This window comes from Anolis sagrei, chromosome 5 (genome assembly GCF_037176765.1).
Source record: "Anolis sagrei isolate rAnoSag1 chromosome 5, rAnoSag1.mat, whole genome shotgun sequence".
In the NCBI taxonomy this organism is placed as follows: Eukaryota; Metazoa; Chordata; class Lepidosauria; order Squamata; family Dactyloidae; genus Anolis; species Anolis sagrei.
Window position 1 is genome coordinate 11,760,936 of NC_090025.1, and position 72,089 is coordinate 11,833,024.

At 42.6% G+C, this 72,089-nt stretch overlaps 1 long non-coding RNA gene across 1 annotated transcript; it reads left to right on the top strand.

Annotated features, from left to right (window-relative positions):
- The first annotated feature begins 2,674 nt into the window (after positions 1–2,674).
- Positions 2,675–56,794, top strand: LOC137097057 (uncharacterized). Its single transcript, XR_010909945.1, has 3 exons — positions 2,675–2,813; positions 5,767–5,871; positions 56,661–56,794. It is a non-coding gene; the product is annotated as an uncharacterized lncRNA (long non-coding RNA).
- Positions 56,795–72,089: the final 15,295 nt, after the last annotated feature.

Consider the following 72,089-nt stretch of genomic DNA (forward strand, 5'->3'; position numbering starts at 1 on the left):
CGTTCTTTAATCAAGGGACTTTAAAGATGAATACAACTCAACTTGTTTTTATATATATTATAATCATTAACTGTGCCTCCATGCAAACAGTGTTGAAGAGTCCCACAATAAAATCCAGTCCAATTGAAGCTTAACCTTGCATGTAATGCTCTATAACAGCAGTTGGTTAAGTGTGCCAGGGTACCCCAGGCATAAAATTCTCAAAACGATGCTCTCAGAAATAGAAGGCCTATTGTTTTTGCCTTCCAATAAAAGTCAATATTGCATGGCTGCTCAAACATGGTTTGTGTTGAAAATGCTGCTTTTGTTAAGCAAAACCAGCTCATTACATGATTCGCAATGCACACTTGCACATACTGTTTTGGAAGAAGGCATGGGCAATCAGGTCAATACTTCAAATAAAGTTACTAGTGGATCTTCTATTTATAAATTCTCCTTCTTGGAGGACTAATACGGAGTTGCTGATTATTAAAAGTTCAAAGAGATGGGGAGCAACCTGGAAGACTTGAAAGTATCATTTTAAACAATAACTTCTTCAAGTTTTGTTTGGGATGGGCATACCAGCTGGTTTGTAATAACAGCTAGTACCCCTAAGGACACATTCAGCTGTCTTGACAACAAACCACTTGAGTCTCAAATGCTTCTTTTCCATAACACATAAGCCAAGATATTGTTTCATGCTTGCATAGAGTGGTTGTTGAGCTACTTCAGTGATGTTTGTGAGATACCTTGGGATGCCAGGTGAAAATCAGGACAGCAATCCTGTATGTTTACCATTTGTGGGAAAGAAGAGGGAATTCCTACAGGTAACACTTATGTGACAGGCAACATCTGCTAAAAGCTGTTCTTCTACATAAATATACAAGGTACAACAGCCTGCTTGTGTGCATGATTTTTTTTTCCATCTGGCAACAATAGCTACACCATTCTATCGAAATACCAGCATTGTATAATCAACAGCTTATCTGAGAATGTCCCTAGTGTTTGCTCCATCCCAGGGAATCAGATGGTACATGGAAGAGTAGTTGTTAGTTACACACATGAGAAAATGTGCAACTCACCAAATACTACTGTAAACTTAACATAGCCATTAATCCATGACCAAAAAAGTACAACCTTGTGCATAACGACACTTATTTGTAGACGAAACACTGTAAAAATGTAATCCAGAAAACTTTTTAAAGAATTGTCCAGAGTGTGAATGGATTCCATTTTGATTAAAGGGTGAGGAATAAAGAAAGCTGGACTATGAAAGTATTAATATTTTAGAAATAATAGGGATGTTTTGAGGCTCGAATGAGATGAAGAGAACATTTCTACTTTGCCTCTTTGACCTTTTACTGACTTGGCCAATTGACTTTTCAACATTTCTTTCTTCAGTGTCTTCAGACCATATTCTGACGTTTGTGATTCTTGGATCAATCAGTGTAAATAAAACATATCTTCTCTTTTTCCAGCTTCAGCTTGAATGCACATCTAACCAAGGAATGCAACAACTTGAAACTTTTAAGAGGACATTGTCATGCCATGGGTTTTCAGCCTCTTAAAGAAAACCCTCTCAAACACAGAATTTGTGTTCTAAGGAAATGTAATGTAAAGATGAAAAGAGGTTTGCTAGAGTGAACCAAAGGTTGATCTATTCACTTTTCAAAGGCATCCAAGATGCTTCTGGAAGTTTATAGCTTGGTTACGAAATGGATATTATATTCAGGCTATACTCCATTTTAATTCAGAGTATCTCTCAAAATGGTAACCCAAAATGACATTGTGGGTCTCTTGTTCATAAGGTCATCATAAGCAGGGGTGGCTCAACCCATTATGCAAAGTAAGCATTTGCAGTATAGTTGATTTTGCCCAGGGGCACTCTTGAGGTGCTCTTGGGGAAAATAGACCTTGACATATGCGAGTTGTAGCTACTGGGATGTATAGTTCACCTACAATCAAAGAGCATTCTGAACTCCACCAATGATGGAATTGAACCAAATATGGCACACAGAACTCCCATGACGAACAGAAAATATATATCAGTGATTGGTTGGGGGGGGGGGGTACTGTTTGCTTACCGTTGAAAATTAACTAGGGCCGCCTCTGATCATAAGTCAAAGTTATCTCAATAGCATTTAACAACAAAACCATTGAGTATGATCCATGATGTGCTTTACCATGAAGCTTCATACCTTTGTGTGACAGGTGGTTTCAAAGTCTTGAATGGAAACTGCCAAGAAGAAGGCTCTATCACAGAAACACAGAATCATTGAGGGCCCTTCCACACAGCCCTATATCCCAGAATATCAAGGCAGAAAATCCCACAATATCTGCTTTGAACTGGGTTATCTAAGTCCACATTCAGATAATGTGGGATTTCCTGCCTTGATATTATGGGATGTAGGGCTGTGTGGAAGGGCCCTGAGTTGGAAGAGACCTCATGGGCCATCCAGTCCAATCCCCTGCCAAGATGCAGGAAAATCGCATTCAAATCGCATATCCTAATCACCCAAAACATTGGCAAAAATCCTATTGAGTAATGCAGATGGTGGTGAAGCTGTAATGAAAAAGAGCACTACAGCAGTGCAGTGGAGCATTAAACTAACAAGAGTGCAATGTCGTAGTTCAGATAGAGCTGGCTCATATGGGAAAATGCCATCCAAAATGACATTGAGTTCTAACATTTTCAGCCAGAAGATTGCCCCAGGCTGGAAGCTAATGAAAACTGGGGCTGATGAAGATCTTATGGTACTCATGAATTATATGACTGGAAAGAAAGCTTTGTGACTATATGGGGCACGTAGCATGTCAACTTGGATGTAATCAAGGTGAGCGGACCTGTGCTAGCTTTTCCCTTTTCTATAATTGTCATCATTTCATGATACTTTTCCCATCTTTTCAGTCCTTTCCCCCCTATTAGAGCTAAGTGTGGGGGGAGATTCAGAGACAGGGTAAAATGCATTTCAAAGCAAAAAAATGACTTCAAATATTACCATTAGATTTCTTGTCATTCAACAGTAAAAAGTGAAAGAAAAGGCTTTGTTCAAACCAGTCCTCAGGGGGCTCCAGCAAGACCTGTAATACGTAAAATCTTCCTGCGGTTGCAGAATTCATTATTTCAAATTGTATCATTTGAGGTTCAATTTGCGATGCTATTTGGAAGTACCACTCCAGACCGATTTTAATTCGTTGATTAAATTCATTACTACAAGGTGTGGTGATGGAGGGACATTAGTACAGATGCCTTGGAAGAGGATTCAACACGTTTGTGCTAAGCTGCTCTCATATCAAGGGTGATTAGTAGCCATGATAGCCAGATGAATCTTCCAGTGCCTTCCTTATCAGAGGGGTGATACATCCATGCCAGGTTCCGGTTCCCAATTTAAATAATTATCCAAAAATATTGTTCTGTTCTGGGAACTGAATTTAGCAAGCCATATAGTGTCTTTAAAAACTCAATGTGGATTCAACCCTCTAGTGACACAAATGCTTCCAGCTACCATCACCAAATGCCTACATAGTTCACTTGCCAAGTCATCACATTGAGAAAGGAAAGCATGGGTGACTGTCCCTTTAAGAGTTGAGAATCACCCCTCTTATATCGTCAGCAGTCCCATTTCGAGTTCTGCCTCCTCATCACACATGGAAACTTAAGAGCTAGCAAAACACTGATCTTTTACATTCATCACAACATCGGTATTACTTTTTACTATTATTATTAATTATTATTAAACTTTATTTGTACCCCGCTAGCATCTCCCAAAGGATTCGATGCGGCTTACACAGGCCAAGGCCTCAACACACAACATAACAATACAATCTAAGCAAATCAAAAATTAAAAACAGAATAAAGCAAAAAATAAACAACAGGCAAAAACAATACATTAAAACACAATAGAACTCGGCCGGGCCAGAGTAATGGGTACAAGAATTAAAAGTGCTGATGTGACATGAGGTGTATATAAGGCTTCTAGGGCAAGTGTGATGTGCGATGTGCAGCAATAATTGGTTCTAGTAAAGTGCTTATGGGACTTGGTAATGGAGATTTCCTAATCTGGGAAGGCGCATCGGAAAAGCCAGGTCTTCAAATTCTTTCTGAAGACTGCCAATGGAGGGGCCTGCCTAAGATCTTTGGGGAGGGTGTTCCAGAGTCGGGGGGCCACCACAGAAAAGGCCCTGTCCCGCGTCCCCACCAAGCACGCTTGTGACACAGGTGGGATCACGAGCAGGGCCTCTCCAGATGACCGAAGTGAACATGTGGGTCCATAGATGGAGATGCGGTCATGCAGGTAGGCTGGTCCCAAACCATTTAGGGCTTTGTAGGTAAGCACCTGCACCTTAAATTGGGCTCGGAATATAAACGGCAGCCAGTGGAGCTCCTTGAACAGGAGGGTTGACCTCTCTCTGTAAGGGGCCCCAGTTAGCATCCTGGCTGCTGATCGTTGGACCAGTTGGAACTTCCGAGCCATCTTCAAGGGCAGCCCCACGTAGAGCGCATTGCAGTAGTCCAATTTTTTTAAAAAAAATCAGGAGAAACAACAATATCTGAAAACCAAGAGATCCCTAGCCCTGCCCAAAGCCCCTTATATTAACAGAAACTGACACCAGTTTAAAGCCACTTCTTTCCATGGGATCCTATTGTACTGCCCCAAACCCCATGGGACACAAGAGACAGTGATCCAGGTTAAAATAATTTCTTTCCATGCAGCTAAAATGAGATTAAATTAAAAGACTAGACAGCTATCTGCTGATGATGCTCCATGTTGGTTTTCCTGCATTGACAATGGGTTGAACTGGATTGCCTCTTGGGCCCTTTCAAACTATGAATCTATGATTCTTGTGACGGCGCGAGTGGCACCACCTATGTGGTGCAAAGGATTAAACTGTATAGCATGCCCAAACTTGCTTACTTTATAAAAGTATAGTTGGATTTATTGGTTATTTATAGCTGTCAATCAATATTGTTTGGACCAGTTATATTGCTTCCTCAGCTCAATTGCTTGGCTCCACCTCTTCCTGGAGGGGGGGCAGAGCTTTTCCTTTTCCATTCTACCATCAAATTTTCTATCAGATAGACATGAGAAAGAGACTTGGCTCTAAAGCCCTTAATTAACTTACCTCTCATCATCAATTCTAAGGTTTTTTACCCTTGGGACTCATACTTCATGTCCAGAACACCCTGGACAGCATTGAGGAGACCCAAGCACCTTCAAACCGGTCCTTTGGCATCAAAAGGAAGACTCTGTGCCTTCAACATAGGCCATTGGACTGAGGGTTGTGTTTGTTCCGACCTTCACAGCCATTGAGAAAAGAGGGAACAGGAAAAGCTTCTCAGCTGCAAAATCTTCTTGGACCCAAGACAACCAGAGACTGTAATGTATATTTCCTTTACCTCCTTTGAAACTTCCAGCTTATTGCCTTAAAGGGATAACTCTTTGTGAACAATTAAACCTATTTTAAGTTATCTACAGTGTTTTGGTCCTTGGGAGTTCCAGTTCTTTAAAGGAAGGCAAGAAGCAATCCCCTGGGGGAAAGATGTCATGTCTATGTCTCTTTCACTAAGAGTTTTATAGCCCCCAGGTGTGACGGCATAATTCTGTATCCCATAAGAACAAGAGCACAAGCAATGAGCGAATCAAAGATCTCAGGTTACAACCTCTTCCTTGCATAAAAATGATCATGTGGAAAAAAAAAGTATTTGTTTAGATAGGACCAAAATAGAAAGTATAATGTCATGTAGTGCGGCCATAAAAGACCTCACAAATCTGTCTGTTATTATAGGGCACTTGAAAGATCATGGTGAAGTGGCAGCAGTAATGGCGTAATTCACACCCACAGGCAGGAGATCACTGGAGGACAAAGGGCAATAGACCGTAATTAGCATCGGTAAATAATACTCCACATCTAACTTTTACTGTGTAAACTGGCTTTACATGTTATAGCCCTGAAGATGGTGTCTTATTTTATGCCTCATTAAATGGAGCGTCGTTTGACCTTCTCTTCCCTTTTGTGCTCCTCTAACGTTACAGCTAAAGAAGCAAGATGTTCACACAACACAGTATTTAAACATTTAAGGCAGGCATCCTCAAATTGTAGCCCTCCAGCTGTTTGGGTCTCCGACTCCCAGAAGCCCTGATGAGCTTGTTCAATTGTCAGGAATTCTGAGAGTTGAAGGTCCAAACATCTGGATGGACACAGTTTGAAGGTGTCTGGTTTAAGGCATGGACTAACTTATTGTTTGGAATCTGATTTTTCACACATAGCTAGAACAACATCTGAGACTTCTGTGTTTCAAGATCTTCTGGGGATTTTCTCTCTCCATCCCACCACTGTCAGATCATATGCCATGGAATCCATGCACTGAGAAATGGCTTCTTCCATGTATTGTCGAAGGCTTTCATGGCCGGAATCACTGGGTTGTTGTAGGTTTTTTTGGACTGTATAGCCATGGTCTAGAGGCATTCTCTCCTGACGTTTCACCTGCATCTATGGCAAGCATCCTCAGAAGTAGTGAGGTCTGTTGGAACTAGGAAAAAAGGTTTATATATCTGTGGAATGACCAGGGTGAGACAAAGAACTCTTGTCTGCTCCTAGCTCCAGCAGACAAGGTGCACAAGTTTTAATTGTATGAAAGTTCCCCTGGCCACCACTGAAACCTGGGGTTCTAGGCCCAGCGATGAATCCAAGAGAACTCCCAAGCTGACGACCTGTGATTTCAGAGGGGGTGTAACACTGTCCAACACAGGCTTTAACCCTATACCGTGTTTGGCCTTTTGACTGACCAGTAGGGCCTCTGTCTTGTCTGGATTCAGTTTCAATTTGTTCATCCTCATCCAGACCGTCACAGCTGCCAAGCACCAGTTCAGGACCTGAACAGCCTCCATAGTAGCAGGTGGAAAGGAGTGATAGAGTTCGACGTCATATGCATACAAATGGCATCCAACTCCAAAACCTCAGATGATCTCCCCCATCAACTTCATGCAGATGTTAAACAACATGGGGACAATCTGAGCCCTGCAGGACCCCACAGGACAAATTCTGTGGGGCTGAGCAGATGTCACCCAACAACACTTTCTGAGAGTGATCCTCCAGGAATACCTGGAGTCACTGTAGAACAGGGCCTCCAAGCCCCATTCCTGCAAAGATACTGTGGTCTATGATATCTAAATCTGCTGAGAAGTCTAAGAGAACTAATAGGGACACACTCCCCCTGTCAAGTTTGATCAATAAGGACACCAAAGCTCTTTCTAATGAATAGCAATTTTGTGGTCCCGATGGTGTATTATTCACTATATTGAGGGGGAAAGAATGGATGCTTCATATCTATTGGAGTTTAGTTCCAGGACCACCATGGATATCAAAACTTGTAGATGCTCAAGTCCCATAATATACAATGGTATAAATAAAACAACAAAATCGAGATTTGCTTCTTGCAGTTTCGGGGTGGGGGGGGGTGTATCTTTTCAAGGCATGGATGGGGAAATCCATGAATACAGAACCTAATATACAAAATCAGTGGATATGGAGGGTAAACTATATAAATAAAGAATCAATAAATAAATAAAGAGGGAGGGGGAGCAGGGAAGGGAAGGAAACAAAGGCAGATAAAGACAACTGGTTTATTGACTGCTATTATTTCAGTGGTTTTAAAGCTGCATTATGATGGGCTTAGAAGGCTGTCACAGTCAATTAACCAGCCCTCTTGCAGGGAAAATATTATTTGGACACTAATTTTCACAACCTGATAGAAGTAAAGAAAGGCAGGAAGAGGGGAACTCAATGAACTGAATGCTATTTGTAGTCCCAATAAAGATAGACCCATTCATCCAGCCATTCCCTGTTGAGTTAATAGATTATCCATAGATTCAGGAATCCATGATGTCTTGAAATGTATCCTCAGAAGATACAGAGGTCATACTGTATTTAGGTAAATGCTATTAACTTAATGGGTCTATTCTAACTAAGACTATGATCAGAATTCAGGCTTTGCACATCCTTACTTACTTAGGCGATCCCTCGTTTTCCGAGGAGGATTGTCTTCCAATATTCTTGTGGGTCCATATGTGCTATGGAGCCCTATTCTTGCTCTGCATCTTCTTCCGCAGTGAGGGCATTGGTTTCCAGGTGGAAGGCGGTCTCAGTCGGGGTTGGCTTGACGCACCTTCCTCTTGGCACTCTTCTCCCTTTTGCCCTCCATTCGTGCCTCTTCAAATTCTGCAGCACTGCTGGTCACAGCTGACCTCCAGCTGGAGCGGTCAAGGGCCAGGGCTTCCTAGTTCTCAGTGTCTATGTCAGAGTTTTTAAGGTTGGCTTTGAGTCTATCTTTAAATCTCTTTTCTTGTCCACCAACATTCCTTTTTCTGTTCTTGAGTTCGGAGTAGAGCAACTGCTTTGGGAGACAGTGGTCGGACATCTGGACAACGTGGCCGGTCCAGTGGAGTTGATGGTGGAGGACCATCGTTTCAATGCTGGTGGTCTTTGCTTCTTCCAGCACACTGACATTTGTCCTCCTGTCTTCCCAAGAGATTTGAAGGATTTTCCAGAGGGAGCGCTGATGGAATCGTTTCAGGAGTTGCATGTGACGTCTGTAGACAGTCCACGTCTCACAGGCATATAGCAGGGTTGGGAGGACAATAGCTCTATAAACAAGCACCTTGGTATCCCTACGGATGTCCCGGGCATATAGCACTCTCTGCTTCAAACACTCTCTGCTTCATTCAGAAAAATGCTGCGCTCGCAGAGCTCCGGCGGTGTTGTATTTCAGTGTCGATGTTGACTTTGGTGGAGAGGTGGCTGCCAAGGTAGCGGAAATGATCAACATTTTCTAATGTTACACTATTAAGCTGTATCGCTGGCATTGGAGAGGGGTTGGCTGGTGTCTGCTGGAATAGCACCTTGGTTTTTTCCATGTTCAATGACAGGCCGAGCTTCTCGTATGCTTTGCACATCCACATCTGATGGGTTCTGGTTTTCCAAGACCCATTGGGCAAGAAATTTATCATCAAAATGAAATTAAACAAGCCCAAGAATGAAACCTAATGTATGCAAAAAAAAAAAAAAGGCTAATCTTTGTGGTTAAAAAAGGACTTAGTAAACAGTACTGTATAGAAAAATCTAATTTCCTTTCCTCTTTGGTCTACAGTTTGGTAGCGCAGCCATAGTCCCAGATTAGACACAGCAAAGTGCAACTTTGGGTCACTTTAAGACATTTTTCCCCCAGCGCATGTAAATGTCAAGAAATACCAAGTTGCAAAGTGAAATGAAAGCATTTGCTCCCTTTCTCATCACATCTCTTATCAGTAATGAACAATGTTCCATTTGTTATCACTTTAATTACAGTTACAGGCATCTGCTGGATATTATGGAGACGGGGGTGGAGGGAGATGAGCTCCACTGCCTGGTGGGGGGAAGTAATAACGTCCTTTTACAAATGAGGATGGATAAAAGAGAAGATGAATATTTACAGATAGTATATCAGGGTAATGGACTGTTCTCCAGCAGACATTTTTAAACTCACGTTTGATGCTCTGTCTCATGTGAAATTAAATTGCAAACTACAGAAGGCAAACTCTTTTGCAGGAAAACCTGCTCGATTTGGATACCTAGGAGGAAGTGCTTGAAAAAGTTCCTTTTGATGACAACAGAATCCAGCAAATAGTATACTCACTAACCACATTGACTTGGAGGGGATTGGGATGCTGTGGTCCAGAAAAGTGACTTTTCTTGTTTTTCCACACATCGAAAAATATCAACAGTTTGATTATATGTTTCTTGCTCATTACGTCTACATTAGTCAGGATCCATCCATTCAAGGAAAGAGAAACCTGAATCCTAATAGTAACTCCAAATATAGTTGTTGTTTATTCGTTCAATCACTTCCAACTCTGTGACTTCATGGATCAGCCCACGCCAGAACTCCCTGTCAGCCATTGCCATCCCCAGCTCCTTCAAGGTCAAGCCAGTCACTTTAAAGATACCATCCATCCATCTTGCCCTTGGTTTGCCCCTCTTCAATTTTCCTTCCCTTTTCCCCAGCATCATTATTTTCTCCAAACTTTCCTGTCTTCTCATTAGGTGGCCAAAGTACTTCATGACTGCCTTTAATATCCTTCCCTCCAATGAGCAGTCAGGCTTTATTTCCTGGAGTATGGACTGGTTGGATCTTCTTGTGTCCCAAATCAATCTTAGAATTTTCCTCCAACACCACAGTTCAAAAGTGTCTATCTTCCTTCGCTCGGTTTTCCTTATGGTCCAAATCTCACATCCATAGGTAACTACGGGGAATACCATTGTTTTAACTATGCAGATCTTCGTTGAAAGTGTGATGTTTCTACTCTTCACTATTTTATCAAGTGGACATGGCTGTCCTCCCAAGAAGAAAACAACTTCTGATTTCCTGGCTGCAGTCTGCATCTGCAGCCATCTTTGTGCCTAGAAATACAAAGCCTGTCAATGCCTCCATATTTTCTCCCTCTATTTGCCAGTTATCAGTTTGTTTGCCAGAATCTTGGTTTTCTTGATGTTTAACTGCAACCCAGCATTTGCACTTTCTTCTTTCACCTTGGTTAGAAGGCTCCTCAGTTCCTCCTCACTTTCAGCCATCAAAGTGGTATCATCTGCATATCTAAGGTTGTTAATGTTTCTTCCAGCAATTTTAACTCCAGCCTTGGATTTGTCACTCCTCGCACATCCCATGATATATTTTGCATACAAGTTGAATAGGTAGGATGAGACTATACAGCCCTGCTGTGATCCTTTCCCAATCTTGAACCAGTCTGTTGTTCCATGGTCTATTCTTGCTGTTGCTATCTAGTCATAATACAGATTCCTCAGGAGACAGACAAGATGGCTTGACATCCACATACAAATATAGTAGAACCATTCAATTGATGAAGTTGACATGCATGTTGGCAGAATAGTAGATTCGATGAGTCTACTACTTTTGAGCTGTACCAAGCATAGACTTGTGGCTGGGTGGCTATTTACCACAGCACAGCTTCTGCATTCAGTTCAAAATTGCGTAAATGAAATTTAACAAGTGTAACCACATACAATTCTCCAGAGGTACACAGCTTCTCTTCAGTGCCTTCAATGTATTTTTGGCTAACTGAGAAAGTGGCACATTGCCCATTGTACAGGGGGGCAGCAAAAAAAAGCACATCTGATGACACATATTTAAGTGCCATACATTTGTAAGCAGAAAGATGATGTGGCGCTACCACTATGTAACTATATAAGTATAAATTTATGCTAAGAGCTTGTCTGATACAAATTTGAAAAACAAAACACATATGATTGCAGACTTATGGATGTTAGCAAATCTGTGTGTGCATTAGATAGATGGATTCTGAACTGGTAATGGACAAATCTACCTGGTTCACTTCATTTGACTTTCACATGTAATTCTTGTAACACTTTGTTTTATCCTGTTGGTGCAAATTTATAGTATGACCTCTGTATCTATGGAGGATGCAATCCAAAATACACATGGATACCTGAAACTGTGGATAATAATTATGTTAGAATCACAGACACCTTAAAGGGCCAGACTCAAAAGTGACTTCAATACAGAGTTTATTAAAACAAAGGAAAAAGGGCCAGAGGCACTTAAATGCAGTGCCACTGGTCAAAAACTCTAGAAACAACCAGTCCTGGTTCAAAAAGGTTTACAGAAATATAATCCGGATTAGTTGGATAAAAGAAACGAATCAACAAAGCATTCTTAGGTCAAACAAAAAGGCACAGTACACAACTGGTTAACAAAGGAGGAGCCGTAGGAAGAGAAGCATCGTCAGCCGAAGTCCAGAGTTGAAGCGGGAGAAATCCAAAACAGTGCAGGTCCAGAGTCCGTAGGAGCAGTGTCTTTAGCCAAGCTGATCCAGGTCCAGGAAGGGAGAAGTCCACACTCACGAGAAGCCAATCCGGGTCAATAACAAGCAAACAATCAAGAGATTAAACTGCAGATCCTAAGCCAACACCGAACACGAAACTGGCAGCAGCAAGTCACACAGCACTCAAAACACGAATGCACTCCAACACCTTGCCTTTTGCAAGGATCCCTCATCCCTAAACCCATCTTTATTTACAACTCATCATCAGAAGATGAACTGACCACCGCCCTATCATTATCCCCCACAGCTGCTTCCAGCTCTTCACGTGAGCCACCTTGTCTTCCCCTCGAAGTCCTCCATCTCCTGTCAAGACTTAGATCCCCCCACGACTCAGTTGGATCCCTGATTGCCAGTCTTCACCCCCAGAGAACCCCATAAAGGTATCACTAGTTGTTGGCTCCTCACAAATAGCTTGCACTTCTCTTATCTTAGTCCAATCCATGGTGTCTCTTTCTTCTCCTTCACTCATTGACCCATCATCCCCAGAGAATCCTTCAAATGACTCCTCATCTGTAGGCACTGTAAATATGTCCCAGATCCTCTTTCTCTGCTGCTCATCATCAGATTCCTGCTCCCGAGTAACCCTTTTTCCCCTTCTGGCACTCATACTCATTGACCCATCATCCCCAGAGAATCCCTCAAATGACTCCTCATCTGTAGGTGCTGTAAGTATGTCCCGGATCATCTTTCTTTGTTGCATATCATCAGATTCTTGCTCCCAAGTAACCCCTTTTCCCCTTCTGGCACCCACACTACTGTTTGTAACGTTAATCCCAGGCTCTACTACAACAAATTAAGCTATATAAGTTAATCCAGATCTGAGATCAATATGATCAACTCTCAGAATGTATCTTGAATATTTAAGAGGATGTTCTCAAGGACTGGCATTGTATGGAACCATAACTGCTGGTTGTTGGCCCTTGGGCCATAATATTATGGTTACAGAATGTATAATGATAGAGCTCAGCAAACAATACAGGCCACAAGGAAATGTCAGCAATTCTCAAGATGATGAGGCTCACTAAAACAGATCAACATGCAGCTGAATCTTTAATCCTCATTTTACACCAACACCATAAGGATTTTTTTTACTGTAATGCAGTCACACTGTAATCACATACTTCAATATACCACCATCCAGTATTTGATAAAATCACCCTACCATGGGATTTTTTGAAATGATAGTGGCAGTAATCATGAGGCTTCCCTGCTAAAAATGCAAAGAATGAACAAAAGAATTAAACTGGTTGACATCCATCAATCACTGTATCTGTGTCATTGCATTTGATACTCCAATTGTATAATCACTTAAATAGGATGAATAAGAGGCTTAACGGTGCAAACAGATAGCAAACAATGGAAAATCCCTTTACCTCCTTTCTAGTCTTATTGATCGGTGGGAGATTAACCTGCAGAAGAAAAAAAAACACAAGCCTTTTCTAACAGGATTATTTTGTTGAGAGTTTGGGATATGAAGAAAGTTTCTTTAATGCGAGAAGCCTAATTTGTACTTCCCAGACTAATATGCCAATTGCAGCACATTTATCCCTTGAATAGTGAGCTTCTACAAATTTCAGAAGATAATTCCAATTTCAAAAATTATGTATAAAATGCATACATTAATGAAACGTTCAAGGGGGAAATGTGTATATTATATCACATTAGAGAAAGCTTCGGATGAAAATAAATCTGTTTTCTTTCTTTTAAAAAAACCAATAGTCTATAGCAGCATTACTCAACCTGCTATAGGGACCCCTGGGGGGGTCATGAGGGGGTGTCAGAGGGGTCGCTAAAGACCAACAGAAAACACAGTATTTTCTGCTGATCATGGGGGTTCTGTGTGGGAAGTTTGGCACAATGCTACCATTGGTGGGGTTCAGAATGCTCTTGGATTGCAGGTGAACTATAAATCCCAGCAACTACAACTCCAAAATATCAAGGTCTATTTTCTCCAACTCCACCAGTGTTCACATTTGGGCATATTGAGTATTTGTGCCAAGTTTGGTCCAAAAATATCATTGTTTGAGTCCACAGTGCTCTCTGGGCATTTGTGAACTACAACTCCGAAACTCAAGGTCAGTGCCCACCAAACCCTTCCAGTATTTTCTGTTGGTCATGGGAGTTCTGTGTGCCAAGTTTGGTTCAATTCCATCATTCGTGAATTATAAATGGCAGCAACTACAGTGCCCAAAGGACAATATCAATCCCCCCACAACCCCACCAGTATTCAAATTTGGGCATATAAGATATTTGTGCCAAATTTTGGTCCAGTGAATGAAAATACATCCTTCATATCAGATATTTACATTACAATTTATAACAGTAGCAAAATTACAATTATGAAGAGCAATGAATATAACTTTATGGTTGAGGTCACCATAACATAACTGTATTAAGGGGTCATGGCATTTGGAAGCTTGAGAACCACTGATATTTAGACTGATTTGGAAAGGTTAGTTTTAGTCTATTGTACATTAAAAGCAACGACTTCATGTGAATGCATGGTGTATGCACCATATGGTGTATGCACCATACAATGGATAAAGACCTGTCTCTGGATGTCTTTATCCATTGTATGTATCCATGAAACGGGCATAATACAACACAAATGCTGCTAGTTCAACCTACATGTGTGTAATGTGGCACAGATGACTTTTCTCTAGTTCTTGTGCTTTCCACAAAAACCTCCCACATCTGAGATGGTCTGTAGTTGATCATTCTTATCAGAGGGAAAGAAAGAGACAAGGTAGGTTTCACAGCCCATAACATTGCTACTGTTCTAATCTACTAGGGAGTGAAAAAGGTGAGAGTGCATGCTCATTCATTTCCGCTGACTATCCCAAGACTACTACTTCTCTGTGGCCTGAATCACATCCTTCTCCTTACTTCCCCTCTAGAGCCCTTTGGGGACTCGAAAATTTCCAGGTAGTGAGGAGATGTAGGCTTGTGCACATGGAGCTAAGCACTAGTTATTTTATTTTGGGGGGGGGGGGAGGTATAGTGCAACAAAACCATCCTAATGAGCAAGTGACTTCTTGCAAGAACATACCATGTAGTTGCTCTGGAGGACCCAGGAAATCCCATGAGAAGACACCTTACTAAGCATTGCTAGAAAGGTCCTCCAGCATGGCTTCATGGTCAATGTCCATCAAAAGCAAACCATAGATTCATTACTTGGAGAACCTAGGAAATGCTAGGGCATATTTTGTTAGAGACTGATAAATGAAACTACAGATATTGATCCTATAGATGGGGGGGGGGGGGGGGGGTAGGCCCGTAGGCAGGATTTTGTTTCGGGGGGGCTGAGTTTGGTTCGGGGGGGGCAGAGTTTGGTTTGGGGGGGCTGAGTCTAAGTGAAAGAGGGTCTACCCTAGCAAACCTTTTGTATTGTTACCCCAATACCCCCATGCATATGGGATATATTGAGTATAGTGATCAGATCATGATATTGATATCGAGCTACTTTTAGTAGGGTCTCCTCAAGAGAAGAGAACCTGAGGACCGCGCCAAAAGGGCTCTGGATACCTTGGTGAGGCCAGCGAAGCCAAATTGTGGTAAAAATATTAAAATAATAATGCCCCATCAAGGTGGAAGAAGTTTCCAGCAACCGAGGTTTATTTGTGATTCAGCTGAGATCAGATGCATTGCAGGAATCATTCCACTGCAAGCATACCAGTACAAAGAATACAGGCATATTTATAGTAGAAGAACAAAGGAAAACATTTCAAAATTCCCGCCCGCCCCTTGCCAGCCGGCTTCACGCTGATTGGCTGATGCTGGAGCAGCTGGGAGTAGGCTGGGCGGCCCGCCCCTGCTCTGGACCAATCAGCGCGTTTCTTCGCCTCTAGGGGGCCAATGAGCGCCCTCCACTCGCCTCGCAAGATGGACAAATCAGGAGAGAGGAGGCGGTGCGGCCGTGAACAATGGAGGGGGAAAATGATGGGATTAGAAGTTCCCTGCCCGCTGGCTTTGTTCCAGGCAGGCAAGGTGTGATCTTGACAAACAAAAGCTTTCCTGTCCTTAATGAGCTTTGAAGGGAAATATGAATGGCTTTTTCGACATCAGACCTCAGGGGGATCAACGACGTCTTGATGATTTAATCAATCTTTTCTTTCCGAGTGTCTGTTGACCCCCTCCCCTCGCTGGTCTTGCTCCGAGGGCCAGGGTTGGGGATCAACAGTATTGTCCATGCTGGTGAATTAATCAAGGGTGATTGAGGGAGAGGCTGGAGCCCTCCCTCAGGCAGTTCCTGGTCACAGCAAGATGAATAAACATAGCAGTTTAAATAATGCACCAGTAAGGCCTTCTGGCGGACCACCATCAGAATTTGGGGGGGGGGGCTACATGCCGGGGGGGGGTCATACTTTACTCTTTAAAAGACAGATAAACCATCATCTAGTACCAAAATATGCCAATAATTCACAATGGTTTCATTTTACAAAATTATATTGCCCTGCCACTGAAAGGAAAGAAACAGAATTGATAAATCATTCAATGGAAAGTAGGCTTTTCCATGCTACAATATTACAGCACTGGTTCTGCATTAACAGCCATGGCTGGCTCTTATGAATCCTAACGTTGGTAGTTTTGTAAGACACTGGAATACTATGACCGAGAATTTGAAATATCCCTTCTTAAATTGCAAATCCCAAGATTCCCGAGACTGGAACCATGAGAGATGACATCATAGTTCTATAATTCAGTAATATGAAAGGGAACCCAAAAAATAATGGAAAGATAGACAAAAGATATGTCTGCACCTGTGGATTCTGTTCTTTATTTCAGGGGTGGGAACTGTGCAGTTTTCCAGATGAAGTACAGCATCCAGCATTCCTTGTCAATGGTAATACTGGCTAGGACTGCTGGTAGTAGGAATCCAACAGCATCATGCAGTCTACATGTTGCCCACACCAATCTAAACCCGGGTGCTTGTTGGTATGATAATAGTATCTGGTACTAAAATTTATTTGTTGTGTCAGAGCAACCAGTCCATTATATTACATTTCTAACAGAACAAAGCAAACAAACAGACAAATACAAAGCTTGTGAGTTTGGTAGTTGGTTAATGTCCTTTGACCAGTAACTGGCCACTTGGAGTGTTTCTGGTGTTGCTGCAAGAAGGTCCTCCATTGTGCATGTGGCAGGGCTCAGGTTGCATTACAGCAGGTGGTTAGTGGTTTGCTCTTCTCCACACTCACATGTCGAGGATTCCACTTTGTAGCCCCATTTCTCAAGGTTGGCTCTGCATCTCGAGGTGCCAGAGCGCAGTCTGTTCAGTGCCTTCCAAGTCGCCCAGTCTTCTGTGTGCCCAGGAGGGAGTCTCTCATTTGGTATCAGCCATTGGTTGAGGTGCTAGGTTTGAGCCTGCCACTTTTGGACTCTCACTTGCTGAGATGTTCCAGTGAGTGTCTCTGTAGATCTTAGAAAACTATGTCTAGATAGTTTTGATAGTCGTTGACGTGCTGGCTGATACCCAAACAGGGGATGAGCTGGAGATGTCTCTGCCTTGGTCCTTTCACTATTGGCTGCTACTTTCCGGCGGATGTCAGGTGGCTAAGCAGTGTAATTTCTCCAGTGGTGTAGGGTGCAGACACCCCATGATAATGCGGCATGTCTCATTAAGAGCCACATCCACTGTTTTAGTGTGTTCCACACTGGGCATGCATACACAGCAGCAGAGTAGCACAGCGCAAGGGCAGATGTCTTCACTGTATCTGGTTGTGATCCCCAGGTTGTGCCAGTCAGCTTTCGTATGATTTTTTTCTGGCACCCACTTTTTGCTTGATGTTCAGGCAGTGCTTCTTGTAGGTAAGAGCACGGTCCAGAGTGACTCCCAGGTATTTGGGTGCACTGCAATGCTCCAGTGGGATTCCTTCCCAGGTGATCTTCAGAGCAAAAGTGGTACTAAAATGATGCTCAGACAAGACCAAGTGTTGTGTAGTGGTTTGAGCATTGGGCAATGATTCTGGAGACCAGGGTTCAATTCCTCACACAGTCATAGAACCCACTAGCTGACCTTAGGGAGTCACAAACTGTCAGTCCTACCAAGCCCCATGATAGGTCACCATAACATGGAAACGTCTTGAAGGCACACCACCACCACCACCACAAGTGTTGTTCACATACTATGATCATCTCATTGTTCAAGTTGCCACCTCAAGGATTTGTAGTTCACCTTCACTTCCTGTTTCACTATTGTCCTGTTTACCATTTTATAGAATACCATTGGATTCAAATGTAAGCTGTGAAAGAAGCTATCTCTACTGTCTCTTTAAGAGTGTGTGTGTGTGTGTGTGTGTGTGTGTGTGTGTAGTATATGGAATAACACAAAGGCGAATAAATTGAAGGAGCATTAGCTTCTGTAAAGGTAATAAAACCTTGTCTTCTGAAGCCATCTCTTGCTATTAATGAGTTCTCAGGTGTTCATTCTACTGAGATTACTTTCTTAAGGTCATTTGAAATGGTGCGTGGGTATCCTGAAAAGAAAATACAGAGGTATATTTGATTTCACCCTGAAGCAGCTCACCATTTGTCAACCAATATTTGAATAGAGCCTTCTGCCATCTTCTTTCAATTCCAAGTTTTCATACAGAGGTTTGTTTCAGTAAAGAAAGACACTGTCCCCTTATGACTCACCCAAAATTAATGGCTGCCAATGCACATCTGGTCTGGATGATGAATGGTCCAATAATTGTCCAAGTTTCAGCTGTTTTTTTTTTCTGTTTCAGGTTTTCTAGTCATGAAATCAGTTGATCACAAGTGTGATGTAATGGTCATTGGACTACAACTTCAAATCCCTGCTCAACCATGGAAACCTACTTTCCTTCAGCCTCAGAGGAAGGCAAAGGCAAAACACTTCTGAACCAGTCTTGCTAATAATACCCCATGATACATTTGCCATATGATTGACATAAGTCAAAAATAACTTGAAGGCATACAAGAAAAATAACAGAATTTGAAAAGGACCAAAGGAGCCATATAGTCCAACTCACTACCATGAAGGAATGTACAATTAAAGTACTTCAGAAAGATACCCATCAGACCATTATTCATCTACCTTTAATGATAGAAAGCCCATTATGTTCCGAGACAGTCAATTCTGCTATCAAACATCACTTACAGTCATCATGATCATACGCTATCACTCGTGACAGAGGAGACCCAGGACCACAATGAGTTAAACCTTTGTGCGGGCAAGACTAAAAACCAATAGGGCAAAGGTTCGAATCCAGGAAGAGCGCAGGTGAGCTCCCTCCGTCAGCTCTAGCTCCCCATGAGAGAAGCCTCCCACAAGGATGGTAAAACATCAAAACGTCAGGGCATCCCCTGGGCAACGTCCTTCCAGATGGTCAATTCTCTTACACCAGAAGCAACTTGCAGTTTCTCAAGTCACTCCTGACATGGAAAAAAAAAACCATCTCGCAGAGTATGATTGTCTTCCAAGTGTAGAGTTTTGTTGGTGGGTCTGGAAATGATTGTAGAGACCTATTCTGGATCCGTGGGTCTTTCATAGTGAGGACAAAAATTTCCAGATGTTAGGGGGTCCTGACAAGTGTTTGCTTGATGCAACTTCCTCTTGTCATATTTGTCCCTTTTACCCTCTATTCATGTCACTTCAAAAACAACAGCACTGTTGGTAATAGCTGACCTAGAATGCTCGAGGGCCAGGGCTTTCCAGTTCTCAGTGTTTATGTCACATTTTAAATTCAACAAATGCTACATTCAGCAAAGGACAAGAAGGACCCTTTCACCTCTGCAGGAGTCTACCATATACCATGTAGCTGTAGAGAGGTCTACATAAGGACCACCAAATGCAGCATTGCCCAAACACAAATTAAGGCACATGAGAGGCACTGCAGACTAATTCAGCCAGAGAAGTTACCCACAGCAGAGCACCGGATGAACCAACCTGGACACAGCATATTATTGGAGAACACAGAAATGCTGGACTACTCTAAAAACTATCATATCAGACTACACATAGAAGCCATTGAAATCAACAAGCATGTGGACAATTTCAACACAAAGGAAGAAACCATGAAGATGAACAAAATCTGGCTACCAGTATTTTTTTAAAAAAAAATCTAAAATCAGGGCAGTAAACAACACCCAGAAAACTGAAGAATTCCAGACAGGAAACAATCACAGCTGACTAACACCTCCCAACAAAGGATTTCCCCTGGTAGGAAGCAGCCTTTGAAGCTAAAAGGCTATTCAATGCTGATCAAGGTGGCCAATTGCAACATTCACACTTGCCTCAAACAGACAAGAGTTCTTTCTCCTATCCTGGATATTCCACAGATATTTAACCTCCACTTGCCTAGTTTCCAACAGTTCTCACAACCTCTGAAGACACCTGCCATAGATGTGGGCGAAACATCGAGAGAGAATGCTTCTGGAACATGGCCATACAGCCTGGAAAACTCACAGCAACTTGGTGATCCCAGCCATGGAAGCTTTTGATAACATAATAATAACTCAGTGCAATGTTAAATACTAATTTGTTAGATTTCTTGTGGCGGCGCTTGTAGATTTCTGTGTCTTTCCATTACCCATAGAGAGAAATGCCCATAGAACTGATAACATTCTCCAACCATCTCTGAAGCTCACTGGTTGATATTGTTATAATCCTCATATTTCAGACTAATTTACTTCAGAGCATTATAAAGATTTTAAAAAGAGAGTTGAGGAGATTTTGAAAAGACTGTATTGAGATCACCCTTCCACCCAATGGATGCTCAAGGCAATATGCAAATTAGGCAACACAACAGCAATGATATACAACACAAAGGAGCAGTGATACATCAACACCATCAGCAAGAAAGGAGCAGAAGGTTTTTTTTTTTAAAAAAAGTGATGAAAGAAAGAAGGGATGTTAAGATCAATTTAAAACTTGGCAAAATGTTGTGATCTGCTGTCTGTATATAATGTGGTAAGAAGGAGGCTAGTATAGCCTCTGGTGTGTGTTTGTGCGTAGGGTGTTAAACTTTACTTTTGTTATGTAGTTTCAAGTGATTTACAACATATTGTTATTCTATGGCAGGGTTTCTCAACCTTGAGGGTGGGTGGGTTGTGAGGGATCACCAAAGACCATCAGAAAGCATATGTTTCTGATGGTCTTAGGAACTCCTTTGGCGGAGAAGGTCAAAGATCTCTCTGCTGCTTCTTCTCTTCCTTTTGGGAAACAGACAGCAAATCCTCCCACCAAAAGCCCTCCTCCTGTTGTGATTGACAGGCCTCTCAACTGGTCTCTCAGCCAAGGGGAGAGCTGTTTCTGAGACTCCAAGTGGGGAGGGGAGAGCAGGCGTGCTCAGCGCATGGCAGCGTGGTGCTCATGTGCAGGTGGGGGAGAGTGTGTGTGGCTGGAGGGAGGTTCACACCAGTGAGACCCTTCAAGGCATGGGGGTTCTGTGGGGATGTTTGGCCCAATGCTATCATTGGTGAGGTTCAGAAAGCTCTTTGATTGTTGGTGAACTATAAATCCCAGCAACTACAAATCCCAAATGTCAAGATCTATTTTACCCAAACTCCACCAGTGTTCTCATTTGGGCATATTGAGTATTCATGCCAGGTTTAGTCCAGAAATATCATTGCTTGAGTCCATAGTTCTCTCTCGATGTAGGTGAACTACAACTCCAAAACTCAAGGTCAATGCTCACTAAACCCTCTTAGTATTTTTTGTTGGTCATGGGAGTTCTGTGTATCAAGTTTGGTTCAATTCCATCACTGATGGGGTTCAGAATGTTCTTTGATTGTAGGTTAACACTAAATCTCAGCAACTACAACTCCCAAATGACAAAATCAACCCACCCCCCATGAACCCCACCAGTATTCAAATTTGGGCGTATCGGGTATTTGTGCCAAATTTGGTCCAGTGAATGAAAATACATTCTGCATATCAGATATTTACATTACAATTCATAACAGTAGCAAAATTACAGTTATAAAGTAGCAACAAAAATAATTTTATGGTTGGGGGTCACCACAACCTCAGGAACTGTATTAAGGGGTTGCAACACTAGGAAGGTTAGGAAACACTGCTCTATAGTTAATATGAGATTTCTGTGACGCATATAAGGTTACCTGTTGGGTTTCCATGGCTGAGTGACGAATCAAACACTGGCATCCAATACACTATGCTAGGCCCAGAAATAGCCTTTATCTATGTGCCCACCAAATAAATATTTCAGGATGATGGAGCACATAACAAGGGCTCTAAAGAGATAATGGCCAAGATCCTACATCATTGTTGCCTAGATTAATACATGTGAAGTTACAGTATGCCCAACTCTACCTCCATAACCTTTAACAGAATACAGAAATCACATGTTGAATAGAAATGCCATATAGACTATTGCAACGTGCTCTATGTGGGACTGTCTTTGAAGATGGCCTGGAAGCTTCAACTAGTCCAATGGGTGGCAGCCAGACTTCTAACTGGAGGGTCATACAGGGAAGACACAACTCTGTTGCATCAGCACCACTGGCTACAGAGCCCAATTTAAAGTGCTGGTCTTGGTCTATAAATATGTGAGAGGAAGCCACAGGGAGGAGGGAGCAAGCTTGTTTTCTGCTTCCTTGGAGACTAGGATGCGAAACAATGGCTTCAAACTACAAGAAAGGAGATTCCATCTGAACATGAGGAAGAACTTCCTGACTATGACAGCCGTTCAGCAGTGGAACTCTCTGCCCCGGAGTGTGGTGAAGGCTCCTTCTTTGGAAGCTTTTAAACAGAGGCTGGATGGCAATCTGTCAGGGGTGATTTATATGCAATATTCCTGCTTCTTGGCAGGGGGTTGGACTGGATGGCCCATGAGGTCTCTTCCAACTCTTTGATTCTATGATTCTATAAAACCCAAAATAGTTCTAGTCCAACTTATCTGTATGAATGCATCTGTTCCTATGAGCCTACTAGAACTTAAAGATTATCTAGGGAGGCCCTGTTCTCGGTCTCACCTTCTTCACAAGTGCAATTGCTGGGGGACGAGAGACAGGGCCTTCTCAGTGGTGACTCCTTGGCTCTGGAACCCCTTCCCCAGCAATATCAGGTATTCTCCATCCCTTCTGACTTTCAGAAAAAAACTAAAGACTTGGCTTTGCACACAAGTATTCAAAGAATACGTTACTACGAGTTTTGACACAGTCTGAATTAAGGATTTGAGTAAGGTTATCGGATCAATTGAACTACGCACCTTATATGTTTTTAATTTGTATCATGTTTTATTGATTAACTGATAATTGTTTTAATGGTGGGATACGTTTTTACTGTTTATTGTTGGTTTTTACTGGCATTGAATTCTTGCTGCCTTGAATGCCCTCGGGTGAGAAAGGTGAGGTAAAATGAAGCAAATAATAATAATAATAATAATAATAATTGTCCAACAAGTGGCATTAGGGAACGTATGAAAGTAGCATGGTATAGTGGGTTGAATGTTGGACCTTATGAGAACAGATTTTGAATCTCCACTCATGCATGGAAACCCATTGGGTGACCTTGGGGACGTCATACACTCTCAGCTTCAGAAAAAGGCAATGACATAGTTATTCTCAATCAATCTTGTCAAGGAAATCACAGGAGAGAGTTGTCATAAATCAGAGTTGACTTGAAGGCAAATTACACCAAAAAACAAAGACAGGATTCTAGGCAGTGTGTTTTAACCTGATTAATAAAGGATGACTTAGCCTATCTTTCAGACATCCTGCCCTAGATTATTATAAGTAAGAACCAGGACATGGAACTGGATTGGACAACATATTAAAAGTAAAGTAAATTGATTCTAAACCAGTATAATATGATTTGTGAAACGCATATCAGATGAGAATCTGTTTTCTGCATTTGGCTCCTGTTCTTCTCATTCCTTAGTCTTCCGAGGCTGAACGCCAGATATGAGATGATATTTTAATAATAATCTTCCTTTGTGTAAAAGCCAATAATGCTTCAGTCAATAATGCAGTGAGGCATCTAACTCCTAGCTAAGAATACAATCTAATGTTTGGAAAAAAAAAGTGTGTGAGGTTATTTTAAGGGTGAGTTAGGAGAAACTCTTCACAATTATGTACTTGCATATATAACCAGTACTTGGAAAGAGTGTTGAGCTGCAACTCTTGAGATATTTTCAGCTAGTGTGTCCCCAGCCACACTACAGTCCCCAAATTCCCCAGCTAATGGAATACAATTGCATATAGGATGCAAGGACTGATAGCCTTAAAAAGAAAATAATTTTTCCAAGCTCACAAGACAACCGCCAGAAATCATCTCAAGTCCTTGTCCTGCTGGTGTTTTCCTAATATGACAGCTCATCCTCCCCTGGAAACTAATGGAAAAAGTGACTATTTGTTCATCTCCTTTCTTCAGATGGAGACAGAAAAGAGCATCACTGGATCACAACTGCTGCTACAAGGCATCCTGACACAGAAATGTATTTTTCTTTTCAAAACAAAATGTGCCATCCCACCATCCCGTCGTCTATTGCTTTATGCGCTGTCTACTGGGGTCCAATTTGCTGCTCTATAGGCAGAAAAATGAAGACGTACTTCAGGATCAAAGAATGGCAATTCTGCAAGCCAACTACAGCATCCTATGGATATAAACTCTTGGCATGCTGGTAGTAATACACCCAAGGCACCACATGATACCCTATTTACAAAGACCAGCATGGTAGTGGCAAATGTTAAAGAACGTGGATGCCAAGAAGAAAAAAGTGGAAAACAAGGCAGGGAGAGCGAGAGAGAGAGAGATGGTGGAAAACAGAAACTGTTTGTTAGAATTCACTTGTAGCTGTTCTCTGGAACACAAGTTCACACACATACAAATAGACCAAATACATAACATTTTTTCTATTTCTTTCATTCTACACCACCACTGTAGTGGGGGCTTGAGTCACAAAGTCTGGGGAGAGTTTGAAGGTAGTTCACTCATATTTTAGACTATAGCAGAGAAAGTGTGATCTATGGACCACAAGTGGACAACAATATTGTATTTGTGCTTCCCCGAGTCTCCCAAAAGTTACTGGTGACTTCCTCTTGGGGAAAGGGGTTTCTTCTAAGCTTAAAGAACATAGGGTTGTTGTAGGTTTTTTTTGGGTTATATGGCCATGTTCTAGAGGCATTTTCTCCTGATGTTTCATCAGACCTCACTATCTCTGAGGATGCTTGCCATAGATGCAGGCGAAACGTCAGGAGAAAATGCCTCTAGAACATGGCCACATAGCCCGAAAAAACCTACAACAACTCAGTGATTCCAGCCATGAAAGCCTTCGACAATACATTAAGGAACATAGATGGCTTAGGGCCACCATACTTGAGGCTTTTCTTGCGGCAACAAAAAAAAAGCCAATGGGATTTTGGCCTGCATAAATAGGAGTATAGTGTCTAGATCCAGGGAAGTCATTTTGCCCTTCTATTCTGCCTTGATCAGCCCACACCTGGAATACTGTGTCCAATTCTGGGCACCACAATTGAAGGGAGATGTTGACAAGCTGGAATGTGTCCAGAGGAGGGCAAGTAAAATAACCAAGGGTCTGAAGAACAAGCCCTATGAGGAGTGGCTTAAAGAGCTGGGCATGTTTAGCCTTCAGAAGAGAAGGCTGAGAAGAGACATGATGAGGGCCGTGTTTAAATATGTGAGGGGAAGTCATAGGGAGGGAGGAAGGAGCTTCCCTTCTGCTGCCCTGGAGACTAGGACACGGAACAATGACTTCAAACTACAAGAAAGGATATTCCACCTGAACACTAGGAAGGAATTTCTAACTGTTCAGCAATGGAACTCTCTGCCCTGGACTGTGGTGGAGGCTCCTTCTTTGGAGACTTTTAAACAGAGGCTGAATGGCCATCTGTCTGGCTGCTTTGAATGAACTGCCTATCTTCAGGTCAGCAGTTCAGCAGCACAAGGGTTCAACCCATTATGCCACCATGGAATGACCAAGGCTTTTTTTTTCCTGGAGTGGGATCCTAAGCCAAAAAGATTCCTTTGAGAAGCAATGCCTCCATGTAGTCCCAACTGAATCTAGAAATATTGTCATTGTAAAATGAAGAAACAAACACTTGAGACATCTGATATTGTTAATTTGCTACATCTTTCTCATCAGCATTGGTGTCGTCATTAAAATTGTTATTTTTCTCATTGTTCTTTTGATAAAGTAATTATACTTTATTATTTATCATCAAGCTCAAGAGTACACCAAAATTGTGTTTTTGTGCCGTTTACAAATTCAAAATTAAAGGCCACAAAAGCTTTCCCTTAATTAGATCAAATACAGAGATGCAGATCAAATGACTCCAAATTAATAATAATGATGGGACTGTGCTTGAGCATGAAAGGCAACAACTCAACAGAGAAGATATATTTTTTTTGATGTCGTCATTTTTTTTCTTTGCAGTGGGCTCTACAAGGAAAGGAGATATTTTCCCCATATTAAGACCCTCATTCCCTTTGGAGTGATCTGTGAGAACCATTTGCTGGCAGCAAAAGGATCAAAGGCAGAATTGGGTGGTGCCTGAGGAAGTGGATAAACTCTCCTTGATTTATGCCCTACTTTTCACTTGAATGGGACTCAAAGTGACTTATAGAATCATAGAATAAAAGAGTTGGAAGAGACCTCATGGGCCAGCCAGTCCAACCCCCTGCCAAGAAGCAGGAATATTGCATTCAAATCACCCCTGACAGATGGCCATCCAGCCTCTGTTTAAAAGCTTCCAAAGAAGGAGCCTCCACCACACTCCAGGGCAGAGAGTTCCACTGCTGAACGGCTCTCACAGTCAGGAAGTTTTTCCTCATGTTCAGATGGAATCTCCTTTCTTGTAGTTTGAAGCCTAGTCTCCAGGAAAGCAGAAAACAAGCTTGCTCCCTCCTCCCTGTGACTTCCTCTCACGTATTTATACATGGCTATCATATCTCCTCTCAGCCTTCTCTTCTTCAGGCTAAACATGTCCAGCTCCTTAAGCTGTTCGTCATAGGGCTTGTTCTTCAGACCCTTGATCATTTTAGGCGCCCTCCTCTGGACACATTCCAGCTTATCAATATCTCTCTTGAATTGTGGTGCCCAGAATTGGACACAATATTCCAGGTGTGGTCTAACCAAAGCAGAATAGAGGGGTAGCATTACTTCCCTCGATCTAGACACTAGGCTCCTATTGATGCAGACCAAAATCCCATTGGCTTTTTTTGCCGCCACATCACATTGTTGGCTCATGTTTAACTTGCTGTCCTCAAGGACTCCAAGATCTTTTTCACACATGAGGCTTTTCCACTGCTGAACGGCTCTCACAGTCAGGAAGTTCTTCCTCATGTTCAGATGGAATCTCCTCTCTTGTAGTTTGAAGCCATTGTTCCATGTCCTACTCTCCAGGGCAGCAGAAAATACATGCAGTGATCAAGTAGGTGGAATATGCACCATTCTCCAAAACCAGCCTCAACTCCAGAAAGCTTCGTACCACCACTGTAGGAAATTCTTTGGCCAACATGAAATGTTCTCTTTGCCTTCAGAACTCATTTGAGAGACCAGAAAAAAGGAGAAGGACTCATTCATCAACATTGTACTAGATCATCAGTGAGTCTTGGCATACTGGTGTTCCACTGAAGTCTCTTCTATGATAATGACTAGAGGAAAATCTGTTGGAAGATTTAATAAGTGCACTCACTTCTATAATGGCTTTTATATAGGCTCAAGCTGCTCTATCCTAACATAAAAATGCAAGGCTCGTTTGACAGTTTTTCCAGTTTCTTTTTTTAATGACTTCATTAATCAAATCAGGTAGGGGGAGGGAGGGAGGGTCCAAGGGGGGTGTTTTCTTTCAAGTCCTTTTCAATAGTAGTAGGATCAGAGGGAAAATATCAGCTTGGCTGATCCTCGTGGGAGGTTATTGTGCAGACACAAAGTCGATCAATCAAGGATGAATATATTTCTCTCTTTCCTTTTCCCCCTGCAAAAGTTATAAAATCTTTTTAAAGGCATGTGTAACTGAATTAACATTTATTTCTTTAAAAAAAAATCAAAACTGACATAGAAAACTGCTTCTGTTTGAGCATGACCATTCAATCTGTTCTATCCAGTGTTTATCTCCTTGTCTCAGTGAGGGGGCTTGCGTGTTCCGGTTGTATAACCACCAGAGTCATGCACTCCCAGGAGTGGCCACAGGAGAGGTTACAGACCAAGCACAACTCAAAGACCTGAAGACCTCAATGGCAGATCAGGTGGAGTCTAACACGGTACATGTTGCAATGACTGTGAAGGTGGAATCATAGAATCAAAGAGTTGGAAGAGACCTCATGGGCCATCCAGTCCAACCACCTGTCAAGAAGCAGGAATATTGCATTCAAATCACCCCTGACAGATGGTCATCCAGCCTCTGTTTAAAAGCTTCCAAAGAAGGAGCCTTCATCACACTCCAGGGCAGAGAGTTCCACTGCTGAATGGCTCTCACAGTCAGGAAGTTCTTCCTCATGTTCAGATGGAATCTCCTTTCTTGTAGTTTGAAGCCATTGTTTCGCATACTAGTCTCCAGGGAAGCAGAAAACAAGCTTGCTCCTTCCTCCCTGTGGCTTCCTCTCATATATTTATACATTGCTATCATATCTCCTCTCAGACTTCTCTTCTTCAGGCTAAACATGCCCAGCTCCTTAAGCCGCTCCTCATAGGGTTTGTTCTCCAGACCCTTGATCATTTCAGTCGCCCTCCTCTGGACACATTCCAGCTTGTCAATATCTCTCTTGAATTGTGGTGACCAGAATTGGACACAATATTCCAGGTGTGGTCTAACCAAAGCGGAATAGAGGGGTAGCATGACTTCCCTAGATTTGACACTATGCTCCTATTGATGCAGGCCAAAATCCCATTGGCTTTTTTTGCCGCCACATGACATTGTTGGCTAATGTTTAACTTGTTGTCCACAAGGACTCCAAGATCTTTTTCACACATACTGCTCTCGAGCCAGGCATTGTCCCCCAGTCTGTATTATTGCATTTCATTTTTTCTGCCTAAGTGGAGGCTCTTGCATTTGTCACTGTTGAACTTCATTTTGTTAGTTTTGGCCCATCTCTCTAATCTGTCAAGATCATTTTAAATTCTGCTCCTGTCCTCTGGAGTATTGGCTATACCTCCCAATTTGGTGTCGTCTGCAAACTTGATGATCCTGCCTTCTAACCCTTCATCTAAGTCATTAATTAAGATGTTGAACAGGACCTGGCCCAGGATGGAACCCTGTGGCGCTCCACTCGTCACTTCTTTCCAGGATGAAGAGGAAGCATTGGTGAGCACCCTCTGGGTTCGTCCATTTAACCAATTACAGATCCACCTCACCGTAGTTTTGCCTAGCCCACATTGGACTAGTTTCCTTGCCAGAAGGTCATGGGGGACCTTGTCGAAGGCCTTACTGAAATCCAGGTACACTACGTCCACAGCATTCCCCGCATCTACCCAGCTTGTAACTCTATCAAAAAAAGAGCTCAGATTAGTCTGGCATGACTTGTTTTTGATAAATCCATGGAAGAAGGCTGCAACAGATTGAGAAGCCACCATCATCGTATTAACCATACCATTGGTTGGGACCTCACTCTGTGACGACTGTGTGCTGATCAGCTGTGCCCCCATCTCCACATATTTAAAAAGCTCATGCACAGGCATCTTCCAAAGAAAATAAAAAACAAACCAACAAAACCTCCATGGCAATTAGTGAGTGACAACAAGGGCAGGACTGTTAAATCTGGAAGCCCCTAGTCACAGACTGCCACATGGGTGGTGGATATGGATGAGTCGTTCTACCTTAAGGTCCAGGACAGTTCAGTAGTTCAGCAGCTGTATCCATGACTGTGCAGCCCTTTTTTAGGATCCACTCTGCTCACCCCACATGGGGAAGTGACTAGAAAAAGTGCCCTAAACATAGCCTATCTTTCTTATCCCTGACTGGACTGCCACATCCAGAGGGGTCACCACTCTGCGGCCAAAAAAGGAAAATGAACTTTGGAACATGGAACAGATAGACATTGTTATTTCCTGTGAGGTGCCAATATTTCCCTATGCAAGTTTTTAACCCTGTACTACTTGCTCTTTTTTTTAGCAAAGATGCTAGAGTGAACACAGAAGGTTGCAATATTTCAGGATGAAAATTTCACGCACAGAAGCCAAAGGAATTGTGAATTCACAGTGACTTTTACCACTATTCCCTTCTCATACCCAGTCCAGGTTCAATGGGAGCTCCATTCCACTTCAAAAATGAAACCTCCAACCTCTTTCCTCTCCTACACATGGTGGGTAAAGTTGACATAGCCATCACTGCCCCCAGTCTATTGCTGCTAGTTCACCTCTTCATTCACGCCATGGTTTCATATTGATGTGGCACTGGAGGCTGTGCGGTGGTATTTGGGGTGTGGAGGGATAGGTGTGTTGTTTTTGTGATGTGTGCTGGGGAAGGCATTTAATTTAGTTGTGCAATAGTACAATGACAATAAAGCTATTCTACTCTATTTGCATTGTGCTATTGCACAACTAAATTAGATGCCTTCCCCAGCACACATCACAAATAGCACAATGGCAGTAAAGCTATTCTATTCTATTCAGGAGCCCCTGGTAAAGCAGCGGGTAGAAGCACTGAGCTGCTGAGCTTGCTGACCAAAAGGTTGGTGGTTTAAACCTGGGGAGTGTTGTGAGCTCCCACTGTTAGCCCCAGCTTCTGCCAAGCTAGCAGTTTGGAAATATGCAAATGTGAGTAGATCAATAGGTACCTCTTCTGCGGGAAGGTAACAGTGCTCCACGCAGTCATGCTGGCCACATGACCTTGGAGGTATCTATGGACAATGCTGGCTCTTCGGTTTAGAAATAGAGATGAGCACCACCCCCCAGAGTTGGACCCGGCTAGACTTAATGTAAGGGAAAACCTTTACCTTTACCTATTGTGTTGTGTTCTATTCTATTCTATTCTATTCAATGCCAGGGTGATTCTGGGCTGCACTACACCCTAAAAAAACAGCTTCAATGCACTTTAAAATAATGTTTTGGGTGAGGATTACAAAAAAAGACATCCCACCTGTACATTACAAAAAAACCACCTTTTTTTAATGTAAAAGTGATTTGATATTGAAATAGATTGCTTTGGAAGGCAGTGAACTCTCCATCTTTAGAAATTATTAAAGCGAAATTGCTAAAGGAAATTGTTAAAGGCATGCTTATCAAATTCAGAGATGACACCAAATTGGGAGGGATAGCTAATACTCCAGAGGACAGGATCAGAATCCAAAATGACCTTCACAGATTAGTGAGCTGGGCCAAAAATGACAAAACAAATTGCAACAGGGAAAAATGTACGGTACAAAACGTTGACAATTGAAATGAAACGCAGAGATATGGAATGGGTGACACCTGGCTTGAAAATAGTCCATGAAAAAGGGAGGCAGCAGTCTTAGTAGACCAAATGAGTTAACAGTGTGATGTGGCAGCTAAAAAAGCCAATGAGATTCTAGGCTACATCAATAGGAGTATGGTGTCAAGATCAAGGGAAGTCATACTACCTCATTACACAACAACATTTTAGTTTCCATGGACACTATCACCCTAGTTCAGCGACAGAGTCCCACATTACCCATCACATGATGCAGCCCCAGTTCTGGTGGAGCTCCATTGCTCAACTGAGTCAGCAGCATAGAAAGACATTGCACCGCCAACACGGGAACCTACTCATTTGAAACAGTGGGGCTACCACAGGAACAAGCCATGCGGCAACACTTCTTCACATATGATGAGGAAACATTGCTGCCAGCTGGGCAGAGTGCGGGCACCAGGATTACCCCACTGTCCCACTGACTCGCCACAAAGGTTGGCAAATCGGCATGGGAGACCTTGTCAATGTGATGAGGTCCATAGTTCCACTGTCTTCTGCTTTGGTTGGACTTCATTTGGGATACAGTCCAGTACTGGGCATTGGTTGAACTAGAAAGCCCTTAGACCAGTGTTTCTCAACCTGTGGGTCCCTAGGTGTTTTGGCCTACAACTCCCAGAAATCCCAGCCAGTTTACCAACTGTTAGGATTTCTGGGAGTTGAAGGCCAAAACATCTGGGGACCCACAGGTTGAGAACCACTGCCTTAGACCAACTATGATTCTACTCCTGTTTTTGGGTGGTTTCAGGGAATCTTAACTCCTCCAGATATATTGGATTACAACTCCCATAATCTCTTACAAGTGTGTGTGTCTATTGGGGCTCTGAAGAAACCAAAATATCCAGAGGGTCAAAGGTTTTCCATCCCAGCGATATAGCCTGGCATTTGCCAACCAACTGCTGAGGATTAACAGTAAGAAACACCAATCTTGCTAGAGAAAAATCTCTCATCCCTGAAACACGCCAGAGTTCGGTCCAAAGCTCATGCTATTCTTAGCTACTGTGTTGCTACAGCTTTCTTCATTTACGCTGGAACATCACATCTTGTCTCTGATCCAGCTCAAATCCTCTCTCATGCACAGGTGAAGAAAGGAGATGGTACCTGTCCTCACAAAAGCAAAAAGCGGAAAACAAACAGAAAACAAACCTTGTTCGCATGAAAGGGCAGCAGGTTGTAATCAAATAAACAAAAGCTCAGCTTACTGGAGGATCAAAAGCTGCTCCTAATTGGACAGCTGGTAGGCAGGTACAGCGGCTGCAGTGTACAGGAACATGCTCCTGACATTCATAGAGGAATGCAGAGTTGCTGTGTTCTTTTTTAGTCCCTTTTTTAGCAACACTAAAGGCAGAGTGGTCATAGTTGCAGTATTTCCTTGAAACACACACATGCACGCACACACACGGAGAGAGGGGGGATATTATCAAATGAGATAGACAAATCAAAATTATTGCAGGATAATGATGCTTTTGACTTGTACTTATCACATGATGCCACTCCTGTTCAGTTGGACACCATTGGAAGGCATGTCTTTAACAAAAGAAAGTAAAGGGGTTTCAGTGCCTTCCAAAGAGATTTGGAAGGCACTGAACAGGCTGCGCTCTGGCACCACAAGATGCGGAGCCAACCTCAAGAAATGGGGCTACAAAGTGGAATCCTCGACATGCGAGTGTGGAGAGGAGCAAACCACTGACCACCTGCTGCAATGCACCCTGAGCCCTGCCACATGCACAATGAAGGACCTTCTTGCAGCAACACCAGAAGCACTCCAAGTGGCCAGCTAATGGTCAAAGGACATTTAATCAATTACCAAGCTTGCAAACTCTGTTTTGTCTGTTTGCTAAAAATTTGTTTAAAATGTAACACAATTGTCTGGTTGATAATGACATGATAAATAAATAAGCCCTTTATTGAAGGGGAGGAAAGGGGGAAAGGGTGACTATTATGGTACTTTCCAGAGCTGCAAGAAAGGATCAATGGCATGTGATAAGTCAAAGGCAAAGAGGTTGTTTTGTAATTGTAATTGTCCTGCCTTGTGTGATAAACTGAGATTAATGAAATTTAGGAAGATCTCACAAGTTCTAAACACAAAGTGTTTATGGATGCTGTTACAGTGAATTTATTTTGTACAATGTGACAAATCCAGTATTTTTATGTACCATTCCCCATACCACTATAAGTAAGCTCTGCAAGATCAGGGGCTAATTTTCAACCCCCAGAACCTATCATGGGGCTTGCCATCGCCATAAAACCAAAGTTCACTTCTGGTATATTTCAAACAAATTGGAAGTCCTCTTCTGATTTTATAAGACTCTTTGGGAAACACTGGCCAACACACATTTTGGTGCATCCATTATTAACCCTGGATACATTTGACCTGCCCATTCCAAAAATGACACTAGTTTACCCCTCTCAGCTCTAGTTTTTGATATATATATAGACAATATGCCATGTACCAGTTGCCATCTGCTCACTCATAGATAGGGAGCCCCCGATGGTGCAGTGGGTTAAAGCACTGTGCCGGCAACTGAAGACCGACAGGTCATAGGTTCGAATCCGGGGAGAGGCGGATGAACTCCCTCTATTAGCTCCAGCTCTTCATGCGGGGACATGAGAGAAGCCCCCCACAAGGATGATAAAACATCAAAAAATCATCCAGGCGTCCCCTGGGCAACGTCCTTGCAGACGGCCAATTCTCTCACAACAGGAGCGGTTGCTCCTGACACGACAAAAAAACCAAACTCATAGATAATCATGATAACCATCTATTAAAAAAAACTAGAGCTGTCTATCCAGTGCAATTTTCTGAATCAGTGCCCCCAAATGATCCCGGGACAGACCTAAAAACAAAGACACCAATATTTTTTTTCCTCTTTGGCTGTGTAATTATACAAGCAAGACAATGGTGTATTTAGTCTCAGGACTATCTAGCCCAGCATCGTTTTTGTATCTGCCTATGGTAGACCTACAAGAAGATTAGAAGCACAGTTGCATTATTTTGTATTCCCTAGCAAATCATATAGAAAAGCCAACTGCCACTTGATGCTGGAGATGACATTCAACCATGGATTAATAGTAATCTATGGACCACAATTTTATTGATTTATCCAAAGTCTCCCAAGTTGGCTTTGACTTTTACTCCAGCTTGTCTCAACAAATCCCATGTGTAACTAACTATGTGCAGTGTGAGGAAGCCAATTTGATTTGTATTGAATTCTTGCATCGTTTGGCTTCTTCAGGCTGGATGGCCATCTATCAGGGGTGATTTGAATGCAATATTCCTGCTTCTTGGCAGGGGGTTGGACTGGATGGCCCATGAGGTCTCTTCCAATTCTTTGATTCTATGATTCTATGATTCCAAGTTGTGGTATTATGAGAAAGGGTTAAATATTCCTCCGTCTCTCAAAAAATTGCAAGACAGATTTTTCAGGACAAAAGACAAGCTCAAAGTAAAGTAAGAAGGAACAAATAATTACTGCTGCCCAACTTTGTGGTAAGGTATAGGATGTCTCTCTGACATAACGCTTTGCAGAGCACATAATCCCATCCTGGCAATGCTCTGAAAAGGAAGCAGTGCACCTGGGTAAGAACAAAAGCCAGAGAGGCTGAGGCACTGATGCATGAGGTTATCATAGCGATGCTTGTAACTTTGTGCTGTCAGGCATTCTTTTGTGCTACCCAGGGTCTTTAGGGAGTGGGGATAAATGAGAACTTGTGCAGCTACACATGTACTAATAATCATGATTGTTAAATGATCCATGCAGAAGAGCCTTCACAAACTCTCTCAGAATCTCCATTTCAATCTCCATATGAAATAGAAACCACTCTGTTTACCTTCATTTGTTGCAAAATAAGGAAGGAAGGAAGGAAGGAAGGAAGGAAGGAAGGAAGGAAGGAAGGAAGGAAGGAAGGATCCATGTTTATTATTGTGTTGTTGTAGGTTTTTTCAGGCTATATGGCCATGGTCTAGAGGCATTCTCTCCTGACGTTTCGCCCGCATGGCTGACTTCTCTGGTTGAAGTAGTCTGCAGTGCCTTTCATGTTCCTTGATTCATGTTTGGGCATTGCTGCATTGGGTGGTCCCTATGTAAACTCGTCCACAGCTGCATGGCACACGGTAGACTCCTGCAGAAGTGAGAGGATCCCTCTTGTCCTTTGCTGAACATAGCATTTGTTGGATTTTCTTGGTGGGTCTGTAGATAGTTTGTATGTTGTGTTTCCTCATCAGCTTCCCTATGCGGTCAGTGGTTCCCTTGATGTATGGCAAGAACGCTTTTCCTCTGGATGGATCTTTGTCTTTACTCTCGTGGCTTTTCTTGGTCTTGCAACTCTTCTGATGTCTGAGGTGGAGTCTCCATTGGCCTGGAGAGCCCAGTTGAGGTGGTTCAGTTCATCTTGGAGGAGGTGGGCTTCACATATTCTTTTTGCACGGTCTGCCAAGGCTTTAATGGTGCTTCTTTTTTGACTTGGGTAATGGTTGGAGTTTTTATGTAGATATCTATCTGTGTGTGTGGGTTTTCTGTAAACGGTGTGACCCAATTGTTGATCTGGTTTGCGGATGACTAGGACATCTAGAAAAGGCAGTCTTCCTACGTTTTCTTTTTCCATGGTGAATTGGATGTTTGGGTGGATGCTGTTAAGATGGTCCAGGAACCTGTTGAGTTCTTCTTCTCCATGGCAACAAAACAGCAACAAAAAACAGCAACAAAAAGCCCACTATATGGTTCAGATATGTGGATGACACTTTCACCATTTGGAGCCATGGAGAAGCAGAGGCTGTGGAATTCATGCTTCCAAAGGTCTGGGAGTTTGTGGCATTACTACCCCAATGAGCTTCCTTTCTTAAATCATTATTCTCCCCTGACCAGGCAGCGATGACTGGTAGCTTCCATGTCAGTGAATCGATTGATACCTTCCCATACTAATGGTGCATCTACATCAGTGGTTGTCAACTGTGGGTGCCCAAGTGTTTTGGCCTACAACTCCCAGAAATCCCAGCCAGTTTACCAGCTGTTAGGATTTCTGGGAGTTGAAGGCTAAAACATCTGGGGACCCACAGATTGAGAACCACTGATTCATTACATTGTAAAAGTAATGCATTGACACCACTTAAACTGTTGTAGCCCAACACTGGAATCATATGAGTTGTAATTTGATAAGCCTCCTTATCCACAGAGTGCTGGTGACCCACCAAAATACAACTCTCATGAATCCCTAGCACTTTGGCCATGGCAATTAAGATGGTGTCCAACTGTATTCATTTTACAGTGTAGGTGTACGCTAAGTTAAAATTTTAAAAGGTGCTGTACCTATTTATATGATGGTTCAGAACTCTAGATAGCAGCTTTCTGGTATGGCCTAAACCTAAAAAGAAGTTCACTTATCTTCTGCTACGAGACTAACAAGCTTCCATGTTATCCCTGTCCTAAGATGACCCATGATGGATTGCACCTATAGGCTTACCTTGCCTGGCATTCCTGTTACACAGAGGCCAGACAAGTGCTTATGTAAGGCCCACTAGCCAAGTAACAGCCCAAGAGCACTAGCCTTTCCAGGTTTGCCTGCAGTTGGTATTTAGAGGCATACTGACCCATATACAGGAAGTACTATACAGTCAACTGTGTCGAGTAAAGCTATTGATTGCTTATTTTTCATACTGCTTTCTTGTCACACCTCCAGTTTTGTCCCTTTTCTACAACCTCAAAATGACATTTTATGCCCACAACAAAGGCTGCACTTCACTGCTGACATGATTCTGTGCCAGGAGTGAATATAATGTACCTCTTAGGCTTGGTGCATCATCTGAAAACCACTTTTGTGGCTCTCACTGGTTCTTGAAAGCTCCCTAACCCCTCTTTGTTTTAAAACAATCAGTGTATTTTGGGGGAGGGGATCAGTCTTAACATCATTCAAAGGTCTTCCCAAATGCATGAAAGCAAGCAAAACATTTCCCCTCTCTACTCAGTGAGTGGCCCAAATCCAATATTATTTCCAAATGCCTGGTTTCATCTGCAGTCTCTCTCATAGTTATGACAGAAAATACCCTGTCTGTCAGCATTTTGCAAAGGGAAATTGGATATTTGGGCTTGCAGGGGGTTCTAGGTGACAATTGGTCCTTGGCGCTATGCAATTGGCCAGCCTTGGCAACATTCATGTTAATAGAGTGGCAAATCTGTTCTGATTTTTTGCCAGATCTTTTAGAGAGCTATCCAAGCTGCTGAATTTATTTTAGGGGTAGGCAGGAGCTTCTAAGATAACTTCTTCAAATTTTAGACTAAAACCTAGACACTGCTCCACTAATGGAGATTTTTCCAACCACCACTGAATCTGGCTCCTACATTGCATTTTCTTTTTTCCTATCTTGTTTCTTCATTCTTGCCTCCTTGCACTATTTGAGCCAGACACAGGCAAACTTTTTTGCCTTGGGACCGCATTGTGGGCCTAACCAAGAGGGCTGGGTCAAGAGGTAGAGGACCCATGAGAGGGTGGAGCTGGAAGGGGGTGGGGCAGTGGGTGGGTAATCCTCAGGTTGTCCTCCTGGCATAAGGCTGGGGCTGCTTGCGCCATCTTTATGCCAGGAGGAAAATGAGACATGAGGGGACTGCCCCAATCCTCCTCCTGATATTTGGGCTGTCATCTCGACATTATGCCAGGAGGAGGACAAGGCAGGTGACATCCAAGAACACTTATCCTTTTGGCATAAGGACAGGGCCACTCACACCGTCTTTATGCTGGGAGGAGAAGAGACATGTGGTGGTTGAGAGCACTCCAGAGGGCTCTCAGCTGCTATGTGCCTTCCTCCCTTTCTGCATAAGGATGTGATGGGCCACCATGTCCTTATGCTAAGAGGACACAGAAAATGAGGAGGGCTTGAGGAAAGTGCCCAGGGGGCTGTATCTGACCCCTGGGCCTTAGTTGCCCATGCCTGATTTAAACATTGTCTTAATTTGGCAATTTAGTGTATAAAACAACTTCCCTCCTCTCCTTGCCCTTTGATATGTTACTTATTTTTGCTCTTGAACATCATGCTTCTCAGTTTTTAAGGTTGAATTCCATTAAGGAAGATCACAAAGGCATCTCACAATCATCAAGTCTGGACTGAAGATCTTCTATTTCTTCTCTGAACATAATTCCTCAGCAGGACATTCACTTAAATTAAGCAAGAGTAAACTTTGCAATGTACAGTTGTGTTGCAGAATATGGAGAGTGGCCCAGTGTTAACTCCTGAAATATTTCAAGCTCTGCCTTCATATATTGGGAAGCAGACAATGCATACTTACTAATGGAGCTGAACCAAGTTGCATTAAAGACGTGTAAATAGAAGGAAAGCAGATGGTTTCAAGGCATGCAGGGCAACATATAACTAACAAGTCTCCATGGAGATGTGGCCCAGTTAATTGACTGACAGTCTCCTGCGTTATCTACACTGCAAATTTAATAGACTGGTTTAATAAGCATTCCCTCTTCCCCAGGGAAACGTGGGACATGTGGTTCTTTGAAGGGGGGGGAAATAAAGATTTAATTCACAACATCCCCACCAAGCTAGAGACCCTTGGATTCTTTGGCAGACTCCTATTAAACTGGAATAGAGCCAATATAAATTCATAGGGTGGGATGTATCTGCCAAAGACTGCCTGTGATAATGATGGCATAACTGAACTATGTAATAACAGGCCAAATTCCTGTTGGGTGTAAGTTTCCCTAAAGAGGCAGTGGAACATTTGTTTTCTCTGTGGAACTTCTATGTTTGGTTCAAAGTTAGTAGAAGTGAAATTGCTTATGTGGTGTAATTGCTTATAGTTTGCCTGGATGTTGAACTGCTCATGCAGACATCTGTGCTATACAAACCAAAGTAGGCCACAATAAACTGGTATTTTAGGATGCTGATGCTTGTTTCTTAGGTTGCTTTCTTGTTTGCAGTCAGTAGGAGTGGCTCATTAAATTAGTAGAGTAGTGATGGGTAAAACATTAACGGAATGCAATTGATAAAGTATCCAGAACACAAACTCTTACAGGATGCATCATTGATTTATTTGAAAGCATCCACATGATTAATGCAACTAATTAATATGAAATCAAAAACACAATACAAGCTTATTTATTTATTGAATTGATATCCCATCTATCTCCCCAAAAGTGGGGCTTGCAGACTTATAATAAGATTGGAATTTTTAGGAAAAAAAATAATAAGCCAATTTGGATATTAAAACTCAATCCTGTTGCATTTCTCCTGTGATTCTTTTTTTTCTTTCATTAGTATATGTAGTGTAAGATGTATGTTAATTTGCTAAGGTCACATTGCACTCCAGAGCAGGATCTCCTCTGACTTTAAACACCACAAGGTTGAGTTAAAATAGCAAGCAGTTTACTGAAGGTAACAAAAGCCAAAGCAATAAAAAGTAATCCACAGTAAAGATAAATCCAATTGATTGGGAAGAAAAAAGAGTGATTAGTCCAAAGAGAAGGCACTTAAAACAGGAATCAAACAAAGACAAGAGTCCAGGAACTTGGCATGAAGAACTTAACATTAATCCAATGTTGCTTCGTCTGAACCTAGATTCTGCACTTGGCACTTATTAGGGCTGGTCAATTCGTTTCGTTAATTCGTATTTCGTTAAAAAATTCGTTAATTTTTGAATTACGAAACGATTACAAAACATATTTTTAAACCTGGAAGTGTTTTTAAATATCGAAATGGCAGGCGCCAAAAAATTTTGTATTTCCGTCCATTTCGGAAATACGTAAGATGGCCGCCTGGCTTGCTGGGAGCTCTCCTCTCTCGGCGCCGGCTGAGCAAGCGAGAGGGCGAGCGAGAGGGCGAGGGCGAGCGGTGAGCGAGAGGGCGAGGGCGAGCGGTGAGCGAGAGGGCGAGTGAGAGGGCGAGGGCGAGCGGCGAGCGAGAGGGCGAGTGAGAGGGCGAGCGGCGAGTGAGAGGGCGAGGGCGAGCGGCGAGCGAGAGGGCGAGTGAGAGGGCGAGGGCAAGCGGTGAGCGAGAGGGCGAGCAAGAGGGCGAGGGCGAGCGGCGAGCGAGAGGGCGAGTGAGAGGGCGAGCGGCGAGCAAGAGGGCGAGGGCGAGCGAGAGGGCGAGTGAGAGGGCGAGCGGCGAGCGAGAGGGCGAGCGAGAGGGCGAGCGGCGAGCGAGAGGGCGAGTGAGAGGGCGAGCGGCGAGCGAGCGGCGAGCAAGAGGGCCCGCCAGAGTGAGTGCCTGCCTTCCCTCAATAATAATTTCTCCTCCCTATTCTACTAAATTAATAATTAAATTTAAAAAATATTTTAAAAATATTGAAAAAAAGGGCGCCATCTTTACAAAATGTTTTGTAAATATTTACGAAATTTCGTAAATACCGAAACTTTTTTTTGGGAAAGTTTTGTAATTATTTTAAATATCGAAACAAAAAAACACCCCAATTACAAATCGATTTTAGAAACAATTTTTTGCGTTGTTACCCAGGCCTAGCACTTATGTCACTGCCTTATTTCCCAAACAGCTAAAAATGGATTTTTCCTTAACTTTGGTTTCACTTCTAACTTCTGCTGTAATCTGGCTGAGCACTGTAATTGCTGGTTTGTTTATCTTTGCGGGCTATAAACACTTCTTCTGTTCAAGGCTTCATTAAAATCTGCACCTGGAGATAACTGACCAGAGGACTGTGGCGCAGAGCCTTTCCCTGACTCAAGACCTTGAGAATCCTCTTGAAACAACACAGGCCACTCTGACCCATCATCTGAACTGCATTCAGGTCCCACATCTCTTAAACCAGGCCCAGGAAACAGATCATCATCCCCATTCCCTTCAGTAACATCTTCATAGACAGCATTCCCATTCCCATCAGAAGAATCAACTTGAACATGAACAACATTGTCATTCCCATCATCCAAAGCAATCCAATCATTAGACACAATCGCAGGCTGAACAGGATGACATACAACAGGCCAAACCTGTCATGCTCTTGGCTTAATTCTAGGTTTTCTGGACCCTGGATGAACACCATTGTCATGAACTATGCCATGTCATCAAGAGCTTAGATTTCAACAAACAACAGGAAGATAAGCCAAAGTCAGCAGTCTGCTATCAGAGAAGTCCAAATTCAGGAGTCCTTGAAAGTTGAGCCAAAATAACAGAAATACAAACCACAAACAGATAGGGGAAGGAACAATGGCACATTCCAAAGTCCAAGTAGCTGAAGTCAAACCAGTGAAACAATAGAGTCAAGTCAGGAACAAATGAAAGCCAACGTCACAGTCCAGGGTCAGAAATGTCGGGAGTCTGAAAAGCAGCAGAGTCAGATTTCAATACATGAAACAATGGTCATAGCCAAGGTTACAGTCCAGAGTCAGAAATGCCAGTAGTTTCTGACTATGGACTGTGACTGCGGTCTTCAGTCCTGCTGGCACAAGGGTTTAACCAGTTGTTCCACTGGGGACTCCTAACCGGTAGCTGGAAGAGCAAAAGAGTCAGAATTCAATACAAAAAACAGCAAAGCCAAGGTTAGAATCCAAAAATCAGAAATGTCATTTATCAGAGTCCAAAAGGCAAACACCAGGAGTTCTTGAAAACAAACTGAGGGGCAGCAGAGCTAACATTGTCTGCCACTCAGAGCCACTTCACTGAGGGCTTTATATATGGAGGTCACAGGTGCTTGTCCCATCATCTCTTCACAGGTAATTTCTAAGACCTGTATAATATCTTTCTAATTCCAGGTATTAGGTAACTCTTACTAGCTTGCTCAAAATGTTAAGCAGTGTCTGCTTCTGCTGAAGGCCTCTGCCTGGCTTTGCTCAACCACTGCTGGGACCTGCTGGCCAACCACTTAGAAATATGTAAATCTAAATGATATACTAATATAAACATAAAAAACAAATACATATCCCCCCCCCCCCCCACAATTTCTTGTTCATTTCTTGTTTTGGCACGCTATTTTGAGGAGAGGAAGGACAGAGTTGCTCAACAGTTTGGTTAGTTCCTTTAAACTTTTGACTACCCTCATATGGGTTCTGTATCTCCACAGGTTGACTCTCTACACTAAGATTCAGAACCTCGGATAGCTCCTTGTGAGTTTTGAAGTTGTTATATGCCTTCTAGTCTTTTCAGACATATAACAACCAAAAGGCAAACCTAACATGGGTTTTCAGGAAATAAAGATTGACTGCTCATTTGAGGGAAGGATAGTAGAGGCAAAGATGAAGTACTTTGGCCACATCATGAGAAGAAAGGAAAGCTTAGAGAAGACAATTATGCTGGGGGAAATGGAAGGAAAAAGGAAGAGGGGCCGACCAAGGGCAAGATGGATGGACGGCATCCTTGAAGTGACTGGACTGACCTTGAAGAAGCTGGGGGTGGTGACAGCCGACAGGGAGCTCTGACATGGGCTGGTCCATGAGTTCACTAAGAGTCAGAAATGACTGATTGAATGAACAATAACAACATGAGACTATTGATGTGAAGAGTATTCTATCTAACTATCTGTCCGGAGAGCAAAATTACACACATATTAATTTATACAACTTAAAGAAGAATAGAACTGAACAAATGAACCATAATAACAATAACAACAACAACAACAACAACATGGGTTTTCTTGGCAAGATTTATTCAGAGGTTTCCATTGCCTTCCTCTGAAACTATATGACTTCCCAAGGGTTGCCTAGTCAGCTTCCATAGCTGAGCAAGGATTCAAACCCTGACTTACCAGAGTCCTAGTCCAGCACTGAAAGCACTCTTTTGGCTAAACAGAGGACATCTGTCAGGGATGCTTTGATTCCGTGTTCCCACATGGCAGAGGTTGAACTGGATGACCTTTGTGTTCCCTTCCAACTCTACGATTCAATGAATCTATGAGTCTATAAAAATAAATTCAGTGATTTGGGCAGCTCTTTACACATATGGATTCACTTCCCCTTAAAGATAGATGCCTTCAGCCTAAACTGGATGTTTAAAAATGAGAGAGCCTTGATTTTTCAGGCTTTATAATGCTAGTGAAGCCCTTCCATGAATACTCTTTTAATGTAAAGAATTCATCAAACTGAACAGCCTTGTGCTGTGCTGTGACTGCAGAGGGACTGCCAGCTTCCTTAGCCTTAGCATAATGCAGCCACCTGCCTATTAAGCGTGAGTCAGCTACCTTTAAGCAAGAGAGGCTGCAATCTCCCAGGTTATTAAGATAGCAGAGGACAGTATTTTCCCATGGCAAACTCAAGAATAACTGTTCAGGTCAGCAAAGCATGGGCATTTCTTTTCTCGCCTGGAATCACAGGGACTGATTCCGACAGCCCTCGTGAAAGACAAGAAGAAGGCACAGCCTGCAGAATGCATTGTTGGGAAACCAGCAAATATGTTCTATTCAAGCACACGTGTTTGCTCAAAACGTGGCTGCTCATCTTGAACGTAGATGAGAAATACAGCTCCTCTCAATTGCTTCAAAACTGTTTGCTTCCATTACTATCAACAGCAATTTCTCCAATAAATGTATTTTTTTCATTGTATTTATATGAACATCTCAGAGTTTGGAAATTTCTTTGTAAGTGGGATGGAATAAAAGAAGACGGCATTCAAGGATGTATTTTATCTAGACAGGGGGCTTCAGGTGCTTATCTTTTAAAAGAGTAAAAAAAGAGTAAACAATTTTATGTGCATGTTTTGTTGCCCCTGGCTCTTGATTGCTCTTACTGGAGGTCAGCTGTGACCAGCAGTGCTGCAGAATTTGAAGAAGCATGAATGGAGGGTGAAAGAGAGAAACTTGCCAAGAGGAAGGCACGTCAAGCCAATCCTGACCAGGAACGCCTTCCACCTCAAAACTGATGTCCTCACTGTGGGACAATAGGGCTCCACAACCACCTAAGGACCCACTGCCAAGACACTACATGGGGTAGCATCATCCTCGGGCTATGAGGGATCACCTAAACCTAAACCATTGCTAAGACTTTCACCTCATCTTTAACATCTAGATATCTGGCCAGTAGAATATCCTTTTGGCTGTTCTGTGAATATTGTGGAATGGAGTTGCTATAATGCGTGAGAACAATTTTGTTTGATCCACGTATTGGCAAAGACTTCTGAAAAACTACAAAAGTATCTGCATAACCCTTTGAAATCTTGAAACATGGTTCTCATGTTCCCTCTCTACATTCTCTTTTCCTAGCTAAACATCTCCCAGGAGGAAGGAAAAAGAGAAGGAAGGAAGGAAGGAAAGGAGGGAAGAAGAAAGGGAAGGGAGGGTGGAAGGGAATGGAGGGAAGAAGGGAGGGAGGAAAGAGAGAAAGTGGGAAAGACAAAAGGGAAGGGAGGGAGGAGAAAGAGAGTGAGGGAAGGAGAAAGGAAAGAGGGAAGAAAGGAAGGGCAAAGGGGTGGGAGGAAAGGAGGGAGAAAGAGGGAGGGAAGGAGGAAGGAAAGAAAGAAGGAAGGGTAGGATGGTGTGAGAGAGGAGGACTTGATAAAAGAGCCCAAGGGGCCTCATCCAGCCCTGGGCCTGGGTTTGCCCATATCTGATCTAGTTGGAGAGTGGGCACAGGTCAGTGGAGGTCTGTATGCTTACCATAAAAAGGTCATATATTTGATCCCCAAGGTATTTGTTTCCACCAAAGATATTTATTTATTTATTTATTTATTTATTTATTTACAGCTTTTTTTATTCTGCCCTTCTCACCTTGCAGGGGACTCAGGGCGGATTACAATTCACACATATATGGCATACATTCAATGCCAATTTTTGACATACAAACATATACAGACATACACAGAGGCTATTTAACTTTTTTCTGGCCACCAGGGGAGCTGTTGCTTTCATCGTCCATCTGCGACGCTGATGAAGTACTTCCGCATTCCCCACATGCTTCCCTGCTGGAATGCTTTCCTTCTTTATGGCCTCATAAATTAGTTAATTTAGCCTCCCCACACTTTAATGTGGTACCTAATTTTCCTACTTGACAGATTCAACTGTCTTTCAGGTTGCAAAGGTCAACAACAGGCTACACACAATTGGTTGGAAACCCACTCCAAACTGGGCTGGCTTCGAACTCATGACCTTCTGGTCAGAGTGATCTTTAATGCAGCTGACACTCAGCCAGCTGCGCCACAATCCCAGTGATAGGGCACATACATGCCATAGCCAGCATAGTAAATATTGAAGGATCTTGTGGACTGCAATACAACAATGTCTACAGGACTACTAATACCCTATCTCTGAGTAAAGGGCACTATAGACTGCTTTAAAACATTGCCTGCCTGAGTGGATAGTACTGAAAAAGACAGAAGATTGGCCTACCTAAGGCTATAGCTGCTTCATAAGTTTGAGTAACGGAGGCCTCTAATAATTTTATGTGCTCATAATTGACCATCCCATCTGCTTTAGGCCATTTTTGTGAATATTCTATGACCACTAACTACAGCAATGCTCTTTTAAGGGAAAAGGAGAGACAACAAATGATGGGAGCTTCAAATTCCAAGCAGGGAAATATGAGAGCTAGAAAATGCAAGCAATGGAGAAAAGTTGTAGTACTTAAAAAAAACTTTACTGCCTTCCCTCAGAAAAGAAAGAAGGAAGGAAAATCTTCCTTATGGCAAATCAATGCAGATGGGGAAACAGACCTGGACCAAAAAATTGCTGTAGCAAGGATCCATTTATATTTTTATTGTTTGCCTAGTATTTTGCACACTTGAGACTTTGCTCTATTCTCTGGGGTTGAAGGCACTCCCTTGTTGCCAACTATTAATTATTAATGTAACAATCAGTTTATTTCACATCTGTTTCACAACAGCCGCTCCAGGTATTGCAGAAGGCCCTATAATGGGTTGGAGATACAAAACATTTTTACAATATAAAAATATAATCCAGTGCAAAAAAAATTGCACTTTCTGAAACAAAAAAAAATCAAGAAAATCACCAAAACACAATCTATTAGAAAAAGAACTGGCTCATTATATTTGAGAGATGGTGTGGTGCAATAGTTCAGAATCCAAAGTGTACATAGGGAGGCAGCAGTGTGTGGATCCCACCTCTGGCTGGGAATTTGGAAGTGCATTATGTAACAGTGATCTCTTACACTCAGATTTCCCTTCTATCATAGGGGGATAACCATACCTTTTTTTCCTTGCAGGGGCATTGTATGGATTGTAAAAACATAATCTGAGATTTGTTGTTTTGTGCCTTCTTATTGTTGCCAATGCAAGAGCACTGGATGGAGGTAGACTGAAACACCACTAAACAGGAGAACACACCTTCATTGCTTGCAACTTCCAAAGCACAAGGTGCTTACCTACAAAGCCCGAAACAGTTTGGGACCTGCCTACAGGCGTGACCGCATCTCTGTTTATGAACCCACGCGTTCCCTTCGTTCATCCAGAGAGGCCCTGCTCACGATCCCACCTGCGTCGCAGGCATGTTTGGTGGGGATGAGGGACAGGGCCTTTTCTGTGGTAGCCCCCCGACTCTGGAACACCCTCCCCAAGGACATCAGACGAGCCCCTACACTGGCAGTCTTTAGGAAGAATTTGAAGACCTGGCTGTTCCGGTGTGCCTTTCCAGAATAGGAAACTCCAGAAATATGTCTCAGAAGCACTTTATCAGAGAGTTAAGATTGTCTGCACATTGCACTTACCCTAAAATCCTACATGTTACCTGTCATACTCAGCACCCATTACAATTGGTCCGGCCCTAGTTTTTAATTGTGTTATGGTGTATTGTTTATCGTCTATGGCTTGATGTTTTTGATTTGCTTTATAATGTTATGTGTATTGTTATGTTGTTGTTTTTGAGGCCTCGGCCCATGTAAGCCACATCGAGTCCTTCGGGAGATGCTAGTGGGGTACAAATAAAGATAATAATAATAATAATAATCATCATCATCATCATCATCATCATCAAGATGGCAGGGGTTAGAACAGAAGATGCTAATTGGCCAGCCATCATATTTTTGCAGACTCTGATAGGCCATAAAAACCTAAAATGCACTTTATCCACACTCAACCTCATCCCAAATCTATGCATGACTCATAAGGTATAATTGAGGAGCACATGTCCATAAGTCAGCCACTTTGAGTCCCTTTTGGAGAGATATAGGGTACAAATTAATAATAATAATAATAATAATAATAATAATAATAATAATAATTCTAACAATATGATGAAATGGGAGAAAGCAATCTCTTCATGCTATTTCACAAATATTATCTGCAATCAATTCAAGCTTCCTGCAGGTCATTTCCAGGAAGCAGGGGTTTGGAAGTGAGTGTCAGGTCAAAAAATACTATTCTGTTAATAAACTCAAACTGATCAAGTTGACTATATGATATACCATCCAGCGATCGTTAGCTAGTGCACAGAATATACATTGAAAAACCTTGTGTGATCCTCTTGTATTTTGGAGTCCTATAACTATGGTGCTATGTACTGGATTTCTTCCAAACACCCCAAACATTCCACTAACCAAGGGTTATATAGGGATTGTGAGTATGTAGAAGTTACAGACAAGTTAAATATAGGTTACACATCCATAACTCCCAAACAGAATTCTAGCTACATATTTTAATAAACAAAGACATACATATTGCGTGTGTTTCCGCTTGTTGTTGTTGTTGTTCATTCGTTCAGTCATCTCCGACTCTTCGTGACCTCATGGACCAGCCTACGCCAGAGCTCCCTGTCGGCCGTTACCACCCCCAGCTCCCTCAAGGTCAGTCCAGTCACTTCAAGGATGCCATCCATCCATCTTGCCCTTGGTCGGCCCCTCTTCCTTTTGCCTTCCACTTTCCCCAGCATAATTGTCTTCTCTAGGCTTTCCTGTCTCCTCATGATGTGGCCAAAGTACTTCAACTTTGTCTCTAGTATCTTTCCCTCCAGTGAGCAGTCGGGCTTTATTTCCTGGAGGATGGACTGGTTGGATCTTCTCGCAGTCCAAGGCACTCTCAGAACTTTCCTCCAACACCACAGCTCAAAAGCATCGATCTTCCTTCGCTCAGCCTTCCCTAAGGTCCAGCTCTCACATCCGTAGGTTACTACAGGGAATACCATGGCTTTGACTAGGCGGATCTTTGTTGCCAGTCTGATGTCTCTACTCTTCACTATTTTATCGAGACTGGACATTGCTCTCCTCCCAAGGAAGAGTCAAAAGTGTATAAGACCATTGGTGTCCTCGAAAACTGGAGTATTTTCCCCAATGTTGTGAAAAATGGCCTATGTGACATGGTTACTCTATTTCTCTTTCTCTGGATAGAGTAATACAAGAAGGAAGTGATGTAGGTTTGACCTTCAGAGATCCTAACAAAGGTGGCTGTTCTGCACAACTGAACTGCATCCATGGAGAAAGGGAGCCAATTGCATGATCCCGTCGTCCTCCCATCTTGCTTTTGCAATCAAGGGCACTGAAGGCAATTCTCCAGCACACATTAAAGCACTTTTGTATTTAACCTGCTTCAACTTAGCAGATGTTTTATAAGCAGAACGGGCTTGCACTGGCCTCTGCTTTATTACAGGAGCAGCTGGGAAAGCTGCGAGTGAGGGATGGGAGTGGAAGCTCAAATGCACAAACCCAGTTTTATGATCAGACCATAGTCCCTGAGTAACTGAAGCACTTAAATGAAACTTCTGTCACTGCAAATGCAAGCTCATGGCTCTGCTGGTTTGCTTTCTGAGCCTTTGCAGCACCAGGGTGTATCCCCATGCCCAGTCAACAGCCAGGTAGGCTTGGAGCATCCCTCCTTGTCTTCTACCAGAGATGAGCAGTTATAAGAGGGACAGGAGTTGATTTTCACAGTCATGCTTCCCTCCAATGTGGGCTTCATGAGTGCATTCAAGCTTTCTGGATTCCAAATTATCTAACCTTTCTGTTTGGGGGAGTTTTGAGGGTTCTACAATAGGTATGTGACCTACTCCATCACATTTGCTATCCATCACAATGCTACCCCTCTATTCTGCTTTGGTTAGACCACATCTGGAATATTGTGTCCAGTTCTGGGCACCACAATTCAAGAGAGATATTGACAAGCTGGAATGTGTCCAGAGGAGGGCGACTAAAATGATCAAGGGTCTGGAGAACAAGCCCTATGAGGAGCGGCTTAGGGAACTGGGCATGTTTAGCCTGAAGAAGAGAAGGCTGAGAGGAGATATGATAGCCATGTATAAATATGTGAGAGGAAGCCACAGGGAGGAGGGAGCAAGCTTGTTTTCTGCTTCCTTGGAGACTAGGACATGGAACAATGGCTTCAAACTACAAGAGAGGAGATTCCATCTGAACATTAGGAAGAACTTCCTGACTGTGAGAGCCGTTCAGCAGTGGAACTCTCTGCCCCGGAGTGTGGTGGAGGCTCCTTCTTTGGAAGCTTTTAAGCAGAGGCTGGATGGCCATTTGTCAGGGGTGATTTGAATGCAACATTCCTGCTTCTTGGCAGGGGGTTGGACTGGATGGCCCATGAGGTCTCTTCCAACTCTTTGATTCTATGATTCTATGAATTGTGGATGGTTTGTGGATGTTTTGCTCAGTTTTCCATTGAAGCATCACCCTCAAATGTATGCATGCATGCTTTAAAAAGAGACCAAGAGTTGTTGTTGTTGTTTGATACATAACAAGATTAGTACACCGCAAACAAGATCACTATGCTGGCTTTTGTATTTCATCACATGTCAGATACTTCCAAAGTATCTAGGACTGTGTGGTGTATCGGCGAATAATGTGTGCAGATCCTAGTAGGGTGGTCTTTTGCAACTCACAGATGGTAATTTTATCAGTGGTGATTGTTTATAAGTGCAGGCCAAGGTCTTTAGGCACTGCACTCAGTTTGCCAATCACCACTGAGACCACCTTGACTGGCTTGTGCCAGAGTCTTTCCACTTCAATCTTTAAATCCTCGTATCGTGTAAGCTTTTTCAGTTGCTTCTCATCAATTCTGCTGTTACCTGGGATTGCAACATCAACAATCCATACTTGTTGGGGGTTTTTTACCATGATTGTGAGGTCGGGAGTATTGTGCTCCAAAACTTTGTTAGTCTGAATTCGGAAGTCCCAGAGTAGTTTGATGTGTTCATTCTCTGTAACTTTTTCAGGCTTGTGATCCCACCAGTTCTTTGTCACAGGCAGATGGTATTTGTGGCAGAAGTTCCAATGGATCATCTGAGCCACGGTGTTATGCCTCTGCTTGTAGTCCATCTACGTGATTGTCTTGCAGCAGCTGAGGATGTTATTCATCATTTCGTCTGCTTCCTTGCAGAGTCTACACTTGGGACTTGTCATCAACTTTTCAATTCTGGCTTTGATGGCAGTTGTTCTAATGGCTTGTTCTTGGGCTGAAAGAATCAAGCCCTCCATCTCCTCTTTCAAAGTTCCATTTGTGAGTCACATCCTTATTTTTTTCCTTGTCATTTTTGTTCTCAGTTTTTCTCAGGAACTGTCCATGGAGAGCTTTCTTTTGCCAGCTTTCTCTTCTGCTCTGCATTGTATTTTTACGGTATTCCCTCTTTGTCTTTTGCACTTTGAGTAGTTTTCTACTATTGACTTCTAACATTATCATCGTCATCATCATTACCCTGTTTTTCCTCTTTACAAACTAGACTCAAAGTGGTGAATTTGGGGTGCCACTGGGGGCTATGGGGCCACAGAAGGTAGGATTCTGGGGCCTTAATGCAGGTCGAGAATAGCACTGAATACTGTGATGCAGCAGCTAATATTTCCAGTGAGATTCTAGGCTGCATCAAATAGGAGTAGTGCGTCCGGATTGAGATAAATCATAGTACCACTCTAGCATGCTTTGGGCAGACCTTACTTGGAATACCATAGAATCATAGAATCAAAGAGTTGGAAGAGACCTCATGGGCCATGCAGTCCAACCCCCTGCCAAGAAGCAGGAATATTGCATTCAAATCACCCCTGACAGATGGCCATCCAGCCTCTGTTTAAAAGCTTGTCAATTTCTGGACCCCACAATTCTCTTGATTTGGACAAGTTGGAAAGTGTCCAGAGAAAATCAACCAAAACTGATAAAAGGAAGCCAAACCTTATGAGGAGCAGCTTTCAAAGGAAGAGAAGGTTAAGAGGGTCCATGGCAGCCAGGTTTAAATATTTGAAAGGATGGCACTGAGGAGAGGACATGCTGCTCAAGACACTATGCACAGAGCAATGGCTTCAAATTACAGGAAAGGGGATTCTATGTAAACAGTTGTTCGACAGAGGAATATGCTGCCTCGAAGGATGGTAGAATCTCCAGGTTTTTAAGCAGAGTCTGGATGGACAGCAGTCAGGAGTGCTTTGATTGTTTGTCCCTGTATGGCAGGGATATGACTGGGTGGCCCTTGGGGTCTCCTCCAATTCTATGATTCATGGGAATCACTTTCCCCAGCCTTGATTTAAAGGTACAGGAACTGAACAAATCAGTGACAATCTTACTCACATGGACCAGATCTTTCCTGTATATCTTAGAATAAATCCCAGGACATAAATCTTTTGCCAGGGCAGCTAACACATCCAAAGGAAGCCTCAGTAAGGAATGAGCATGCTGCAAATGAAGCTGTGGAAAGAAAAGAAGAACATGGCCAATCAATTGAGCCAACGCCAGTGGGGAAGACAGAGTGGAAAGAAAATTTTATTTTTTTTCTCTTTCAACTGCTGTGAAACAGTTGCTTCTGTGACTTGCTGTCTTGTTATTTAGGGTAGCTATTTGGCAATGAATATTCTCTATGTTCTCATAGAAGCGGCTGCCACTGCTGAAAAAAGTTATTTTGTCTGATTTTCCTTTTCCTTTTTTTTTTACTTTGTCAAAACTCTGACTAATGTGCCAGCAGAGAGAGACGTTGGCTGCAGTTCAGGCATAATCAGACACTGATTTGAGACGATGGGGGTGGAGAGTTATTCTGGGGGGGTTGCAACTGTTCTGTTGTCATCCTTGTTGCTTATGGTTGCCTTTGGCAGTTGTTTTGCCAGCTTTCCTTCCCCACGAATCCCTTCCAACAAACATCTGAAAGGCCTCAGTATGCCTGCCGTGTTTGTCTCAATTTGCACTCCTCAAATTGGCCAAATTGCTGAGAAAGCAGCAAGTGGATCACAGCATTCATGTATTCCCTTACAAGTCTGATTTCTTCTTTTAACAATGCAAAAAAGCAGAGTATTGCATATGTCAGGCAAGTGATGTAACTTGTCGTACAAGGTGTAGCTTCTGTGGCAAGTGGGACCTGTTGAATTTCCCCTTCAGCTTCAGAACTATTAAAGGCACAGGACTCCTGTCCTCTTTTCAGTTTACTCTGTGGTGGAAAGGCACTATTAATGCTAAAGAAATCTATCTGAAAAATAGATTCAGCACCTTGAACAGCCCCCTACAGTCCAGATTACACTATCTAACAAAATTTGAAAAAATGTTCTGTTGCTGGTATGAAAGTGTTATTCCTGTTTATCTGTGTGGTACACACTTTGAAAGTAGTTGTTATTAGTGGGTTGTTGTAGGTTTTTTCAGGCTATATGGCCATGTTCTAGAGGCATTCTCTCCTGACGTTTTGCCTGCATCTGTGGCAAGCATCCTCAGAGGTAGTGAGGTCTGTTGGAAGTAGGAAAATGGGTTTATATATCTGTGCAAAGACCAGGGTGGGACAGTTGTTATTAGGCTTGTGAAATCCAGGAAAACCTTGACCTGTTTCATGTCCCGGTTTTTGTTGGAGGCCCCATTCCATTTTTTGGGAGCCTCCTGAAATCAGGAGGGCAGATATCCATTTTCTCTCTGGGTTGCCAAAAGATCTGTTTCTATCATCCTAGACTCATTTCCCACCATTTTAGGCATTTAAGCTGTTTCCACTCTAGAGAAGAGGTGTTCGGCAGCAAGCAAGTGCCTGTTGCTTTCTCTCTTGGGCGTGCACACCACACACACTTTTTGCAAGGCAAGGAGGCAAGAAGGTGGGTTTTCATACTGGGAGGGCCTTTACCATTATGGGCTCCCAAAGAAGCAAAGGTACCAAAAGAAACGGAGGAAATGGAAAAAAAAATGAATTCCACGCACAAGCCTAGTTGTTATACTAGCCGTTCTGAGTCCCTACGCGGAGGTAGAGAAGAAAAGGATATAAAAGTTCTAAATAAATAAATAAATAAATAAATAAACTTCCTTTGTGTGGCTGCCACAAACTATGTTGAATTGACTGAGGCTCTATAAGATATTCATTGAAAAACTCTAGCAAAATGTACTGCAGTATGTCCTTTTCTGTGTTTTTATTAGAGCTGATTAGGAAATGACATTCATAACCCAGGAACAAAAATCATGTTACATAGTGTTATATTGGAGGCAACTGATATCAAAGCCAGTAGCCTCCAGTGACTCCATCACATGTGATAACTTCAGCAGCCAGCCATAGAACTATTAGAATTACACAAGCAAGCAATCAGCACAATAGCCCTCTCCTGATGCTGATCCCCAGCAATTGGTCACTTACGCACTTAGGTGATCCCTCGTTGTCCGAGTAGGATAATCCTCCAGGGTGGGTCCGTAGGTGACTATGGAGCCCTATTCTTGATCTGCATCGCCTCCTGCAGAGCATTGGTTTCCAGGTGGAAGGCGGTTCCAGTCGGGGTTGGTTTGATGTGCCTTCCTCTTCAAATTCTGCAGCACTGCTGGTCACAGCTGACCTCCAGCTGGAGCGTTTACAGGCCAGGGCTTCCTAGTTCTCAGTGTCTATGCCAGAGTTTTTAAGGTTGGCTTTGAGCCCATCTTTAAATCTCTTCCTGCCCACCAACATTCCATTTTCCATTCTTGAGTTCGGAGTAGAGCAACTGCTTTGGGAGATGGTGGTCGGGCATCCAGACAACATGGCCAGTCCAGCGGAGTTGATGGCAGAGGACCATCACTTCAATGCTAGTGGTCTTTGCTTCTTCCAGCACACTGACACTTGTCCTCATGTCTTCCCAAGAGATTTGCAGGATTTTCCAGAGGCAGCACTGATGGAATCATTCTAGGAGTTGCATGTGACATCTGTAGACAGTCCACGTTTCACAGGCATATAGCAGGTTTGGGAGGACAATAGCTTTATAAACATGCACCTTGGTATCCCTATGGATGTTCCGGTCCTCAAACACTCTCTACTTCAGCAGAGAATGAAGAATGAAGCAGAGAGTGAAGCTGAAACCAGCAACTGGTATTCAGATGGAGACTCATTTGTGTAGTACAGCCAATACCCAGAGGGTTGCAGCTCCAGGGGCAATGGCATAATCCACCATTGTTTTCAAGCTTTGCTTTTGCTGTCAATTTATTTGTCAACTCAGTTACAATCCTCCAGTAGTTGGGGCAGTGATGGATTTGCTAAGTACCTCTATATTGTTGTAAGCCATAATGTTTGGTAAATATGAAGACAGACAAGCATAAGACTTCTTTATGGGTGGAAAAGTGGAAGACATCTTTATAGATGGATTGATTTGATCAAGAACTCTACAGCCTTGAATTTTCAAGACCTGAGAAGTGCTATTGATGATAGGATTAATGGAAGGTTAGCATACATTGAAGGTGATTTGATAACCACAAAAATCCAGCAGCAACAATTCCCACTGTAATGTGAAGCATTTGAGGATATTTCATGAAAATCTCTCTAAAGACCTGCTCTGTTTAACATAGGACATGGCTTGAATTGGTTGGTCGATAAGAGAAAAATTCATCTAATCCTGGAAGAATGTCATTGTCCTAAAGAGGTGCCAAAGAAAGAAAGAAAGAAAGAAAGAAAGAAAGAAAGGCAAGGATCGACACATAGACAGAAGGTTAAGATTTCTTGTCAGCATGTCAAGAGCATTGCATCATAACATGACTTCTTTTAAAAATATCTCATGGATTCTTGAGCCTGTTTCATGGATTTTTATACCTATGGATTTTGTTTTGCCTTGAAGCTCATGGACTAACCTTTGTTTTGAAACTTTCTGTTTTTGCTAATTTTACTGCTTTGCCTACTTATATTCTTCAATAAACTGCTTGATTATTTTACCAAAAAAATGAGATATGGGCTCAAAGAAATTTATGAAATGTAGCAAGGAAGTTTTTTCCGACTTTGGATCACTATTAAAAATATTACAAAATATTTTAGACCTCTTCTATTATTTATCATGACTGAGAAGACAAAATATTTTCAGCATTAATTCACTCTGGAAATGTGGGACTTTCCTATGCTTGATGCCTTCCAAAACATATAATCTGAAACAGAAACTGTGGAGAAATACACAGTTAAGATAAATATGGCTTCCGTTTCTTTCTCATGCTTCTTTGTAGCATTTCTGTCCATAAATTTGTATTATAGCTCTACTGCCATCCAGTGATGGAATGATTTTATTTTTATTTTAGTGAAGGCGCTCTCTGACAAAACAGAAAGCATTTTGAAAAATGCAAAACTACGATTCTTCTTGCTCAAAGACAATTAAAAGCTGTTGTGAATTCACCTTGATGGCAGTAGTTACTTGTGATTATCCAAGAAAGCAGGGCAGTAAATCTGGTTTACTATGAATTCCAAAGGATCTATCCAGAGTAATAGGACCTAGGGCAGCTCTTTTAAAAGTTAGATGAAAATGCGGAGGAAAGTTTCTGCTTCCATTGACCTGGAAGCTCCCCATGTCACTCCTGAGGGTGAGAAGCAGGTAAGAAAAGTCAAAACAATGTATATTTATAGTAAACACATTTTGCAGGTATGGTTTCTTCCACAGACAGCATGGAAACACCCATAGTCAAGAGGAAGATGTTCAAAAATATGGAGCAGAGTTTGGAAAATATGCTGGCTGGGGGAATCTGGGAGTTGCAACCTAAAAAATAATTGCTTCCAAGTTCTTGCAATGGAGCTCAGCAGCTGTAAGGTAAAACTCATAGAACTGGGCATGCTCAATGAGCATGAAGTATTGACTGACCACTGAGGAGGAAATGGAAAAGTGAAGTGGAGCAGGGATCAGGAAACAAATGGGATATATGGAGAAAGGGCATGGCTAATTAGCTCCTTCGTCAAACTGAATAGGGTCTTCCCATCCAATGGACATCATTATCCTGGACATTTTCTCAGTGCACTAAGTACATCCCAGGCCAGATAGAAATTGTATACAAAAGTACATTCTCCTTTATGCGAAATACATTCTGCACACCCTGCAAAGAAGGACAGCTAGGACATGACAAGGAAGGGACAGATGATGTGATAATGGTAACAAATATTTGTTGAAGAAAGGAATCCACATGAGGCTAAACTACAAGATAAAGGAAATGAAATTCAGCTAAGGAAGCAAAGCAGAGCAGAGCAGAGCAAAGCAAAGCCTTGCTCTGTGAGCAAACAAAAGAAGAAAACATTAAAATGTGCCTTGTTCCAAGCCATCGGTTCATCTAATTTTGAAACATTAACATGAATTGGCAATGGTTCCTTGGGGGTTTGGAGCAAGAGGTATTTTCTAATTCTTTCTGAAAATCCTACAAGTGCTCTACCACTTAACTATGGCTCTTGTCCACAGAAGTTACGTTTATGAAGTTTCTGGCACATTGTGACATCAAGCTGGAATGTGTTCAGAGAAGAGCAACAAAAATGGTTTGGAGCCAGCCCCTATGAAGGATAGCTTGGAGAGTAAACAAGCCTGAAGAATATAAGACTAAGGTAACCATGATTGATTGATTATTGTCGATGACCAGCACCAAAGGTAACCATGATAACCATTAATCATATATAAACATTTGAAAGGCTGCTACATTGGAACTCTCTCCCACTGGAGATCAGAACTGCCCCCTCCATTCTGTCGTTCAGAAAACGGGTGAAAACCTGGCTATGGAGTTTGGCTTTCGACGAGTGAATCAATATTTCTGTGATCGGATAGATGACGATGAATGATGGACAACGAATTCACTATGATGACTAACCATTGTTATTATGTGATTGCATTTTGCTATTATAACATTTTAATTGAATATGTTATATGATGTTTTAAATGATTGTTTTGTGATTTTATTGTTGGAAACTGGCCCGAGTCCCCCGATAGAGGGGAGAAGACAATACAAAATTGCTAAATAAATAATAAATAATAAATAAATACATTGAGAAGTTTGGAAGCTTGCTCTCTGCTGCTCCAGACTAGGACACAAAGTAATGGATTCAAACCATAGAAGGGACTTCATCTAATTTCCTCATGGTAAGAGCTGTTTAACAGTGGAATATGCTGCCTTGGGTATATTGACATATATTGACACTGTCTTCATGGGAGGAGACTTCCAATATTGGGTTGCCCTTGCCTTGCAGGCAGAAATCTAAAAGGAAACCAGGTTATGTTTCAGGGCCTATGGAGGCTCTTCTCCTCAGTATGTGCCTTTTCTATTCCTACTCTTGCTGTCCTTCCTTTGGAAAGAGAATCATGGAACCATAGATTTGGAAGAAACAACAAGGGTCAGGCCCATAGCCAGGATTTTGATTCGGGGGTGGGGAGCCGAGTCTGAGTGAAAGAGGGTCTACCCTAGCAAACCTTTTGTATCGTTACCCCAATGTTGTTCATTCGTTCAGTCGTCTCCGACTCTTCGTGACCTCATGGATCAGTCCACACCAGAGCTCCCTGTCGGCCGTCACCACCCCCAGCTCCTTCAAGGTCAGTCCAGTCGCTTCAAGGATGCCATCCATCCATCTTGCCCTTGGTCAGCCCCTCTTCCTTTTGCCTTCCACTTTCCCCAGCATACCCCAATACCCCCATGCATATGGGATATATTGAGCATGGTGATCAGATCATGATATGAATAAACATAACAGTTTAAATAATTTACCAGTAAGGCCTTCTCGTGGACCACCATGAGAATTGGGGGGGGGGGGAAGCCCCTCAAGCCCCCCCCCCCCCCGACAAGGGTAATCCCTGCCATGCAGGAACATACAAACAAAACACTCCCAACAAATGACCATTCAGACTCAGTTTAAAAACCTCCAGTAAAAGATATTTCAATATACTCATTCTACAATATCTGCTTTGAATGGGATTATCTGAGTCCACGCTGCCATATAATCCAGTTCAGTGTGGATTTTATACAGTTGTGTGAAAGGGGCCTTGAAGAGAGAGAAGCCACTTGAGAAAATATTTGAAGCCCACTCTTTTCAGATTTGTGGATAAGGAAGAAGGGATGTGCTCAAAGAGTTACACCATAGACATTGTTTTATTGCTATTAGATAAGTCTTCTGATGCTGCAGAATCTTCATAAACATTCTAAACTGCGAGGAGGAAAGGTCAGACATCAAATACTGGAAATCAGCAGAGTTCTCATAAGAAGGGGATGGGTTAAACCGGGGACTCATGCCTAGAGGGATAAGAAAGGCTATAGAGAATTTGATGCAGAAGTCTAGAATATCCTGATAACTGTGTTCCTGGGAAATGTCTCCTTTGAACACAGATAAGTCAACGCAAAGCCTCTGAAATGCCTCTGCATAAAAGAGCATCGTTTTACTGCTTTCACTAAAGCTGCAGCATAGTCATTGAATTGCAAAACAAGAATGGAGGTTAGACCCAAAGGGCAAGAACCATCATATGGGAACAACCCCAGAGGTTTCCTGTGAATGAAAGAGGTCTGTAGATTCAATCGTAGAAATCAGAGAGTGCAACAGAATGAAGAGATCAGAAATATCCAAGAAAGATTGAGATATTATAATGTGATTTATTCAAAAACCAGCAATAAAACAGGAGACCAGCACAACCAACCAACAAATGGTCTCAGCATTTACCTGGATGCGGAGTTCTCTGTTCTGCTCCACAGTCACACAAGGTGTGGGATTCTTTTAGGTAGTGCTATTTTGCCAGGTTGTCTTTTGATCTGCCCACTCCACTTCTGAGTATGTTCAGGGACTTCCAAGTTGCCCATTCTTGGTTTGCCTTTGGAGGAAGACCCTCTCTCGTGGGGGGCCATCCACTTGGGATTTCCTGGTTTAGGTGCCCAGAGGGATACCATTGCTGTTGCTGGGGGGAGGGGGCAAGAGGAGTGGTAGTTCTCATAAAGCTTTTCCTTGATTTAAGTCTATGAAGGTGTCCCTCCAAGACATATCATTATTCACTAAGGGTGCATCTAGTTTGTAGAATTAATGATGTTTTACTACTTTACCTGTCATGGTTCAATGTCATGGAATCCTGTGATATGTGATTTGGTGAGGCACCAGCATTCTTTGGCAGGGAAGGTTAAGGCATGGTTGAACTACAATTCCCACGATTCCATAGCATTGAGCCATTGGAGTCAAAGTAGTATCAAGCTGCATTAGTTTCTACACTACAGATGTCAAAATGTTAAGCACAACTTAAGATGGATGTAGATAAGCTGAGAATATATTCAGGAGAGGGCAATCAAATCAGTAATAAGTATGGTAGCCAAGAGGATAGCTCTGCTGTAGCTGTCATTTGAGTTATCATTAACCAATAGGATGTATGCAAAGATGCAGATGCAGACTGTGGCCAGGAAATCAGAAGACACTTACTTCTTGGGAGGAGAGCAATGTCCAGTCTCGATAAAATAGTGAAGAGTAGAGACATCAGACTGGCAACAAAGATCCGCCTAGTCAAAGCCATGGTATTCCCTGTAGTCACCTACGGATGTGAGAGCTGGACCTTAGGGAAGGCTGAGCGAAGGAAGATCGATGCTTTTGAGCTGTGGTGTTGGAGGAAAGTGCTGAGAGTGCCTTGGACTGCGAGAAGATCCAACCAGTCCATCCTCCAGGAAATAAAGCCCGAAAGATACTAGAGACAAAGTTGAAGTACTTTGGCCACATCATGAGGAGACAGGAAAGCCTAGAGAAGACAATTATGCTGGGGAAAGTGGAAGGCAAAAGGAAGAGGGGCCGACCAAGGGCAAGATGGATGGATGGCATCCTTGAAGTGACTGGACTGACCTTGAGGGAGCTGGGGGTGGTAACGGCCGACAGGGAGCTCTGGCGTGGGCTGGTCCATGAGGTCATGAAGAGTCGGAGACGACTGAATGAATGAACAACAACAACAAATAGGATGTATGACCAAGGTCTTGAGGAAATTTGTTTGCTAGCTAAGATGCTATCAATAATAATTAAGCTTGTGCATTTTGGCTGAACCTAAATCCGTTTCTGTTGGCTGAATTCCGGGAGACCCACGATACCATTTTCGTGTGCCTCCCAAAAAATGGGCAGGTGGCCAAATAGCCATTTCTGGTCTGCAGCTGAAAGATCCAGTAAGATCCAGCCCATTGGTGGGAATGGGAGCATATGGGGGTCTGTTCCTGGGGGTCTGGGTTTGAAGAAATGGGTTAAAGAAGCATCCTTCCTAGGACTCTTTCCTATCTTCCTTTCAAGGAAGTCTAAGTTTGAAGTACTGGATTAAGGAATCATCCTTCCTGGGACTGTTTCCTAAAACACGGCTTGCGTAAGACATATCATGGCATTCTTCTATTCTGATTGGCCCACAGGGACACGTCATGGGAGCAGCAGACAACCTCTCCGTGTCACGTGGAGCTGAATAGGGGAGGAGGAGCCAAGATTGGCTACCACATGGTCCCTTAATAGATGAAAATACATGATGGCTGAGCTCTTACCGTTATGGCCACCTGGCCAAGCCAAACAAGCCGAATCGGCCAAAGGGAACTGATCACTCTGAATGCATGCACAAGCCTAATAATAATACTAATTCTTGTGCTACACAGGCCACAGTGATTAAGAAGAAACAAAAGCAATATTCGCCAACCTCCATCTGAATTTTTATATTTTTCCCATGCTACCCACAAAGGCATCACACAAACATTTTAGGTATGAAAATAGTTTTAAATTGTTATTTCTACTGGGAAAGGAGTGAATGTATCCCTCATTGCATTGCAGCTGGATGTAGCTTAAGGCCCTTCCACAGTCAAATAACCCATAATATCAAGGCAGATAATCCACAATATCTGTTTTGAACTGGATTATCTGAGTCCATGCTGCCATATAATCCAACTCAGAGTGGATTTTATACAGCTGTGAGGAAGGGGCCTTAGTTGTGTCTTGCAAAGAAACCCAATCTTGAACTTTTGTCGTGTCAGGAGCGACTTGAGAAACTGCAAGTCGCTTCTGGTGTGAGAGAATTGGCCGTCTGCAAGGACATTGCCCAGGGGATGCCCAGATTATTTGATGTTTTTATCATCCTTGTGGGAGGCTTCTCTCATGTCTCCGTATGAGGAGCTGGAGCTGATAGAGGGAGCTCATCTGCCTCTCCCTGGATTCGAACCTACAACCTGTCGGTCTTCAGTCCTGCCGACACAGGGGTTTCACCCACTGCGCCACCGAGGGCTCCAGAATCTTGAACTAATCATGTATCAATGTGTTCCTTATATAGTTTAGAGTGATGAAGAATTCTATCTACTTTAGTCCTAAACATTACTATTACTAAACAGTTGTGAGTAGGAGAACTTCGCTGTTGGAGTGGAAGTATTTCTGAGATCTCCTAGAAGATCCCTACTTTATACGTACTTTGTGCTTAGTTTATCCATCAGTATGAAATAACAGTTCAGGCAGTTGAAATAAATGCATATTGAGAGGAGATAATCAAGCTCTATCCTTTCATCCACATCCTTTCTGTACTTGATTACAGCTTCCATTTCTGTGGGACTGGCACCTATGATTTAGTGATCCTATTTTCTGTGTCCTCTAGCATGACTCTATGGCCCCTTCCACACAGCTGAATAAAATCTCACATTATCTGTTTTAAACTGGAATATGTGGCAGCGTGGACTCAGATAACCCAGTTCAAAGTAGATATTGTGTAGTTTTCTACCTTGATATTCTGAATAATATGGCAGTTTGGAAGGACGCTCAAGTGTTCTGGGTTTGGAGGTCCTTCATTTCAATAGGCTTTGTGATTAAATATGGTTTTGCATCCTCAAAAGAAGTCCAGGAACATATCTCCCATTGGTACAGGGGTAATAATGTTAAGGAAACGTAACAGTACAGTGAAGCCATTGCATTGGTTTGCATTACAGGAAGGAAATGTGCATCTGCTTACTAGTCTCAGGCTAAACAAAGACATCAAATAAAGCCTGACTGCTCATTGGAGGGAAGGATATTAGAGACAAAGTTGAAGTACTTTGGCCACATCATGAGGAGACAGGAAAGCTTAGAGAAGACAATGGTGCTGGGGAAACTGAAAGGAAAAAGGAAGAGGGCCAACCAAGGGCAAGATAGATGGATGGCATCCTTGAAGTTATTTATTTGTCGTGTCAGGGCAACCAGTCAATTATATTACATTTCTAACAGAACAAAGCAAGCAGGCAAAATACAAAATTTGTGATTTTGGTAGTTGATTAAATGTCCTTTGACCTGTAGCTGGCCACTTGGAGTGCTTCTGGTGTTGCTGCAAGAAGGTCCTCCATGGTGCATGCGGTAGGGCTCAGGTTGCAATGTGGTAGGTGATCAGTGGTTTGCTCTTCTCCACACTCGCATGTCGTGGATTCCACTTTGTAGTCCCATTTCTTGATGTTGGCTCTGCATCTCGTGGTGCCAAAGCGCAGTCTGTTCAGCACCTTCCAGGTCGCCCAGTTTTCTGTGTGCCCAGGGGGGAGTCTCTCATTTGGTATCAGCCATTGGTTGAGGTTCTGGGTTTGAGCCTGCCACTTTTGGACTCTCGCTTGCTGAGGTGTTCCAGCGAGTGTCTCTGTAGATCTTAGAAAACTATTTCTAGATTTAAGTCGTTGACGTACTGGCTGATACCCAAACAAAGGATGAGCTGGAGATGTCTCTGCCTTGGTCCTTGAAGTGACTGGCTTGACTCTGAAGGAGCTGGGGGAGGTGATGGCTGACAGGGAGCTCTGGCATGGGCTGGTCCATGAGGTCACGAAGAGTCGGAAATGACTGAACGAATGAACAACAACAACAAAACCTCCACTTATAGTAGACACTCTTTCTACCAGTCTCTTACTTTCCAGATGAAAGGCATGCCAATGAAGGGAGAATGGGATTGGCAGGTTCCTTCTTCCCATGCATTCATATTATCCCTGTTCTGAACATCTCATTAGGATCAGGACCATTTGAGTTTGCAGTCCCTAACTAGGGACCATAACCTTTTGAATCATCTCAGTACTAAACACATAAAATTGTGCTGATACCTATTCAAAAGAGATTGCATATCTTAATTGAAATGGCCAGACTGGCAAAGCGCCAGGAATGTTTTTTTTTAAACATTATTTATTATAAAAGCACTTAGACCAAAAAATCCCCACAATGAGTGCTTCTTTTTAAAATGCTGCCTGAACTATATGGAGCAAGATTAACATTATTTGCCAAGATCACTATCATAATTGTATAGAGAGATTGGCAGCACTTGGAGTGCAGTCAAGGAAGAATAACTGGGAAAAGAAGAATTCAGAGCTATCAGAGGCAGTTGGGCTGGTCTCATTGACTGCTTTAACCAAAGTAGATGGAAATTAGGGATGGATTGCACCATTCCCACTTCTTCTCTTCTGCAGATTTGTAGCAATTTCATACTACTTGTCATGACACCACCCTATAGCATTCTGGGATTTGTGGTTTGCTGCTTTAAAGTTTCCTGCTTAAGAACTCTTGTGATACTGTAGTTCAAGGTAGCTCTATAGAAGAAATTACCCAGTATGGTCAGCTCTCTACATTTGCAGGTTGAAGCTTTTGCAAATTTGATTGACAAGTGTTTCTAGAAATCCCTAGGTTGTCCAGATGACTGTAAAGTCTACTCTTACCAAAATGTTGATCATAAAGTTGAGCTAGAGGACATAGAGATTCTGAGGCCCCTTCCACACAGCTAAATAAAGTCCCACATTATCTGTTTTGAACTAGAATATATGGCAGTGTGGACTCAAATATCCCAGTTCAAAGCAAATATTGTGGGATTTCTGCCTTGATGATGATGATAATAATAATAATAACACTTTATTTGTACTCTGCTACCATCTCCCCAAGGGACTCGGTGCGGCTTACATGAGGCCGAGCCCGAATACAACAATACAAGCAAAACAACAATAGTACAAGCAATTAAAATAAAACATAGACAATAAAATATACAACATTATCAATAAGACAACAGTTAAAAACAGTGGGAAGGCCAAATGTAAAGTTAAAATGGAAATAATGCTGGGACATGGACGAAAGGCGTTTGTGGAAGGGCATACGAGCAGATCTAAAAAATGTAAAGTGCTTTGGAGGGCAAAGTGCTATGGGATCATCATTCCGGGAAGGCACAGTGGTACAACCACGTCTTCAAGCTCCTCCTAAAGACTGCCAAGGTTGGGGCCTGTCTGATGTTTATAGGGAGTGAGTTCCAGAGTCGAGGGGCCACCACCAAAAAGGCCCTCTCTCTCGTTCCCACCAACCACGCCTGCGATGCTCATGGGATCGAGAGAAGGGCCTCCCCAGATGATCGAAGGGATCGTGTGGCTTCGTATACAGAGATGCGGTCATGCAGGTAGGCGGGTCTCAAACCATTCAGGGCTTTGTAGGTAAGAACCTGCGCCTCGAATTGGGTCCAGTAAATTGAATAGGTATCAGCACAATAATCTGGGTTATATGGCTGTGTAGAAGGGCCCTTAGAAAGAACCTTTCTCTAAGAATCTGTAGTGGATTGTCAAAGGCTTTCATGGCCAGAATCACTGGGTTGTTTTAGGTTTCTCAGGCTACATGGCCATGTTCTAGGAGCATTTATTTATTTACAGTATTTATATTCCACCCTTCTCACCCCACAGGGGACTCAGGGCGGATTACAATGTACACATATATGGCAAACATTCAATGCCAAAGACACACAACAGATATAGACAGTCAGAGGCTATTTAACTTTTTCTGGGCGCCAGGGGAGCTGTCGCTTTCATTGTCCATCTGCGACACTGATGAAGTACTTCCGCATTTCCCGCATGCTTTTGCTGGAGTCTTTTTTATGGCCCCATAAATGTGTTAAATTAGCCTCCCCACACATAGGTGGTACCTAATTTTCCTACTTAACAGATGCAACTATCTTTCGGGTTGCAAAAGTTGACAACAAGATACACAATTGGTCGGAAGCTCACTCTGACCCGAGCTGGCTTTGAACTCATGACCTTGTGGTCAGAAGTGATCTTAATGCAGCTGACACTCAGACAGCTGTGCCACAGTCCCAGTGACCTCACAACCTCTGAGGATGCCTGCCATAGATGCAGGTGAAATGTCAGGAGAGAATGCTTCTAGAACATGGTAATATAGCCCAAAAAACCTACAACAACCCAATCTGTAATGGCTCCAGGCCAATTCTGTGGTCGATCCCTGGTGGAAAGTTGACCACTCAATCACTCTAAAGGAGCTAGACTTCATAGAGTGATGTTCTTGTGCGGTGGGGAGAAAGACAGCAGTTTTCTTATTCACATCTCTTTTTTTTTTTTTTACCTTCATAAATATCCTGCAACCCTAACCCTTGCAAAAGTGTAGGGACTACTGTATCTCAGCAAACTACATATTGGTATCCCGGAATCCCATAGGATAGACATATCACAATTAAAGTGATGTTGAACTTCAATAATTGAACACTGAAGGCACAATTTAAGGGCTGGGGAGAGAAAATATACTAGATCCAATTGTATGTCTCAGCTGCAACAGATCTATTGAAATAGATTTATGCAAGTTTAAGCCTATGCAAATCCAATTGGGTTATTGAGTTTACCTGATCTGGGACTAGTAATTGACTCTAAACCTGCCATTATTCATAAGCATTTACTTTCAGGTTAATATGTACAGTCTCATGGTCTGTGTTTTCATCAAACAAGAATATTGGGAGCTTCAAACCACTATATCACGCTGGCTCTCTAGGGGCTCTATCTATCTATCTATCTATCTATCTATCTATCTGTACTGGTACGTCTGTACCAGGAGCTCCAACTTTATTTTCTTTCTATTAAATGTTTGCATGCATTCCAAGGCTTCAGGGATTTTGCAAAAGGTGACTTCCCTTGGTTTGCAGTCATGGGGCAAGCCACCCGTCTATCATTGTTAAGTTTGGATCCGCCCCTTCTCCCAGGGTCATGGGAGGAGAGGGAGCCATTTTAGTTAGTCTTACAGAAGAAAACCAAGCTATAGGACGTGGAGTAGCTTCACGCACAGAAAAGCTTCGCTTCTTAAGAATTCCAGGGAATTCCGGGGAGAACAGTCTCAAAGCTCTGGCAGGGAGCTTACAGCCTCTCAGCCTTACAGCATCTGAGGGAAACAGCCCTAAAAGTTTTCTTAAGAAATTCCGGGGGAAAGCAGCTTTACAGACCCAAAGAACTCCAGCTGGAGAATCTGCAAGCCTTTACCGGTAGGTCTACTCGGTGCTCAAGACGCAGTTTGAATCCGGTAGTAGAACCCACATCACTAAAGCTTAGATAGTAGACAGCCTGGGAGAGGTTAAAAAAGGGTTTTCCTCTTAAAGTGAAAGAACAGTTAATGAAGACAGTTGCCTGTCCCTTGAGGACAAGAGTAAGGAAGCCACCAGTTGACTAAATGCCTTGAAGCATTTGTTTGACTCATTGAAGAATCATAGAATCATAGAATCAAAGAGTTGGAAGAGACCTCATGGGCCATCCAGTCCAACCCCCTGCCAAGAAGCAGGAATATTGCATTCAAATCACCCCTGACAGATGGCCATCCAGCCTCTGTTTAAAAGCTTCCAAAGAAGGAGCCTCCACCACACTCCGGGGCAGAGAGTTCCACTGCTGAACGGCTCTCACAGTCAGGAAGTTCTTCCTCATGTTCAGATGGAATCTCCTCTCTTGTAGTTTGAAGCCATTGTTCCATTGTGTCCTAGTCTCCAGGGAAGCAGAAAACAAACTTGCTCCCTCCTCCATGTGGCTTCCTCTCACATATTTATACATGGCTATCATATCCCCTCTCAGCCTTCTCTTCTTCAGGCTAAACATGCCCAGTTCCTTAAGCCGCTCCTCATAGGGCTTGTTCTCCAGACCTTTTATCATTTTAGTCGCTCTCCTCTGGACACATTCCAGCTTGTCAATATCTCTCTTGAATTGTGGTGCCCAGAATTGGACACAATATTGGACACAATGAAGATTTGAGAAGTATCTGTTTAATTTGTTCAATAATAAAGGACTTTGTTAAACCATTAAAGACTCTAAGACCATTTCTACAGGAAAACCCTTGAGGGCCTCTCTTTGAGGCACCCTGGCTTCCCGCTGGGTGCACGTCCTATTCAAAGCCAATTGTTACAGGCCCAGCACATGACAGAACACTATCTATCTATCTGTCCCTATCTATTTATCTATCCCTGGATACCAGCTGTTAGAAATAACAATGGAAAGAATGTCATTGCCTTCAGACCTTCAATTTGCCTTCTCTGGTAGTGTTGGCAACTGTGAGAAACAAGACACCTAGGTTAGATCAACATTTGGTCTGATCCAGCAGGGATCATCTTATGGTCTTCGAAAAATTACTTAAACTCACCCAACAAACATTTTAGAAGTGATTTTTCCCACTCTCATCTTGGGCACCTGGCATCTCTGTGCTTAGATACCAATGCAATGATCTGCAGTGACAGCCCACAGGAATCAAATTGAAGGCAGGAAATAAGTAAATCTCTTCTTTGCTGGCATAATTCACCTTCCTTCCCATCACTGCTCTCCCATTGGCCCCCCAAAACTATAAATATGACAAGCAAGAGCCGAGCTCAAGCTTCAAAATATCTACGCCTAGCGGGGTCTGATCTGAAATTGGAATAATTGGAACAAATAGCATATCCCAAGTGTATTGTTAGTCTCTTTTGTTATATGACTTGTCTTGTTAGAAAGTCAGTTACGTCACAATTCACACCAGGAGGCTTCTGTGAGATTGTTACATGTACAATCAGAAAGCAATAGACTGACTCCATGCTTGTGGCAACTACTACGTTTCTCTCCCCCCAGTCCCTCTGCCAGCTGCTGTCTCCTTCTAGAAAAGTCCATCTCACTATTTCATGAAAACTATGCATAATGCTAACCAATAGCTTCATTCCCATATTAAGCTGAGTTCACAAAAAGGTTCCATTCTTTGCTTGTAGCAGTGGAAACAACATCTCTCTTCCTCTGTCCCCTTGCCCCTGCTGTCACATCCTGAATACCTATTCTCTTGACCTCCTGCAGTACAGAAGGAAACCAGAAAAATAATTTCAAAAGTCAAGTCTGTATATTTTCAAGTATGTTGACTTCCTTGCTGATTATCAAATTTTTACAACAGATCGTGGACTAAAACAGCAGTGGCAGTATGTGAGAATGATGGGCTAAAACAAGTAGCAGCAATATGTTAAAATTAATTTAAAATACTTTAGATCCCTACCGTGACCGAGATATAGGAAGGAAGAGTGTGTTATGCATCAACTGTGGTGGCTGGGATACTAGCCATTATGTCCCTGTGAAGTTCTTCCAAGACACACCATATAAAGCATTCAACATTTTCTGTTCTCTAGCTATCGTTTATCTGCTTAGCAATATATATCCCACTTTCCTAATGCATTCTTATATCTCTGAGTAGTTTGAAAGAATGAACACAATTGCCATCAAATACAAGTTGAGTATTCCTTATCCAAAATGCTTGGGACTAGAAGTGTTTTGGATTTTAGATTCTTTCCCATTTTGTTGCATCAGCACCAAAATAGGTGATATTACTTTTGGAATCTTAACACCGCTCAACAAAAGATTCCCCCAGGTTCAGCCAGGCCTTCGAATGCTAATGAAGGTGGTCAGTTGAAACATTCACACCTAGCTCCAGCAGAGAAGAGCTCTTTGCCCCACCCCACTCATTCCACAGATATATAAACCCATTTTTTTCCTAATTCCAACAGACCTCACTACCTCTGAGGAGGCTTGCCATAGATGCATGCGAAACATCAGGAGAAAATGCCTCTAGAACATGGCCATAAAGCCCGAAAAAACCCACAAGAACCTACTTTTGGAATATTTACATATGCAGGCATAAATAATTACATCTTGGAGATGGGACCCAAGGCTAAGCATGACATTTCATGTACACCATGTACATTTTTTAAAGCAATGCTTTTGGGTTTGGAAAGATTAGCTGTTTACAAGGAATGTTATTCAGGGGATGCCCAATCGTATTTACTCAGTCTTTAAGGAGGCTCTTTCCATGTCCCCCATTTTTGTAGACCTTACGGCAGCCTATGCCATAGTGTACCATAGAGAAATGCTGAATAAAGTCTACCATATTACCCAGTACTATGATTGACACAAGTCTGGCTATGCAAAGCAGGTGAATATATAGCATTGAATGAAACATGCAGAATAATCCAATTCTGGGCACCACCATTCAAGAGAGATATTGACAAGCTGGAATGTGTCCAGAGGAGGGTGACTAAAATGATCAAGGGTCTGGAGAACAAGCCCTATGAGGAGCGGCTTAAGGAGCTGGGCATGTTTAGCCTGAAGAAGAGAAGGCTGAGAGGAGATATGATAGCCATGTATAAATATGTGAGAGGAAGCCAGAGGGAGGAGGGAGCAAGCTTGTTTTCTGCTTCCCTGGAGACTAGGATGTGGAACAATAGATTCAAACTACAAGAGAGGGGATTCCATCTGAACATAAGGAAGAACTTCCTGACTGTGAGAGCCGTTCAGCGGTGGAACTCTCTGCCCCGGAGTGTGGTGGAGGCTCCTTCTTTGGAAGCTTTTAAACAGAGGCTGGATGGCCATCTGTCAGGGGTGATTTAAATGCAATATTCCTGCTTCTTGGCAGGGGGTTGGACTGGATGGCCCATGAGGTCTCTTCCAACTCTTTGATTCTATGATTCTATGATGTCTCAAACCTACACCTGTTGATAGACTCTATAAGCTAGCTGGTATTGCTGCCCCTCCCGATGTGTGATGGAAATTTGCTGCTAACTACAAGATAAATAAGGTTGAACACTTATTTATTTATTTCGCGCATTTCTACCCCGCCCTTCTCAACCCCCGAGGGGGGACTCAGGGCGGCACTGTGAAAGCCACCCACCTCATGACTATCAGCTTCCTCCCAGTAGACTTACATCAAGGAAAAACGTAATGAGAAGCAACACTCCTCTTAATGTCCCCCCAGCAACAACAAGAGCATCCTTCTGGGCAGCTAAACCAGGAAAACCCAACTGGATGGCCCTCTATGGGGGTCTTCCTTCAGGGGCAAACCAAGAATGAGTAACTTGGAAGTCCCTGAACAGACTCAAAGTGGAGTGGGCAGATCAAAAGACAACCTGGAAAAATGGTACGATCTAGAAGAATCTTCCACCTTGTGTGACTGTGGAGCAGAACAAACAACTCCACATCTGTATGCTTGCCCACAATGCCCTGCCTCATACACAGAGGAAGAACTGTTTAAAGCTACAGACAATGCGGTCACTGATGCCCTTTTTTCCCCACTAGAGCTCCCTCTATTTTATCAGTTTTATACTTATTTATGCAATGCTTTTGATACAAAATAAATAAACCATGTATATTTTAATCACAATGCAATGTTGTCACTATCCCAACCACACATGTGGACAATTTTGGAGTATTTTGAATTTTTGGATTTTTTTTTAAGATCTAAAATTTGCAGTTCTTCAGATTAAAAAATCATTCACATGGTAGATAATTGAGTAAGTGTGAACCAGTAAAAAATTCAAGCAAATAAGGGGTTGGATTCCTTCATCCTTTACCTTTGAAACCTTCATCGTAAATATCTTAATGCAACTTATGAACTGCTGTGGTTAATAATCTGAGCAGTGCCACAAATAAGGCCATACTTCACATCCTGGGCACTCTTATTTAGATGCTTTGGTTAGCTAAAGTTAACACTGCATCTAGTATATAATTTCCTAATATACTGTTGTTGTCCTGCCAACAAAATTAAGAAGGGGGAAAACAACTTTAAATTTCATGTATTAAGCTATTATCCAATAACCGCAATGAAGTCCTCCAACCAAGCCATTTCCTGGGAAATTAATGACTGTCCTGCTTAACAGCCCGAAACTCTGCTTCAGGCCATCAACTCCCGTAGCCAGTCTCCAGTCCCCAGGAAATGCTCCAGGCCTTGAACATTATTGCTTCAACGTTAAAAAAAAAAGTCTAATATGTGACTTTGCACTGTCACTCACAGGATGTCAAGTGTTTTTTTCATCATGACAGGGCTGTCATTTCTTTTTTAAGGACATTGCAGTCTTCATTGCACAAGATAATTTGCTCTTTAGCAAAGGTTCACATGGATCGAGAGCGATCAAGGGTTCAAGGGATTCCACATGAGAGGCAAGAATCTTGGCTTTTGTCATGATGACGGACCTAGCTATGTGGTCAATATAATTGTATAGTTCAGCCCTAGCTGGAGTTGGCTTCTTCAAGAGGTTGATTGAGTGGGTTATAGATCACGATTCACATCCTATATCATAGTCTATATTTTGTAACTTTGTTAATCTGTAGCAATGTTGTGCAAATTCAATGAAACTCTGCTAGTGAATTATGAACTTGTACATCCTTGTATTGGCAAAAGTACTTCAACTGACATCTGGCATTTCTGATGTACATTAAGCACTTCTGATGTGCACACTGTTATGTTCCAGGACTTCTTAGCCGGTCTTCAAATGTACATCAGAGAATGCTCCAAAGTGCCTTGCTGTCCATTGTACATTGGGCCATGGTGCATCAGTCATTCCAACATTACACAACAGATTCCAGCCTTTGTAATGTCATGGCAGCCCCTGGGTGACTATAGACATTGTGAAACTACTTTGGTTCATTTTGCATGTGTATAAAGCCATTTACAAAGATCTAAGTCCAAAAAAGAATGCTACCACACTTTCTGAAAGCTTTCTCTAATTCCCCAACCCACTATTTTCAAAAGAAGGAGTTCTCTAACTATAAATAGGGGTTCCAGTGGAAGCCAATGGAGGATAAAGTTCCATTAACATATTTATAAAGAAGATCCCAGAAAGTGAAGGGTGAAGAGATGTCAAGGAAAGTGACCAGTT